General features: G+C 41.1%; 1 protein-coding gene and 1 long non-coding RNA gene across 5 annotated transcripts; both read right to left on the bottom strand.

The window, feature by feature from the left end:
• Nucleotides 1–983: 983 nt before the first annotated feature.
• On the bottom strand, nt 984–60,425 carry LOC110090846 (ovostatin). Of its 4 annotated transcripts, none has more exons than XM_078386671.1 (36): nt 59,867–60,425; nt 47,123–47,306; nt 44,909–45,065; nt 43,631–43,683; nt 43,476–43,496; nt 40,766–40,940; nt 39,637–39,721; nt 39,262–39,379; nt 38,126–38,255; nt 36,201–36,310; nt 35,123–35,281; nt 34,641–34,871; nt 34,098–34,152; nt 33,320–33,468; nt 32,270–32,419; nt 28,717–28,887; nt 26,016–26,136; nt 23,739–23,835; nt 22,982–23,210; nt 19,263–19,389; nt 18,807–18,898; nt 17,324–17,375; nt 16,749–16,832; nt 16,009–16,185; nt 15,221–15,302; nt 13,307–13,463; nt 10,399–10,473; nt 9,698–9,863; nt 8,069–8,289; nt 6,168–6,386; nt 5,924–6,048; nt 5,063–5,153; nt 3,692–3,754; nt 3,492–3,594; nt 2,316–2,385; nt 984–1,179 (listed from the first exon to the last, which is right to left on the bottom strand). In XM_078386671.1, exons 1-35 carry the CDS (start codon nt 59,929–59,931, stop codon nt 2,333–2,335), a joined length of 4,347 nt encoding a protein of 1,448 aa, XP_078242797.1. In that variant the 5' UTR covers nt 59,932–60,425; the 3' UTR covers nt 984–1,179; nt 2,316–2,332. The 4 variants fall into 4 exon arrangements, with proteins under 4 accessions (XP_078242797.1, XP_020670353.3, XP_072847755.2 ...); XM_020814694.3 differs by having other exon boundaries at nt 984–1,182; XM_072991654.2 differs by having other exon boundaries at nt 26,004–26,136.
• LOC144587148 (uncharacterized) lies at nt 49,970–50,869 on the bottom strand. The gene is made up of 2 exons (XR_013542350.1): nt 50,839–50,869; nt 49,970–50,135 (listed from the first exon to the last, which is right to left on the bottom strand). It is a non-coding gene; the product is annotated as an uncharacterized LOC144587148 (long non-coding RNA).
• Nucleotides 60,426–63,637: the final 3,212 nt, after the last annotated feature.

Raw genomic sequence — 63,637 nt, forward strand, 5'->3', positions numbered from 1 at the left:
TGAAATAAAACTACACAATTCCAGTTGCTCAAAAGCACAAACACACACCAGTAGCCCCTGCCATTGAGCCAAAAAGGTCCAAGTGGCAATAGAAAAAGGTCAGGATGGTTCACAATCAGCTCTGCACCATGTAGTTGGGAAAAAAACATCAAACTTAACTGTGCCAACAGCAGAGCAAACAATGTGATAAATCACAGTTTCATTTTGGAAAACGCTCTCATGACACTTTTCCTCCCATACTTATGTATCTAGAATATGTGTGTACCGTACACCTACTATTTTATCTCACCATTTCACTACTAGATCTAGGTGACTGGACATGACACTCTAGTTTTGTATGATCTGCTGATTCCTGGTTTAAGAAGTTGGTTTTAACCTTTGAAGACTTAAATGGTTTAGATGACTCACAATAAGACTCTTCTTCATGTGCCCCAACAGATGCTTTGCTTAACATCTGGATGCTTTTGATAAATGCTGTTTAATAGTTATCCATTAGGGGCAGGACCTTTTCAGTGGTTGCACCAGCTTTGCAGAACACCTTTGCAATTAAGTTCACAGGGCACCAGTGTCTAGTTTCTTTTTGGCCTTTTCAGAAATCTTTTGATTCAGCTTTCTTTGTAGTTTTTAAACCTTTGTTCTATAATTATTAGAAATAGAATAAATATTTCAATCTTCTTTGCTGCATGAAAAACTACATATGTTGAGAGGGTTATTACAGAGTATAATAATTTGTCACCCTGTTCTGAAAAATGGCTTTGAGTCTTTGCATCATAGATGACACAGAAGTCAGATATACTTTGATGTGGATTCCTGCACTGAACCAGGGGATGGCTTGAGGGACCCTTCCAAATCCATTATAATTTTCTATCTTTATCTCAGTAATTTGGCTATCTGATTTAGCTCAATCAGAATTTTAGAGAATACTGTATTCCAAAGACAACAAACTGAAGAAAATTACAACAAAAGAGAAGTAGTCACATGGCTGCAGCAATCACCTGATGTTTTATTCTGTAAACATGACATTCAACATTTTGATCGGAAACTTGGAAAAATGTACAACTAGATTTCAACCAAATGTTTAACCGACTTCCTTGACATTTGTTTCAGGATATTTGTTGAGACAATGATTTTCCAATCCACATCAGCCTTAATCATTCAGAGGAACAGCTTCTGATCTTCCTGCTGAAATAAATGAATATTATTTTTAAGAAAATAAGAGAAAAGAATCAATACATTTAAAATGTGGTTTGATGACTCATCTACATCAGCATGCTCAAGGATATTTCTAGGGAATGGGATTTTTTTTGGGAAAAGGAACTTCTACTCCCATAACTCAGTAGGAATCCTCCAGCCAAATTATGGGACAGAGGGTGGAACTCCTTTGCATTGGCTTGATTTGCTATCTCTTTTGCAACTTAATTTGGTTTAGGTGATAACATGGAGACTCCAGGTTGTTTCAGTACCAGTGTTCACACGGGCCCTCTCAATCTGATGCAATTTGATCCACACCCACAACCCCTCTTCCTTTGATACTGCCCTTCTGATGGTCTCCAGCTCTCCTTTTATGGCCTGTCGCAAGCCACTATGACTGTTGCATAGTGGTAGAGAAAAGGGGACAGTTTTTATTTTATTTGTGTTTTTAACTTGGTTCATTTTCTTTCTTTTTTTAAAATGATAAACTGCAAAAATAAAAAGACTTGGATATGGCAGCACAACGGCATATTATATATGTTTCTGAGTATAATTCATATGGCTTTGTTGAGGGTACCTGAAGAATTGTCCAGTGTTTGCTATTCTTGGCACACCTCAAGATCAAAAAGGCAAGCTCTTCTCTATATCTAAATAGTGACTGGCGCATGCCTAAGGCATCTGTCATGGTCACAAATGTAGTATGCCTCATTTCCATAGGAATTCTGTTTATCCCCCCACCCCCAGTAAGTGCTCAAGGCACAGTTGATCAGGGAACTTTTGTAGCCCAGGTACATCTCTCATTCACTTCTGCACTGATTGCGTGCATTTTTTAAAGTTAAATTGTCTTTTATGTTGTCTATTCTCTGAACATTTTATTTTCTCAGTAAATGGGCGGGTTCAGGATTGTACTAAATAAATAAAACTTCCTTTGATGTTGCAGAGGGACGTTTTGTTTGTCCTCCTAGTTCTATGCGAGCACTCAAAGCAAGATCCTACAGGGATCACTACAGGACAGCTTGGACTGTCATTAATTTATGCAATTCTTTCTTTTGTTTTTCACTTATGCAATCCTCCTTTTTGGCTTGGCACATATTAATTAGCTAACATTCACTGCTACATCCTACCTTTCTCCTTGTTGCATTCAATCAGAAGCTTCTTGGCATGGTGTGTTATATTCAGTTTGTGCAGACTCATCTGGTGGAGAGAGAGGAGGCAGGTCAGATGAGTGTAAATCACAACTGCATGATCCAGCTTCCCCTTTCCACTGGAAAGAGGGATTACTGATTTTAAGCGAGGCGAGAACACAAACACAAGATCCCCATAGCCATTCAGGGTTTGGGTAATTTTGCTCACTCATCAGAAAATTATTAATTATAACATGTTCCTGTGCCCTTAAGAGCTGCTGGTTTACAGAAATAATCAGATCAAAGGGAGGGGGAAGAGAAAGGAAAGCAAACACAAAAAAAGGTAGAGGCTACCATAGGGATGATGTCCATTCAACCGCCCTTTAAAACAGGGTGTTGAGGACATCCCCTTTCTTTTATATGAAACAAGCATCTCATGGTAACTACCATTGTTCTTTTCTCATGTAGCAAAGGAAGAAACCATGGCAAAAGGCACTTACTCTTTTTTGATTTAATTTTTTTTAAATGACAGTCCATTCAAAATAACATTAATAGAATGGTATAAATAGTACAATCATAATAAACTTAATTATAGATTCTTATTGATTGTACATAAGTCTATGTACAGCATTAAATGTCCCCCCATCAGAGAGGGCAATGTGCTGGATCTACATTGCAGAAAACAACAACCCTTCCTGCAGAAAAACAAGTAATGCAGTAAGGCAAAGTGTGTGGTATGCAAATGCTAAATCTTTACTTCAAATCCTGTCTCAGTCATAAATGTATTTTTATGTAGCCTTAGGGCCGAACTAGATGACGCATTTCTCCTCTAATAACAGGATGTTGTTAGCTATATGCACTTTGGATTGAGACATCTGGTGAGAAATTCACAGTTCCCAGATTTGCAATAAATGGTAAAAACTCAAGCTATCCTTCATTTAAAGAGAAAATTGCCCCTGAAATAATAATTGTTGCTGACATGAAGGAGCCGCTGTATAAGATGAAGAAAGGCATTTCCAACCTTCTAATTTTTAGAGAAACTAGAGAAAGGACTTCATGCAACTCCGGCTGGTACAACAAGGCAGGATCCCCTGTGCCTTCTTGCTTAAAGAAGTGACTGTTAGATTTATTTTATACAGAATTGATATTCAATCGCTGGACCACCAGACATCCTACCTGTTTCATAATAATCGTAGATCTTAACTTGAGCTGGCTTGCTGTTGGACACAGGATGGGTTTGTTCTAAAGTTAGTGAAAAAGTCGTGTCGTTCTTTGAGACCTGATCATATGGAGAGAAAAGATAAACATTTGTTTTGAGAATGTTTGCAGTTGTAGGTTACAGTGACCAAGCAAATGGTTTCTCCACCAGAACTTACATGGTTCAGATAGAAGAATAAGTGGTCATTCTTGGATTCTGTGCGCATCACCTTGTCATGGAGCTGTATGAAATTATAAAGGACAATATTGTTTCACACATAGGAAAGAATACACATTATTTTCTCACCAAATGAGAAAAATATGGCAATACAGAGGTCCCTTTATGAAAAGACCCTGGCTTACTGAATCCAATCAGAAAGTATCAGATTAGATACACCTCATTTAGGCTACTTTATTACGGTGTGTAACAAGAGCTCTTATGACCTGTTTCTTTTGGTGCTGAGCTATGTTAGTCATTTGTTCAGTGAAGTCTGGAAACAGACTATGAGAGATCTCCAGTATATTAGGTAAAGGTAAAGGTTCACTGGAAGGACAGATCCTGAAGCTGAGGCTCCAATACTTTGGCCATCTCATGAGAAGAGAAGACTACCTGGAAAAGACCCTGATGTTGGGAAAGTGTGAAGGCAAGAGGAGAAGGGGATGATAAGAGGATGAGATGGCTGGACAGTGTCATGGAAGCTACCAATATGAATTTGACCCAACTCCAGGAGACAGTGGAAGGCAGGAGGGCCTGGCGTGCTCTGGTCCATGGGGTTATGAAGAGTCGGACACGATTAAACGACTAAACAACAACAACAACAAAAGTTCCCCTTGACATTTAGTGCCGTCTTGTCCGACTCTAGGATGTGGTGCTTATCCCCATCTCCAAGCTATAGAGCCAGCGTTTGTCTGTAGAAAAAGTATCAGTGGTCACGTGGCCAGCGCGACTAGACACAGAACACCATTACCTTCCTACTGTGATGGTACCTATTTATCTACTCACATTTGCATGCTTTCGAACTGCTAGATCGGCAGGAGCTGGGAAAAGCGACGGGAGCTCACTCCGTCGCATGGATTCAATCTTATGACTGCTGGTCTTCTGACCTTGCAGCACAGAGGCGGTTTAACCCGCAGCACCACCACGTCCCTCCAGTACATTAATGCCCGTTTAAAAAGGCAACAAAATAAACGAGACAAAATGTGTTGGACCTTTTTAAAGCAAATAAATCCAGTTTTCCAACATCAGTGCCTCCTTATCAACCTTCTGCCTCTGCAGAACAAGAAAGCAGCTTTTCTCAGAGCATGGAGCAAAGATGCAACTGCCCTCTGCGAGCCAAGAATGGGAATCTGTGCCTCCTAGGTGTGTACCAAAGAACAGACACATTGCGTAACAATTAGCCAAAAGCTGTTTTTCCCTGTTTGCAAGAATCCCTAATTCCCTACATCATTTAAAATGGCAGTTTTAAATTCTGACATTTTATCACATCCATCTGAAATAATTCTTTGTTTCTTTCTAGACTGACTCAAGCATATAATTCTGAGCCTTTTACCTTCTGTAAGGACGATTGGTCAGGAGCAAAACCAGACAGCAGCTTCAAATCAATGATGGCCATGTTGGAAGTGTTGCGCTCTCCCGTGTAACTAGAAACAAGACAAACCTTGTCATTTTGTATTCTCGGTCAGCCTGCCTACAGTAAACTGCATCTATGGTTGGGAAGAACTCTTTAATACATATGCTCTTTTTACTATGTCTTGTTCTACATTACTTACTCTACTTACTCCTTAGATTTCCATGGCCTGAACCCAATATTGTAAATTCTGTATCATGATAACTCAAATTCTGCCACAAGAAAAATATGAATCCTGTTACGTGTGGAAAGTACATAAGGTTTAAAAATTGTACAAGTATGTTTACTTTGCATAATCTGTGTTTTCCATCATTTCTGATAATTTATTCTATTAAGCCCTTTGAATTCCAAGATTCCATAGGATCCACATGTTTCCAGTGCCTCCTAAAACAGCTGCTCTCATAGGAGGAATTTTTAGGTGAGTTGCGTTCATGCACACGCATGCATGCATGCGCACGTGCACACACACGGTTTTATTTTAAATGAAAGCTGAAGATTCTTGGAAAGCTGAATTTTGCATCTTTTATAGAATCATGCTGCCTGGTTCTGCCATTCTTTATTTATTTATTTAATTTATTTCATTTATACCCTGCCTATCTGGTCATTCTCCTTGTCTTCCACAGCTAGCCCTGAGCTAATTTACTGCTCATACATTTCGTATCATGTAGGCAACAGGGAATAACACTATGAATAGCAGAAGTGCTGCATATGGGTTAGTTGGTAAAAGTATCAGCAAAATTAGATATTATTTAGCAGAATGACTGCAGTCAAATGGGACATTACCTGGTTGTTATGACAACATCAAACCTGGGTGGGAATTCCCCGGTACAGGAAGCGTTTCTTGTCTGCACAGACAGAGCAAACCCAGAGGCCTGTGCAGGCAGGATGATGTTGTATTTCAGGGTTGTCTGAAAGAGGGGAAAATGTGTATGTAGCCAGAACAACAGTTGAATTTTTAGCTCAGGTGCTGCGGCTGTATACGTAGCCAAAGGATACCCCCCCAGAAGATAGAGGCAATGTCATTTACCTGTGTGTAGACACATCCAGAGCCATGCACTTCCACACTGTAGTTGCTTTGAGCACTGGGCAGTGCAATCTGTTGTAGGAGGATGCTGTTGCTGCTATCCGCCTGGAAGGTCTTCTTAAAAGTTCCCCCGGCACCAGTGATAGTTACTGTATTTTGAGCATCTTTGGTAAACGTCAGGCTGCCAAACTGAGATAAAGCTTGGAGAGCCACAGGAGTGTCCTGGAGAGCACAGGGGAACTCCAGGTTAGAAAGCTGCATGTCTCGTTTCTTCTCTCACATCTGTTTGTTTGATTTTTATATGAAGTAGATGGGTTTGGTGCTGGTTAACTTATATAGAGAGAGCTTTGTTCCTGTGCTACTCCCCATCCATGGAGCAAGTGCTATATATATATTGTTTGGCATGTGCTGATTTATGCTGATTTATATACATAGCTTTGTTCCTGTGCTACTCCACACCAGAATACGCTGGCGTTCTACGGTATAAATCAGCACATGCCAAACAATTGGATGTAGCCCTTAATGAATCATGTAGGGTTATTACTGGCTGTCTGAAACCTACCCCCATCCGTTATTTTCCTAATATTGCCCATCCAGAAGTACATCAAAAGTGCTATCACATAATGAATGAAATAAGGTACCGTATTTTTCGCTCCATAAGACGCACCTTTCCATAAGACGCACCAATTTTTTAGGAGAAGAAAACAGGAAATTATAATCTGTTTTCTTCGCTCCATAAGACGCACAGACTTTCCACCCCCCTGTTTTGTGGGAAAAAAGTGCGTCTTATGGTGCGAAAAATACGATAATCAGCACCAAACCCATCTACTTCATGGGCACCAACCCCCTAGAAGATGACTAAAATCAAGGAAAATTTCTCTGCAAATATCTCAGGTTCTAAATGTTAGACCAGAAGAGGCTAGGCTAACCTATGGAGAACGAAAACAGCACATCTTGTGTGAGAAGGATGGCAGGGTAGACAACATCCCTGACAGAGCGCTACCCCTCATCCATGGAACAAGTGGTGAGCCCAATCCCTGAGACTGAGAGGAAAACAACCCCTTCAGCAGAGGAGCGAGAGTCAAGCAACACAGGGAAACCGCGTGTGGAGGAAGTCATAGAACAGACAAGAGAGGTTGAAGGAGAACAGATGGCAGGTCCAGGACAGGGAACAGGGGACAGAAAACCAGAGATGACCAGACAAAAAGGACTGAAGCTAGAGAGTCAGTTGGAAAAGGTAGAAAAGAAGGAAGAAGGGGGAGGAAAGGAGGAGAGGAGTGAAGGGAGAGGAAGGAAAAGGTGGTGGAGGTGGGCAAAGCTGAATCATATAAAGGTGGCAAGAGCCTTTCCTCGGGATGGGAATGGGTCTGGTTAGAAGATCCTCAGACAAAGAAATGGTAACGGCTCATGGTGCCCAGAGAAGAGGCTGAGAGGAGACAGAGAGCGGTAGTGCCAGTGAAGCCTTCTTAATGGGGTGAGAAGGAGGCTCAGAAGTGGGCAAGGAGGATCAGGGGGGGAGAGAGCCCCAGCTGGACAAGGGGAGGAGAGAGAAGAGTAGATAGCAGTGGCCCTCAGAAACAACAACACCTGAGACCCCAACACTTGGGAGCAGGACTCGACAGCTGGACACCAAGGGCATCTGGAGGGAACGGCGTGCCCTTGCTGTCGGTTCCACAAGATGCCACATGAATGGACTTCTCCTTGGAGAAAAGCTTTTGGACTTTAATATTTCAAACCCATTTCAGAAACCAGAAGCTAACCCCTTCCTCAAGCTGTTGTGTGAGGAAGAGAAGGTACGTATTCCTGTCACTGTTGAAAGTTTCCTAAATGCACCTATAATACATCCAGTTGGTACAATCCAGGGATGTAATCCAACACTTACCACAAATTAATTTGTAAGTTACCTGACTAGAGGAAAAACCTCCATTAGGATTTTGCTGTCTGACAATCCACCGTGCACACTGTGAAGCAAGCACCAGGTCCTCCTGAGAGAAATTTGATTGTTTCAGCCAAGCCATCAGGATATAACTGGTCATCGCAATCTCAACAGATGGAGCACGCAGATAGAAGGAGGAGGGCTTTTCCCCTTGAGGCCTCTTTTCCCTTTCCCAGTATATAAAACCACCTGAGAATTCAGAAAAAAAGATGATCATATCTAGCCTCCTGCCTTTCATCTAGATAAATACCGGCCAACATTTTCTCAAATATGTCCAACAAATTAGGTACCACACACAAAATAACTACCTATTACTTACTTCATTTGATTTTACTGAATAACCTTTGTAGACCATCTAAAAGTATTCTTTGCAGATGGGATGTTGTTGATAACCTCTCCATTGACAATGATATTGTCATTTGAATCAGCAAGTGCTTCTCCAGTGATGTTCTCAGAGTACAGATTGAAAAGCAGTGGCAAAGGTATATAAGCTCGTACTCTTTGTAATATACTCTTCAACTGTGACTGCAGTTTTTTATTCCCAATCCAGATTTCCAATCATACAAATATCTCTTGAATCAAGACTCTGGTATACCAATGATTCTATCAGCTTGCTTTGTTGTTTGTCAAACGCTTGCTTGTAGAGCTAGCATACTTATCTATGCTTTTTGCATTCAAAATAATTAATGGAGAATAGTCCTCTGGCTCCAAATCCTTCTGAATCCAAAATGTATATTTCCTGACATGCTTGCATCATGGTAAATTCTGGCATGTGTTGCTTTTCAATAAACAATCAAATGGCTCATTAAGCTTATTGCTCTATGATCACTTTTATCACACTATTTTTAAAGGGGAATGCACATATCAGTACGATCTTAACTAAATTTCGTGCATAATTCCTGTTTTGTACATTTGACTGAGAAGGCGGACTAAAATGTCTAAGCCATGACTTTCTGTTAGCTGTAATACTGTGAAAACTTCATTGCAATTTTTTAATCCATATTGCATTTCAGATTTTGAATTTATGGTCTAGAACTGATATGGGATACAACATATTTATTGGTCTCATCCAGTAATATTACTGTTGCCTTTGAACAGCATGTAGTTCTTTCTTAGCAATAATATGTAACCATGCTGCAACACCTATGTGTGTGTTCTGCTTGGCGAGTGTGTTCACAGGAACTTTAGTTTTAGCACCAGGGTATCATGGAAACATTTCTTTGGATCCTCATCCCACTCGCCCCTATCACCATGGTTGAAAGATGGTACAAATGATTTCAGATATTCCTTAGTTCATTTTCAGATATGGCATGGAAGGGAAGGAATAAATTCTTAATCACTGCAGTACACATAATCTTTATGTTGATGCTGGCCAGGGTGGGTTAACTTTAAACTAGGTCCCAGATAGACGGTGACTTGACATCCACCATCTTGGTCCAAGGGGATGTCATATCAGCTCACGAGGGGCAGGAAGATGAGAGCTCTGTTACAAAGGTTCTCTTATGACAGATCTTCCTAGGTACAAATAAAATTACAGCTGCTGTTTAAATCCAATGCTGCTTTTTTGTTTCTGGGCCCGAGAAGACAGAACGCTTACCCATTCTAGTAGCAGTTTGTAACAAGGCATCCAAGATAGGTTGCTGTTTTTCCGCATCACCAGCTAAGCCGTAGGTATAGGCCAAAAGAGCATTTTCATAGGTGCTTCTAAGACCCCCATCAGAAGCCGCTGCCAGGCATGAGAGACCCCTCCGCACGACAGGATCCTATGGTTAAAGATACGGTTGTAGCAGTTTTGTTGTCCATTGATAAACTGGAATATTTAGGGGTGGGGATGGGGATTTCCGGTAGGAATTTAGAACAGGCATCTCTGATTCTGAACTTCATACACCAGCATGTCTTGCATACAAATGCACAGATAAGACCGATGCACTTTTTTGTTGCTCCCACAACAACATTCTGAGCTGATCAGAAGAACTTGTCAATGGATTATATCCTTGTTTAAATTAAATTTTCGGGACTGACATGGGATTTACAAATACAATTCTAAACATTCACACAATGTTGTAGTTAAATTGGATAACAGACTCATTCCCATGAGAAATACCTCCTTATATTTGCAGGTAATTTGCTAATGGGTTTCAATATTGAATTGATGCTCAGATCCCAGTGCTGGTAGTATAACTCAAGATGAGAGATTATATAAGCTACAGTTCAAGCCCAAAATCGACAATGTATTTTTTTTTTGACAAAGTGGTTGGGGAAACCCCAGTGAAAACCAAAGTCAAAGTAAATCCATACCGATTGGAGAACTCCACTCTCCAGTAGAGATGCGGTGACGAAAGTTGTGGTTAGAAGTCTGTAATCTGTTCCATCCTGTTTGCAAGAAAAAACAAAAACAGTTCAGACAAGAATGCAAGAGGTTCTTTTCCTCCATATTCCCCATGTTCATTCTCTGTGTTCAGTTTATTTTTTTGCTTCCACAAAAATCCAAAGGGGAAAAAAATGTTACAAAGCAAAACTCCGAAATTCTCTTTTTGATTTAATATTAGATCTCACTCATCCTTTTTTTTTTTTAGAGTTTTTTAAAGTATTTTTCTATATGCTCTGGAAGAGAGAATAAAACACCCATGTCCAGCTTTCCTCTTCTGCTCCGTGGTGGTCTCAGCCTCGGTTCCAAAAAGAAACAAGCATTCTCCAAACACAGTAGTAAACACAGTTTTCTAAACGTGCAGTGTGGCTTCCTAATAAGAAGGAGGAAAAATTTGCCTGGTTAGATGTCCTCATATGAAGTGTCCCACTAGATAAATTTCTTTCAAAACTGCATTTCTGCTAATGAGCTCAAAGTAGCATACATGGCTCTCCTCTCTACTTTATCCTCAGAGCAACACCTATGTGATGGACAGGCTGAGATAAGAATAACTGTCTTTAGAAGTAAACTAAAGACATGGATATTTAGGCAGGCTTTCCCTCCTGCTGTATTTTAATATCTATATTTTTTACATCTTGGATTCTCATATGTTATTGGTTTCTATTGTTTTTAAACTTTGTTATGCCACCCAGAGTAGACTATCTGTCTAGATGGTGGGGTATAAATCTGAATGAAGGAAGGAAGGAAGGAAGGAAGGAAGGAAGGAAGGAAGGAAGGAAGGAAAGTAACTGGCCCAAGGTCATTCAGTGGGTTTCATGGTCAAGTTGAGATTTCACTTTAGGTTTCTTTTGTCCTAGTCCAACAGTTTTTGTCTATGTATTATTGGGGTTATATAAAACCAGTTTGGTGTGGTGGATAGAGTGATGGAGTAGGAATTGGAAGACCGGGACTTGAATCCCCACTCAGCCATGGAAACTGATGATGATGAGATTAAACTGGCAAAACCACTCTTTAACTATCTCACTAAGTTGAAAATCCTATGAGAGTCACCATAGGTTGGTTACAACTTGATGGCTATCACATCACGTCTTGCATTTATCTGTATGAATCAGATCCATAATCGTCAAGTGAAATTGACACCCTACCAGTCAACACTGGTGGCCAAAATGGGAAAGGAGCAATGTTCCATGTCAGGGTCACATGATGGCACACCGCCCTACTTCTGCCTGCTTCCCTACCAGGAATGAACTGCAGCCAGAGTTGTTATACCCCTGCTGTCAGCTGCAGAAAATAGTTTCAGGACTATGTCCTTCTGAGCCTGTGCAAATATTTCCGCAGGCTCAATCACAGAGTGTGAAGCCACAGAGCCACCAAAAGAGGAGATGTAGCCTCACTATTTGCTCTGAGCCTGTGAAAAGCAGTGTGTTTCTTTCAAATGAGCTCAGCAGCAGAGGGTGAACCCACAGTGGATCTAGATGGAGGGCAAGAACCCAGGTATGAGAATGGATCCTGGGTCCTTGCCCTTCTTCTAGGCCCACTGTGATCTATTACTTTATTTGTTTGTTATTAATTTATTTAATTGTTATAACTGTATTTTTTGTGATTTTATATTGATGTATTTTTAATGATGTAAGCCGCCCCGAGTAGACATAGTCTAGAGGGGGCGGGGTAAAAATCTAATGAATGAATGAATGAATGAATGAATGAATGAATGAATGAATGAATGAATGAATGAATGAATGAATAAATAAATAAATAAATAAATAAATAAATAAATAAATAAAGTGGGTTATTCTGATCAATCGGATACTAGGTTGGATTGCATTCCGTTCTTTAATCATGATTCGGGTGCCTTCCATCTAAAAGTCCTGAGAATCCATGCCACAGATCCAGGTTTTTTACACTGGAGGATGCTATGCCAGTGAGCACAAATATATACTGTGATTGTTTTGACAGTGTTCTGGTGTGAATCCCATGAAAAATCTAAGAATTCATGCCTTGGATTCAAATTTTTCCACCATGCTGTCTCTAAAAGCATGGATTATATAATTGTTATGGTTCTGCCTCTAGAGAGAGATGAAATGTTGGGCATCAGGTGTTTGATTAGGAAAGTGGGCACCCTTTAAAAACCTCATCTCTATTTTTTATTATTTCATGGATCTTTTTACTTGCTTTGTGGCAGGGGGTACAACACTTTGGTGTCTTGTAGCACAGTGGTCCCCAACCGTGGGCCTCCAGATGGTATTGGACTTCAACTCCCAGAAATCCTGACCAGCAGAGGTGGTGGTGAAGGCTTCTGGGAGTGGCAGTCCAAGAACATCTGGGGGCCCAAGGTTGGGGACCAATGTAGCAGACAAATATGGATCTCATTGGCAGTTTCTAGGGTCCTTTTTTATTTAATAGTGATTTTGCATGAAACCACACACCCCAGCTGATTTTTACTTGAGTCTAGTGAAAATCTCCTGGTGAAATGTGCTGAATCTCCCCCCCTCCTTTTTTTCTTTTTTTCTTTTTGTTTCGTTTTGGCTAGATCTCCTTTCCACACAGTTTTGGCTTTCTGTTCAGCATTAAAAAGGACAATAAGTGAAGTAAATATAGTTGACTGCCCATGTTTCATCTCTGGTGACCCCACCTTTCCCTTCACTAGCCAAACAAGGCACCAAGCCCCCAATGGTTCCTATATTATCCTCTGCTAGTGGTACTATGGAGAGATAAAACCTTGTGAGAAGAAATAACCACAATCTTATAAATTTGGACAAGAAGAAGATAGGATTTTGCAGGACTCTGAGTGTTGGGACTGTGAGAATAAGTACAGAACACAGAGGTTCCACATTTTACCTTTAAGGCATTGTTGTAGATTGTCCGATCTGGCTGGAAGCAGCCATCTGCCTCCTGTTTACTTGCAATCCAGACAAGTGCTTGGTTGAGGACGTTGTCATCTATATATACATGGGGCTTGCTCCGTGCAAATGCTTTGTAAACCACAGCAGTGAGCCTAAAAAGAAAAATAAGCAGAGGCCCTTGATGGGAGAACTATAATTGACAATTCAGACAGGGATTTAGATCTCAGCCACTGCTTCCTTAGTTTTAGTATGACACACACATTAGACATTTTAATGGGAAGCAAGAATGCTATAATTTCAAGGTGGTTACATCCTTATGTGACTGAGAAATCAGGATAACTCCTGGGTGCTACTCTGATAAGAACCCAGCACCATCAGTGGAAAGAGGATCAGTATCTTGGATGGCTAAAAAAGAAGTTACATTAACAGAAGCATAGTCTCCTAATCATCTGAAGTGCTAGTCCCCCTCTATTCAGCACTGGTTAGGCCTCACCTTGAGTGTTGTGTCCAGTTCTGGACACCACACTTCAAGAAGGACGCAGACAAACTGGAGCAAATTCAGAGGAGGGCAACAAGGATGATCAGGAGGCTGGAAATCAAGCCGTATGAGGAAAAAACTTGAAAGAACTGGGCAGGTTCAGCCTTGAGAAAGGAAAACTAAGGAGAGATATGATAGAACTCTTCAGATGCTTGAGAGATGTCATACTGACAAGGGATGGGATCTGTTCTCAATCATGTAACATGTAACAATGGGTTCAAGCCAGATTTTGGTTGAATATCATGAAAAACTTCCTAACTATTATTACAGCAATGCAGCAATAGAACCAATTACCCTGGGAGGTATTGAGCACCCCAATACTGGAGGCATTCAGGAGAAAGTTAGACAGCCATCTGTCAGATATACTTAGACTCGGATTTCTGCTCTGAGCAGGAGGTTAAAGTCAGTGGCCTTATAGATTCCTTCCAACACCAAAATTCAATGATTCTATACTAAAGTAAGTTGTTGTTAGAGTAAGCCTATTTGAATCAATGGGACTTACAAAGGAATTTGCTTAACAATTCCCTATTGATTCAAGTGACCTACTCTAGTAAGGTTCTGTTCTAGTGAGATTCTAATGAAAACTGCTCTGGAAGAACTGGAAAGAAATAAATCATCAGGGTTAGATGGAATATCGATAAAACTGGACAAAATATAGAGAGACAGAATGGCTTCCTACAGGTAATGGTGTCAGACAAGGGTGCATTTTCCCCCTTATCTGTTCAATCCGTACATAGAAGATGCTATATGGAAATCCAGGCTAGATTCAAATGAAGAAAGAGGGATATCTGGCGGAAGAAATATTAATCATTTAAGAGAAGCATATGACACCATTTTGTTGGCAGAAAGCAGCAATGACTTGAAACAACTTCTAGTAAATGTGAAGGAAGAAAGTGCCAAAGCAAGACTGCAGCTGATTGTTAAGAAGACAAATATCATGACTACAAAAGAATGACACAACTTTAATGTTGACAATGAAGGAGATCAAATAGTGAAATATTGTATATATCTTGGTTCAGACATCAATCCAAATGGAGACTGCAGTCAAGAAATCAGAAGAACCCTGAGACGAGGAAGGAGAGCAAAGAAGGAACTAGAAAAAGTGTATCACTGGAGACGAAGATCATCCATACTCTTATATTTCTAGTCACTGTGTATGGGTGTGAAAGCTGGACAGTAAAGAAAGTTGAACAATCCTTTGTATTCATGCAAAAGGAAACACACACCTGCAGCAATGGGAGCCCCTGGAAGCTTAAAGAAAACTCATCTCCACTAGGTTTCTCCCAAGTGTTCCTATCAATGCAGATTTGAACTCAATACCCTACTTCAACATTCAGTTATGGAAGTCTGCCATTTTAAGCTAGCTCTCACCAAAGGTTTCCTTGTGCATCCCTGCTGCCGAAGGTACTGAAGGATCCATCAAAAAGTCTGTAAGACAGTTGCCTCTGGTAACCTGAAATGGAATAAAAGATACCAAATCTGGTTTGTAGGCACTCTCCCCATCTTTAGTGGTTAAAAAGAAACAAGAAACAAAATTCAAATTGCAGGTATTTGATCTTGAGTTATATTTTTTAGACTGACATTTTGTATAAAACAGTGGCCCCCAACCTTTTCTGAATTGTGGACCAGTGGGGGGTGGGGTCCGTGGGGGAAACCCCCCGCATGCACGGAGAGGTCGCTCATGCGCATGTGCGGAGGGGCAAGGCACGCTCATGGAGGGGTGGGGCGCACTTACATGCATATGCGGAGGGGGCAGGTGCACTCATGGAGGGGAGGGGCACGTTCATGCACATGTCCATGATTTTGGGGGTTAAATTTGAGGGTTACCATTGGCCACTTCAGCCACTGGATTTTAGTTATATTAGTGAATTTGTAGTGATTTTAGTGAATCTTTTTAAAAATAGATTACCACATTACTAGAACATTGTTGATTATTAATGGCATGCTCACTAATTTTCACTTATATTTGAAAGGCAAAAGAAGAACACGCCAAGACAAATACTTTTGCAAACAAGATCATGGTTTCAGGCTAAAAAGCAATTACTTCTCCCATTTTCTCAGCTTGCGTTTTTCTCTTCCATTTCTCTTATACAATGTATGATGGTTTAGGAATTCAACAAAAATACAGTCACATTTGCTCAAGGTGCTTAGCTACTCACCACCAGTCAAGTGCCCAACAATCCTGGACTTCTTCTCTTCTGTTAACTGCTTTGTATTTTCCAGATAGTTCAAGATGATGAGATTAGATAAGAACATAGCAATATTCTGCTCCGCACAGCCGTATGGCATCTGTAGAAGATTTTCGCTGTTCTTCATGGCTGTGCCCATAATGTCACCTGTAAGCAAGAGACCAAGATGATTGACATTGTGAATGTCTTTCAAATTGCTGGAGGCGACTGGATGCCACTCAGCTCAAACTGAAGAACCCAGAATATTTTCATGGGAGGAGTAGGAAGGGAAAACAGAACCTCTTTGCGTTTCCTGTTCTTTACCTGCTCTGGCCTGTGTTGACCTTCCCTAAACCTATACTGATATTCTTGGGCTGGTGATATCCCTTCCTTCCTCTTCATATTTCTTTCTTTACTCTCTCTAGGAAAGGACAGTGGGAATGTTTTGCTTTTGTTTTCAAGAGGTGAGGAGGCAACCGTGGCTTTTTGCATCTCCACCTTCATTGTCTAGAACTTGGGTTCTTATCGTTGCTATCTCAGTGCATTTCGCTCATAAACACCAGCTTTCTTATTTTCCCCTCATAAGTGTGGATAAATAAATAAAGTGGTTTGTCTGGAAGAGCCCATTGCTGTGGAATGCTAGAAAATAGCCATGAAATATGAAACATTACAACACTTAAGCATAAGACATAGGCAGAAGAGAATTAAAAACATCATTTTAAAAAACTTACCAAGGACAGAAAATGAAGCTCTGGCCGATCCTTCTACCAGATTTGCAGGCAAGGTCAGGGTCAGCAATTCAGAGACTGGGGTGCCTATAGATAAAATGATGAGAATATAGGTCTCTTCTCAATGCGCTATATACTACATAAAAGCAAAATATCTTCTAGATAAAGCCATTTTTTTACCTATTGCAACTGGCCAAAGGATGGCAATACAGCTGTAATTTATTCATTCCCAAAATTCTGAGCTTGAATTGGTCATTGGTCATTGGATATCTAAGGATAGTTAACTAGTATTAATCACTAAGTCATGCCAAGATTTAAGACCATGCATTGCTATGGTGAGCTGTTATGCTTAGATACTAACTCGAGGTTATTGGCAACATTTCCTTATTTCCCTTCTTCAGTAAGTGCATTCAAGGCTGTCAGCAAGGTAACAGAAAATAATGATTTATTGATCAACAAAAGTCTTGCCATTTGGCAGATTATAATTTATATTTGCCATTTGCAAAAATAAAAATCCTAAGGACAGCAGTTGAAAAATTGCACATTGATTGAACATAGCTCGTAGAATTTTCTTTTACCTTTTGCACAAATTAAAGAACTGTAGGTCTCCTCCTTTTTGACACCTTCAGGCTAAATATCAAAAAAGGAGAAAGATGGGCATAACAATATGAACAAAATTATGAAATACCATAATTAACAGTAACATATAGCCGTCACCTGCAAATATCTCAGAGCATGACAGATCACCTGTTACACGTTGTCTAAATTTGTCAATAAGTGCTGGTCCAGGAACCTGACCTTCCACCCCTGGGAAGTATAGCAGGGCTGTAGGAGGGCATACCGACTGTGCCTGCTTTACAGTACAAAGGGCTTCCAGCAACACCAATTCTTTTTCAGCTGGACACCTTTTAAACAGGGAAGACTGTGTTTGGAGTGCCTGGAGCCTTTATTACAAGACTCTACTGTCTGCAGATCCATTACCCAAACTTCAGGAATACTCATGAACTGTTTCCTTCCCTCCTTCCACCACACTGTACTATTGTTCTATCCATTGCCAGGGGCTTCGAAACATTCTCTTCCCTTCAACTCAAGCCTATATGTATACTTATGTGCACACTATCAGCTCTTCTTTGCTTACAGGTACAATTATAATAAAATAATTCCTCACTACAGAAACATATGGAGGCTCTGTGTAATGTAGTGGAGAGACTAATGGACTAGGACTCAAGAGCCCTGGGTTTGACTCCCTCTTCAACTACTCTTTAAATACTTCACTTACCTTGAATACCCTATTAGGGTTGCTATACGTTAGTCCTGAATTGATGGCAGATAGAATCATAGAATAATGGAACTGGAGGGATTCTATAAGGCTACTGAGTCCACCCTGTGCTAAATGGAGGAATCCAAATCAAAGTACAGTATATTTGAGTGGATGTTGTCTAATTTTCTCTTCAATGCCTCCAGAGTTGAAGCACTCGCCACCTCCCAAGGTAACTGGGTTCATTTTTGTACGGCTCTAATAGTTAAGAAGCTTTTCCTGGTGTTCAACCAAAATCTGGCTTCCTGTAACTTGAGCCCATTCTTACATGTCCTGCAGTCTGGGATGACTGAGAACAGATCTTGCCTTTCCTCTGCATGACAATGTTTCAGATATTTGAAAAGTGCTATCATATCACCCATCAGTCTTCTTTTCTCAAGGCTAAACATGCTGAGTTCTTTCTGTCTTTCCTCATAGGGCTTGGTTTCCATTCCCCTGATCGTCCTTGTTACCGTCCTCTGAACTTGTTTCAGTTTGTCTGAATCCTTCTTAAAGTGTGGTGTCCAGAACTGGACACAGTAGTCAAAGTGAGGCCTAACAAGTGCTGAATAGAGGGGCACCAGTACTTCATGGTATGTGGACATTATACTTCTGTTAATGCAGCTGGTATGGTGTAGTGAACAGAATAATAGACCAGGACTCAGGCGACCTGGGTTAACAACACAGAAACTTGTAAATGTATTTATCACTCCTGGTTCATGAAACATTATTTTCACTTCTTGCACTTAGGCATTTCTGCTTACCTCAACCAGAAGTGGCAGAACTACGGTGTCCCTTCTTCCAACAGACACTTCATCTGCTTTGGCTTCAGCGGTTACAGTGAAATTCACTGTACCTGGAGGGACATTTAAAAAAAAGGAAATATTTTTTCCCAAAGTATAAATTTTTGAAGACAAATGATTATTGAAGACGAGTTATCAGAAGCAAAATTAGGAGCTCATCTGTTGAATGCTGTATGTTTTAAATAAATTAAATATAAATAATTTATTCACTACTTTGGACATTGCTAATGAAGGGGTACTAATACATGTCATAAATTTAAAAATATAGTTTTTGCTTAATATGGTAACAACTGGAATGTGGTTACACATTTTATCTACATTTCACAAGTGAGGAAATTGTAATTTGGGAGAAAATGCTAGAGAATGAGAGGAGCAGGATTTGGAGAAGTCAGTAGAAGATGTAATAAGGATGATTACCCAGCCTTTGAGGATGAATTCTCCATGTATAGGATATTGTTTCATTTGCACATATCATGGAGACATTGTTATCTGGTGACAGCTTTTCTGCTCTGAAGTCTGAGGACTCTTCCAGGAAAGCAGTTATCTGCAAGAAGAACCAAGGACAATACAAATTAGGAAATTCCATAATTCCAAATCTGGAATCTAGTACTGCCACTTTGACTAGGAACAATCCTAAGAGTCTAGTTAGATAGTACTTTTCACACATGGTTGTCGAAGTGCTCTTGCAAGTGGTGAAAGACGTAGCATGTGATTTTCCTCATATAAATATCTCACATTTTTTATTTATTTATTTATTTATTTATTTATTTATTTATTTATTTATTTATTTATTTATTTATTTATTTATTTATTTATTTATTTAACTTATATGCTGCCCACACTATCCAAAGGTCTCTGGATAGCTTACAACAATTTAAGTACAGTAAAAAAAGATAAAACAATTCAAATACAATTAAAATATATATTCTAAAAATTGCCACCAGGACCCACAGTTTCAATTAAATTCCTTCTGGAACAGGAAGGTTTTGACCTGGCACCAAAATGTCATCAGCGCCAGACAAATCTCAGTTGGGAGGGCATTCCACAGTCTGGGGGCAGCTGCCGAAAAGGCCCTTTGTCTACAATCCATCCCTCTTACCTCCTTGAGGGACGGCTCTTTTCAGGAGAGCCCCCTGGCTAGATTTTAACTGCTGGGTAGGCTCATATGGAAGGAGGCGGTCCTTCAGGTATCCAGGGCCCAAGCTGTTTAGGGCTTTATATGTCAAAACAAGCACTTTGAATTGGGCTCGGGCAGCAACTGGTAGCCAATGTAACTTAAACAGAATCAGCTTGATATGTTCCCTAGAGGCCTCACCATTCACCAGCCGTGTAGCTTGATTCTGGACCAGTTGCAGTCACTGGACCGTCTTCAAAGGCAGCAGCCCCACGTAGGGTGCACTGCAGTAATCTATACGAGATGTTACCAGTACATGTGTAACTGTCATGAGACTCCTCTCATCCAGGTAGGGCTGTAGCTGGTATAATTTCCACAGCTTAAGGAAGGCACCCCTGGCCACTGAGTCCACTTGGGCTTCCAGAGTTAGACTAGGGTCCAGGAGCACCCACAGACCCTGTCCCTTAGGGGGAGGGCCCTCCAGCCTGTCCGGAGAAGCACCCGCTAACAGCACTTCCTTCTTGTCTGGTTTGAGTTTCAGTTTATTAACCCTCATCCAGTCCATTATCAGGTCCAGACACGAGTTCAGCACAGAAACTGCCTCACCTGGATTGGTGGAAAACGAGAGGTAGAGCTGAGTGTCGTCAGCATATTGCTGACTCCTCAACTCAAACCTCCTGATGACCTCTCCCAGCAGTTCCATGTAGATGTTAAAACAGCATGGGGGACAGTACTGACCCCTGAAGAACCCCATGACATCAATGCCATGGGGCAGAGCAACTGTCCCCCAGCACCACCCTCTGGACGCGGTCAGCCAGGAAGGAGCGGAACCACCATAAAGCGGCGCCCCCAACTCCCAACCCAGTCAGCCTATCCAGAAGGACACCATGGCTGATGGTGTCGAAAGCCACTGAGAGGTCCAGGAGTATCAACAGGGTCACACTCCCCCTGTCTCTCTCCCGGCAAAGGTCATCGTACAGGGCGACCCAGACAGTCTCCGTACCAAAACCCGGCCTGAAACCTGATTGAAATGGATCCAGAAAATCCATTTCATTCAGCAGCACCTGGAGTTGCCCGGCCACAAACCACTCCAACACTTTGCCCAAATAAGGGAGGTTCACCACTGGCCGGTTGTTAACCACTAGCCTTGGGTCCAGGTTAGGCTTTTTTAGGAGTGGCCAAATTACCACCTCTTTCAAGGTGGTAGGGACCACTCCCTCTCTTAAAGAGGCATTCATGGCCTCCTGGGCCCAGGTGCGAACCCCCCTGACAGATCTTCCAATTAGCCAAGATGAGCAAGGGTCAAGCGGAGTGGTGGTAGAATGGACAGATGCAAGCACCCTGTCCACATCCTCAGGTCTCAACAATTGAAACTCATCCATTAATATTTGACCTAAGCAAGACACACTGGACACATCTTCTGATTTTGCAGTAATGGAGTCCTACCCACTGCGAATCTGAATGATCTCTCCCTCAAAATGAATGGCAAACTCATCAAGGTGAGCTGATGAACAGATCAGGACCTCTACCAGATTTCACAGTTGAAGAATATCCTGGACCACCTGAAACAGCTCTGCTGGACGACATTCTGAGGAAGCAATACGGCTGGAGAAATATTGCAATTTTGCCAGCCATATTGCCATGAAATAGGCTCTAAGTCATGTTCGATCGGACTCCCAGCGGGATTTCCTCCACCTGTGTTCCAGCCTCCCTTCATCGCCCACAGTTCAGATGTATACCAAGGAACTGTCTTAGTGTGCTTTGTTCTGTGATTAGTTACTGGAAATAAATGATCTTTATTTGGATTGAGCCAAATTAATTTGATCTCTGAGGCATGTATCTCTAAAAACAGTCCAGTGTTATGGATGGAAAATGAGTGAACTGCAGCTAACACACTTTCTCCTTGATACTGAATTTGACCATCAGTTTTCTTTTCCACTTTATTACTTTCCTTTAGGAATGGGGACAATATTCTTTGGAGTTGCCAATTTTGGAAAAAAAATAACTTGCCTAATAATCTGCATTTTATCACTATTGTCTCTTTATTCTAAATCCAAAGAAACAAAACAAAACAAAACAAGAACATTTGGCACCTCAAAGACTATTATATTTTAATGTGAGCTTTTGTGGACAAGTGCACTTCGTCAGACATATGGAAATTATAAAATATCGTTCAACATGAAGATGGTCAAAATCTTGTTGCGCAGCTCCGCCTGTGCAACCGGAACTGGTATCTGGTAGGAGCAGATTTGATTATCGATTAAAGGCTTCTTTTTGCAATTTTAGGGTGCACACAGAAATTGCTAAAAGAGGCGCTTAATGAGTGGCTCTCTCTACCACTGCTGGTGGTGGTCTTCCTGTTGTAAAGGCAGACCCCACCCAGCAGGCTTTAGGCTAATATGTGTAACATGCACTTTTACTAGGGTGTACGGAGGGTAACTGGGGATAGTACAGTGGGGTCTCTACTTAAGAACATCCCTACTTAAGAACAATCCAACTTAAGAACAGCTCCATTTGCTAAATTTTGCTTCTACTTGAGAACAAAAATCCAGATAAGAACAGGAAAAAAAAACTTCCCTGCTCTTTTTTTAACCTTAGGTCATCTTAGGTTAAAAAAAGTTCTCCCCCTAGTGGTAGAGTACGTATTAACCAGCTTTGCATTAGTTCCTATGGGAACTAATGCTTCAATGTACGAACGCACCTCTACATAAAAAAACCAGCCAGAACGGATTAATTGGTTTTCAGTCCATTGCTTCAAAATTAGCTTCGTCAGAAGTGCTTTTAACACTGTTCCCTGACCTAAGGGGGAAAAAAAGAAAAAAATCCCGCTCTAGTGGTAGAAGGTGGAATAGCAGCTTCTCATTAGTTTCTATGGACGGAAAAGAGCAGATACGGATTAAATGGTTTTCAATGCATTCCTATGGGAAATGCAGATTCTACATAAGAACTTTTCCACTTGAGAACCACCTTCCAATATGGATTAAGTTCTTAAGTAGAGACCCCACTGTAGAACACATTTTACCTCAATGCAGTTGGGCTGGTAATTGAAGATATTGGCGATATAAATGAACTCTTCCCCTCGAATCGTAGAATAAGGGAGCTTTGGCTCAACAAAGAATGGCTGGAAAGTGATCAACGAAGCTGTTTCTGACAGGCCAAACCCATCGCTGTCTTGCACACAGAAAGCATTGACTTTCCATTCGGTGATGGTGTCTGGAACAATGTATGAAAGACTGGCCTTCCCACTAGAACTGAAACACAAGAAGGGGAAAGTGTAAACGTCCTGCAGGGCTGTTTGTTATTGGAGATGAAATTTGTTACTGTTATTAGCTGTATACCACCATATCAGAGGGGGTGCTAGGATGCTGGAATGCCTGTTCCCCAAAAGATGACAATTAAAGGCTTCATGAGGACTGCACAAATGACTAGAGAGCGACACTTAAATACCCTGAATGGATTTGTCATTAAAAGTGCCTGTGGGGGCCACTGCCGCCATTGACCTTCCAGTTTTTTTCTATTGATAGCTAAATACCTTTAACAATAGTTTCGCACAATCTTGGTACCTGATTTTTCTTAGGAACGAAACTAGAAACTGAAATAATAGAATAATTACTTGAGAAATCAAGTGACATATAAAGGGGGCCATAATAATACTCCTAGCAGAAAAGTGATTTTGTTGCTGTTGTCCCTTTGATTATCTTTCTGGATACTGACAAGCATATTAGTATCCTCAAATGGAAGCCTGAAAAGGATCATCAAGCAGAATAGCAGAGACCAACCTGACGTGAACTGTATTCCATAGCCAGGTTTCTGGAAAAGAGGTTCTCACTGTCTCAATCAGGCGGTCTCCAGAAGCACCAAATGCAGCAGTTTTCTCTATGGGAAAAGACAGCAAAGTCATAATGCTGAGGGAGATTCAAAATTAGGCACTCTTCCAGGAAGTCAAATGGAAAAGTTTTGTATTTTTTTTCAGGGACACTGAATTTTATATCCTCAATGCATCGAGCTACATCAAGAAGGATTGACGAATTCTTCTGTATGGAAGCTACAGAGAACTTATTTCTTTTCCCAAATGAGATTTTACATCACTGCTGGGAGGTACAGATGCCACTGCTCCAGAATTCAGCTGCCTCAAGTGTGAGATATGGCTAACTTTAATCTTCAGCCAGGTCTTTCTTCTTCCTCCTTGTCAAACCAGAAAAGATTCTGAGATTGCTCTGTCAGAGTCCCTGGCAGGATTTTGGCACATCAGCTGCTCGGCTACTGGAGATAATTTAACCATTCGGGTACTACCTCTTTAATTCACTTTCAAAATGAATCAGACTCTAGATCACATTAATCATTCTAAGTAGAGATGGACTCGAACCAGGAAAATGGCAGTTCATGGTAATTCTTGGCTGCTCTCTATTCATGAACCATAAAATTTCATTCAGTTTCTGATGAAATGAACCATTTTATGGTTTGTGTGAATTGGGATTCTGGGAGTGGTAGAATGCCCCCCCTGTGTGAGTTTGAGATGCCAAACTCACAGCAAGGCTTCAGCTGATTCTGCGTACCAATCTCTTCCAAGTTTAGTGAAGATTGGATTTGGGATTTCTGAGTTATAACCTCCCAAAGCAGTCCCCCAACAAGAAGAGTGCTCTTTAGCAGCTGGCGTGAGGAAAATTAAATGATTAATGCCAGGGATCTAGAAAAATAAGCATCACTTGAACTTAGTATTCGAGGCAAGGTGGATACACTTAAGATGAATATATTGCCACAATTAATCTAGGAGCTTTGTGGTATTTCATTATATATATTGCCCAAGTATAATTTTAAAAGATAAGGGAATATTTCAGAAGTTCATTTGGAATAACTTTCCATCTTGCCGCTCACTTAAGAAGATGCAGTTACCAATATTAAAAGCAAAGCAAAGCATGCTGCTTATATACCGCCCCATGGCACTTAAAGCACTCTCTAGGCAGTTTACAAGTTAATTATGCAGGCTATACATTTTATCAACCATGGAAGGATGGAAGGCTGAGTGAACCTTGATCCAGCTGCCTGGGATTGAACCCCAAGTCATCAGCACAGTTTTGGCTGCAGTACAACAGTTCAATCACTGCGTCATGAGGCTTATGTTAGAAGGTGGTTTTAATTTCCCATTTATAGTTTGTACTACAAGGCATATCTTTTAGCACATGTACTCTCAGCAAGTCTCCGTTTTCTCAAATAGGGAGAGAGGGAGAACAAAACTGGACTTTTTGAGTCCTTGTGGTGGTTTAAGACAGGGGTCCCCAACCTTGGGCCTCCAGATGTTCTTACACTTCAACTCCCAGAAATCCTGACCAGCAGAGGTGGTGGTGAAAGCTTCTGGGAGTTGCAGTTCAAGAACATCTGGAAGCCCAAGGTTGGGGAGCACTGGTTTAAGAGACATCTATTCCAAGCCTGGAGGGATAAACCTCCACCACCTGCTACACAATGTTAGCACTAACTTCAGTTGAAGAAGTATCACATAGGTGCCAATTTTCTGAGGACATTTACCTGGACATCTGATTTATATGTGCAATGTGAGAGGCACGAAGTAGAGATGGGCAGGTTCGTATAGGTGGCAGCACAGGTGCTGCAGCTCCCCCCACCTCCTGATCAGCCACTCAGCAGGCCTAGTTTGCTTTCTTTTTCCACCTCCTCGCCTCATCTCCCAGTCACGAGCAAGAGCACAGACTCCTCTGTCCAGCCGCTTGGTCTGAGTGGGAGATCAGTCAAGAGGCCAGGACAGAGAAGCCCGAGCTGTTGGAAGGACCGGTTCATGTCCATATCTGGTACACCATGATGGTTATAACCATATAATAATTTTATAACCATAAATGGGTACTAACATTATTGTATTGCCTTTTTTGTTCTGTTTCTGTTTTGTTTTGGGGTTTCTTTTTGCTCAATTCATCTTCCTTTTTTTGGTAAATCTGCAAAAGTAAAAACTAAAGAACTACTCTTTTATACAAATTGATGTCCTCTAGATATTTTGGACTACAGCTATCAGCAGCAGATGGCATAATCCTTCTTACCTTGATACTTACCCAGATAAGGAGGAGGAGGAGGAGGAGAATCATCTGAGGAGATTTTCTTGCATTCATAGTCACTTCGGCATACAACAGGCTTCCTCAGTGTACACTTTGTAAAAGCCTTAAGGCCCATGCTCTACAGTGGATAAATAAATGCTATTTTATTGATGTCTTCATTAGCTAAAAGAAATACAACATACATTCTAAATCTTTCTCAGGGATGCTGCTTGAACCCACAAGCTTTTAGCTTTGTGAGGAAGTCAATAAAGCAGTTAAGGAGGGAGAACACATAATTCCCCTTTCCGAATTACACAAAAATAACCTGTTCTTCAGAAGTAGGATATCTTTTGTCATGCTGAAGGATTGTTAGAAAATTATTATTTGGGTTAAGAACTATACATATGGGCTGAAAAAAAACACACACATCCAAGATAAATGTTAAACTGCATTGCTACAGTTGTTTGCTTGCTTACAGCTGTAAGCAAGGGTACATGTGATATGTAAAAACAAGAAGAAGTGCCACAAGGATGTGGATCACCAAATCTTACATCCCATTAGCTGAAAATATCCCTCATACAGAGCATCAGGAGTACAAGTGAATTAGACATAACAGAATTGTATTCTGATGCTTGGTGTAACAACAAATTTTGAATAATGGTAACTAACTCATAACTGCAGAAAACGCCATTTATGACAACAATATTGACAGTGTACAGTCTTTATAAATATTTCACAAAGACAATTTGTTTTAAAAAATGGCTGCAGAAAAGGATGGTAGCTGGGCCAGAGATATTTGAAAAATGTCCAGTTCAAAGGAAGTCCGTATTTTCTTCCAAATTCTCCTCTTTTTTCACTGCCACTGGCTAAACTCTCTTTGATTTTACTGCCTCCTGTGCCTGCTCTCCTGTGCTCAACTATTGTATATCTGAGGTTGTTGATATTTCTTCCGGCAATCCTAATTCTGGCTTGGGATTCCTCCAGTCCAGCCTTTCGCCTGATGTATTGGTCCAGATAGGCGGGGTATAAATCAAATAAATAAATAAATAAATAAATAAATAAATAAATAAATAAATAAATAAATAAGCAGGGAGGCAATATACAGCCTTGTCATACTCCTTTCCCAATTTTGAACAAATCAGTTTCTAACTGTTGCTTCCTGTCCCACAGACAGATGTGATCAGGCACTCCTCTTTACGGACTTGCCATCCAGCTTACCAAGATTCATAGAGCTTACATTTCAGGTTCCTATGCAGTATTTTTCTTTGCAGTGTTGGACTTTCACTTCCAGGCGTGTCGGCACCTGAGTGTCCTTTCGGCTTTGGCCCAACCACTTCATTAGCTCTGGAGCTACTTGTCCTATGCTCTTCCTCAGTAGCATGTTGGATGCCTTCCAACCTGAGGGGCTCATCTTCAAGCGTCATATCTTTTAGTCTTTTGTTTCTGTCCATGGAGTTTTCTTGGCAAAGATACTAGAGTGGCTTGCCAGTTCCTGCTCCAAGTGGATTGCGTTTAGTCAAAACTCTCCACTATGACCTGTCCGTTTTGAGTGTCCCTGCACGGCATAGCCCATAGCTTCTCTAAATTACTCAAGCCCATTTGCCAGGACAAGGCAGCAATTTGTGAAGGGAAAAATTAAACTTAGCTAAAAACTTAGCTAGAGACTCAGTTTTGGTTCTTAAAAGTCTCCCTGAAGAGTTGGATCTTCAAGTGTTGGTGAATGGATACAAGGGAGAAGGCTAATTGAAGCTCCAGAAGGAGAATATTCCACAAACTGGAGGCAGCCACAGAATAGGCCCTGCTTTAATAACAGTATCATTCTATGGTAGTGTTATTGCAGAATTAAGATAGAATGAATTGGTGTCTACTCTCCTTTGACTCTTTTGACAGAAGTGATTCATTGTCCAGTGACATGTACAGGAAACAAACATTGTTACACAACAGGTTTTCAGTATGATTTTCTTTTTTTTAGCATTAAACTACATTTTGGTTACAAAATAAGACAGATATTAAAAGGAGCACTGTAACGGGCAGCCATGACCTCACCTGTCCGTCACAGCTGGACAGTGAACCATCAGCCAATGGTGTGACGGAGGGTGGAACTGAAGGGGAGGAGCTGGTATAAAAAGGGGGCTGAAGAGTGTGTGAGGGGAGATTGAGTCAGAGAGTTCTAGAGTGAGATCTGGAGAGATCTGGTGTGAGAGTTGTCAGTGAGGGAAAGTCTATGTGTTATAAGTTAAATAAGAAAGTGATTTACACCTTGATTATCTTTCTGTGATTTACCCATTTTATTTAGTAGTCAATAAACCAGTTTTGTTTTCGAAGAAACCCTTGTCCTTTTTATTTAAAGGAAAGGTTGGTGGCAGCCAGAGTGTGTGGTAGCGTGGTGACCATTCTGTGAGGCCTGAGTAAGCAGAGACAAAGGAGTGGCAAGCCACGTCACAAGCACTAATGCCAGATATATCATAAATGATGTTACTTGCAGCAGAACATTGAGATGGACAAGGCTTTCAAAAACCTGGGTTTGAATCTACCCTCAGCTATGAAACTCATTTAGTCAACAATTGCAGACTCTACTTCACAGAGTTATTGCCAGAGTAAAGCGGTAAGGACGGCTGCCACCTTATGCCATCTTTTAGCTCATGGGAGCAGAGGTGGGATCTAAGTGTAATAAGAATATACTGTATATACTTTTAAAAATCTATAGTAATAAACATACCTCCAAAATATCAAAAACATTGCCATCATCGGTCACATTCACAGGCACATGGTACAGGCCATTGAAAAAAGTATCTCGTATCTCAATGCATGGCTCTTTAGGGTCATCTTCTAGGTTTGTCCCCATATAGTTATAACCCCAGAGATCTAAATAAGGCATCTGGTTGAACACCTGATGAAAAGAGGAAATGCATATATTTGAGAACAATGGAAGGAAGGGAGGAGGCACCAAAATAGGTGTTACAATAGCAGTGGTTTACTACAAGTAAGCTTCAAGACAGATCTAACTAAATGAATAAAGAGTTTAAATGCTTAAAATTTGAATCACCAATAATTTGGTACTGGGCCAAAATTTCTTACAAAAAGGATTTTCTTATCATTTTCCAAATAACATTTTTGCTTGTCTTCCCCCAATTATTGGGAAATTTCCCAACTATCATTTGCCCCCTCCCACACAGAGACCACTACACAGACTATGAATAAGATGAAGCACTTCAGGTGTATCTGTGAACTGAGCATTAATACTGTTTTGTTACTGCTTTGATACTGTTGAAGAAAGCAACAGTTTTCCGGTGTGACCTTGATCTACCAACATAAACCTAAGGAGAGTCCCATTCAGCAGGCCCTATGCGAGGTGAAAGGGGAGCAGGGCCATTTGGTGCTAGCCTCAAGCCCTGGGGCTTATGTTTTAGCTGCAGTTGACTGGCAGATTTGGGCATGAGAGCAGTGTGAATAGTGATGGGTAGTTCTTTAGGGCAAAAGAGGCACTGCCTCACCAGGCTCAGGCGACTTCCACTCAGCCTACACATGCCTGCCTCCTTATTTCTAATTATTTGCATTCATCTCCCTTCTCTAGAACATAAGAGGAGTCCTGCTGGATCAGGCCAAGGGCCCATCTAGTCCAGCTCCCTGTATCTCACGGTGGCCCCACCAGAGGCCTTGGGGAGCACACAAGATGACTATATCCCTGTCTCCTGATACCCCTCCCCTGCATCTGGCATTTTGAAGTAGCTTCCTTTTAAGCCTAGAGATTATACACTCCCATCATGGCTTGTAACCTGTGGTGGACTTTTCCTCCAGGAATCTGTCCAGCCCTCTTTTCAAGGTATCTAGGCCAGATGCCATCGCCACATACTGTGGCAAGGAGTTCCACAGACTAACAACATGGTGGGTAAAGAAATATTTCTCACTCTCCCAATGCTCAATTTGAGTGGATGTCCCCTGGTTCTGGTATTGAGTGAGAGGGAAAAGAGCTTCCCTCTTATACACTTTATCCATCCCTTGCATAGTTTTATATGTCTCAAATCATGTCCCCCCTCAGGCGCCTTTTCTCTAGACTAAACAGCCCCAAACGCTGTAGCTTTTCCTCATAAGGGAGGTGCTCCAGCCCACTCCTCATTTTAGTTGCTCTCTTCTGCCCCTTTTCCAGTTCCACTACTTCTATTAATATGCATACTTCCTGATTTGCCACTTGTCACTGATGCCATGTTAAGAGGCCCATCTCTTGGAATCTGAAGGTGGCATGGGGAAAAATTAGGAACCTCAAAATCTGAAAGCTGCCAGGCCTGACTGAGGCTCTCATTCAAAATTTTCTGAATAATTTCTTCATTTCCACTCTGAGAATTTAACAAAATGATCATACCAAACATCCTTCTTGCAAATGGGATTGGGAATGGCAGAAGGCCATTACATGAATGTTCTCTGAGTGGCTTCTCAAAAACTTCAGAACAGTAAAACAGTAGCATAAGAATGGTTCTGTCTAGTTCTGCAAGAAATAAAATATGCTGGTCCTGCTAGTTTAATAGCCCATCGTAACACATTGAGAAATCCAGACTGAAAAATCTACTCGGCTTAAATGGCCTGGGCGAGAAAGGATCTTTTCTACAGCAGAAGGTGATCTTTCAGATAACTTGAGGTAGAAACAGATGTCACAGAGAGCCCATGATTAGCGCTGAAAGCATGTTAGCATTGGAGGGGTCCTGAGTGAGGTAGTTTCCTTGCTTGAGAGATCACATTTTTAGGAATCTGTGCTTAAATCCTGAAGATCAATTTTAAAAAAGCAATCTTCCCATTACATGATGTAGGAAAACCTCCCGCTAGGTACTCAGACACTTTTAGTAGTTAAGGAATTCCCTCTTTTAACCACAGGCTGTCTGCAATGTTTGTTTCTGCTCTTTGTCCCAAGCTGGTCAAAGCTCTTAAAGGGTAAAATCAGCACCTGACATTTGGTCCAGAAATGGATTGTGCACAAAGCACAGGCATAACCTAGTCTCATTGCCCTATCCTAGTTATTTTTGTGAACCTATTAGGGACCAATGGAAACCTCCAAATCATTTTGAAAAGCTGCCTCATGCACATGGGAACAAGCATGGATAGCTGAGGGCACACCACCTCCATACAGGTGTGGTTGGAATTTATATCAACCACTTTTTAAAATGAATTTGTGAAGAAACTGAGAAATTGGCGAAACATGGAACATCTGGAACATTAAGGTTGCTCTGTAAGTGCCTGGGAAAACGTGGTTAAGAATGTGGAGGTCAGTGTGTGTCCCGTGACAGGAAAAGAGTAACACCTTGAACTTTTGTGAGAAAGGTCTTCAAGGTCAAGTCTATTTCTTCTCCGGTATTGCACTAATTGGGAGATGATTTCAGCTCTGTGAAAGAGCGGACCAGAAATTGCTCTTGTATTTGTAAACATTCAAGGGAGCTCAAATCCTAATTGTGGAAGGATCTGGAACATTCTGTTTAGTATACAGAAAGGGGCTCTGAAGTTACTTTGGTTGGCTTAGTTTACCTTTCAAGAGATGTTATGTTCAGTTGCTGTCCTGTTATGCCATATCTGGAAAGATTCACTCTGCTTCAGAACTATCGTGAATCTATGGTAATGTGTGACTATTAGGTAAATTAAATTAGCTTTGTTATTCTCTAGTGTGTTCTGATTATGTTAACTTTTTCTTAAATTGTATTTTGCTTCAATTGCTTTTTTGAAACCTTTTTTTGGGGGGAGGGGGGTTCTGAAGCTTTTTCTCTTTTTATTTTTGATAAAATATAAAAATACTTCCAACCAACTGTCTGGGTTTTTGGCTCAGAGGGTTTGTGATACTAAAAGTGGGTTTTGCTATGACCAACGATCAGAGGTTTTGGTTTTTTTTAATGGGTCTGATGGGCACTTTATCTTGTGAGAGGGGCATATTGGTTCTTAGTGCCTAGCCATGTGGATATTTGGACTTCCTAGAAGCACTGCCAAGGTAGATTGTTGTGAGGCACCAGTGCCAGGCACGTCCCATTAGTCATCACTGCAATTCACTCTCCAGGGTTCACTCACTTCAGGGTAGGGACAGAGGGACCCCTTGAATCCAGTAACCTTCACAGACATAATACCAGTCACATAAGTACTCCCAGATGACAGATCTGATACTTTTAGGGAGAGTACACCCCACTTGGAATACCCACTTAAGGGCACAACTATGTAGATAATGTGCTAGCGTCACTAAAGGGATATCTAGCACATTGGATGGCTCTGGGCTTGAGGAATGGGGAAAATTTCAGGCTTACATATTCAGGAGAAAGTTCTGCTCCAGGCCTCAGAAGCAGAACACTCTGATCCACACCCCTCAGGGCACAGAAGGAATTGTTGGATGCTGTAAGTAAAAGGCTGACATCGGAGGCTGGTAGGACCTGCTTGTCAGAAAACGTCAAGCCGACCTAGAATTAAATACAGAAGAGACTTCAGCTCTCTTTCCAGAGTTCATCTCAGGAGAATCCAGTCATCATCATACAGTCCCTCCATAGAGCCATTCTGTCTGTTGTGAAATAATTAATGTTACTTAACAATCCTTGTTTCTCCCCAGGCCAGTTATCATGATGTGCATATCACATTACACAATATCATCATGGTTCAATATATCAGGGCATTTCCAGTGCAAATAAGAGATATCTGAATATTTGACGGGCTGTCTCAGATCAATGTGTGGACTTCAGTTTTATTCCGTTGTCTGTTTCCTGATCCATACCCCTCTCTTCTTGTATGTTTTTGTTCTATTCTCAATGCTTCCACCTTCTTCTTCGGCCTCTGCAACTTAGCCTCATTCTCTGAAGTTACTCCTTCCCCTTCCAACCTTAACTTTCTAGACCTCTCAACCGCCTTTCACTGGTTTTCTCAGTCGCCAAACACAGTTGTTCTCCACCCTCTTTTCCTTGGCCCTTACAATGTTTTATGATATAAAGGCATCTCAGCCAACCATGGCCAGAGGCTCTCTCACCAAAATTAAGAACACAATAATCATAGAACGGCAGAGCTAGAAGGGATCTTATCGATCCTCTAGTCCAGCCTCTGTCAAGGAGGCACAGTGAGGAATCAAACTCCCAACATATTGTGATACACAGTAAAAGAAACGCTTCCAAAAAAAATCTGACCATTTTCCAAAGGTCAGATCCAAGGGTAATCTCATTGCATGTCTTCTTGATCATTTATGACTTACTTTTTCAGTTTCCAAAACATCATTACTAGTGTTCTATTCATGCATCTCATGATTCGGAGCCAGCCTAAGCATATACATAGTTATAAACAGAAGCATACTTTACTCAGGAACATTAAGCTCTCACCTTGTTTCTAAAGCATTTTTCAATTTGCAAAAAAATACTGTCAGCAATCAGATCACAATGTGGTTGCAAGGAATAAACTAACAACCTGGCTCTTGGGGCCAGCTTCTGATCAATGTTGAGTGTGATAGAGAAGGTGCTATATTTTCCATCTGAACGGAGGAACAGGTAAAAAGAAGAGAAGAGTTAAGGGAAGAGAATGAAAGCGAGATCCAAGAGAATAAACCAAGAGAAGCTGATTAACTAGTATAATCATTGCCTAGGGCATAATGAACTGGGAGCTCACTTGGCATATACATGTACTGGGTAGCTGTGGGACACTGGTGGTTTTAATGCCCATCCCCCATATGGTTCCTAACGCTCCTTTCCTTGCAGAATTCCCTATACAGTACAGTATTGGGAAATCTTGACTTTCACAACATCGGAAGAAAGTCATCAGAGGCAAGGTGACATGAGGATTAATTTGGGCCCAAGACAAATAGAGATCTGCAGTAGAATTATTCGTCTTACTGAGGTTATATCATTCCTCAGATTTTCTTTAAAAAGGAGCTTTGCGATTCACTGCTCTAAGTACAAAATGAATATCCTCTCTAATTCTGACCTGAATTCTAGGAACCATTCTACAAGACAGCATCCTTCTGTGACTTAATTCTTGCTCAAAGATTTATAAATAACATGAACGTTGAAGATTTTTTTTAAAAAATCATGCTAAAAATCACTGTAAAGGACTGGAGCAAGGTGTACTTGCTCCATTCTTTACAGCAGAAATGAGAGCACTTACATCTAGTCCTGACGAGTTGTGTGCCGCCTTGAACAATTTTACCTTTGGCCACCAGCTGAAGGCAAAAAGAAATGAAAAAGAAATGGGGAAAAATTAGACTACAAAAAAAGGAAAACCATTTTTATTTTACTTTATTGGCCATAACAAAATACTTCGTACATCTAAAATCCCCATTTTGTGGGATTTCATGACTGTTCGTCATAATTAGGAGCCCATTTTTGACTCTTCTCCACATGGAGAGTACATATTTCAGAATTCCCACAGGACTTGTCAAAAGGGGAAAGTCTTCCTTGTTATGTTCTTGGCACCTCACCCTCCTTGTCTTCAAACCACATGCACTCTAGCCAGCACTGTTAGTGCAACTTAACCCTTAGGAATGAATGCATTAGTAAAACAAGTAAGTCTTAGTGCCAGATTACGTCAATTTGTCCGGTTGCACTCTTTAGTTTAACAAGCACTGGCTGGCTTGTAAAACTACATTATTATTATTTTTTTAAAAAAGGTTTACAAGTTAGGAAATCAGTCTTGCCATTTTGTTCTTACAGCATGATAGAAGTACACGTTGTCGGTCTGTATATCCCTGTGTAGGTTTTTGCTTAGGATATAGTGGACAGTGATTGTTCTCTTCTTGCCACAGGGCAGCTCCTCCCATACTGGTTCTATTTTCACAAAGCTCTCACTCCGGGAGAAGAAGCGTTGGACATAATGAATGGCTTCTGGCTGGTAGGTTTCCAGCCAGCCATAGTCAGTGCACTGATCCGGTTGATAGAAAGCCTGACAAGAGAAGGTCGGAAAAGATTTTTTTTTTTTGTAAGCAAAGTATCCAACATTAACTAAGAGAAAGATTTTCAGGTGTTTCCCAAAACTGCTGCTCAGTCATTTCCCCTGATGGTTCTACTGATGAGACTAAAATGCATGTCTTTGCAGAAAACAATAATAGGCAAGCACGTAGTTGAACTGCAGGCAAAAGGCTGTTTCTCTCTTGGTACAGCCCACCCATTCCTCATTAGGTTTCAGCAACTTACTCTCAATTTATAGCGAGGTTGAAACATTTTGGATGTTTGGATGGAAAACTGAGCAATGCCGTTCTTGTCGGTGGTGTAGTTATTCACAATGTCTCCATCAAACTCTAAAAAGATAAGTCCACCTTCAAGTGGTTTGTCATCTTCATCTCTTAGTATGACCTGAGGAGGGGGAGAATAGTTAAAAATGTTCTGGGAAGGCATTCAGGGACATCCTTATCATCCGAGATTACTAGGAACTGTTGGTTCAATCGGAAGAAGACCTTTAAAAGGCCTGGGTCCAAGCTGTCTCAAAAACCATATCTCCCATTCTGAGCCAGCTTGGGTGTTAGGATCATCAGGAGAGTCCTTTCTCTTGGTCCCGCCACTGTCACAAGTGCATTTGGTCAGGACACGGAAGAGGACCTTCTCTGTTGCTGCTCCCATACTTTGGAACCACCTCCCAGAGGAGGCTACGTTGGCCCTAAACGCAGCCATTTAAGACCTATCTATTTCTATGGATGATTTCCCCATGCATTTCAAGTTTTTTGCTGGCATAGCTCTCCGTGGCTGGTCTGGACATTGTGCTGGAGAAGGGTAGGTTTTGCCTACCTGTCTTCTCCCAAACTCGATTCTCCCCATTTAAAGAAAAGCACCCTTCCCTCTTTTAAAATAAGAACAATAAGCAAAATAAATTGGTGATATTATGTATACCATGCGAGGTAGATGCATTACTGTTTCGCTGTGTCACTTGTACTTTATTTAACAACAACAAAAAAGGAAAAGTTGCCATAACCTGCTGAATGATGGCCATGGAAAAAGGCAGAGAACTGAGCGGGAAAGGGAGTACCATTGATCAAAAGGGGACAAAATGGAATGATCCAAAGACCTATCTGGACCCTTCTCATGGGGAAAGAAACATCAATCAGTGCGAACAGGAGGATCACTCAAGTGAGGGATAAAATGGATCATACTAAAGATAAGAACATTTTAAGCGCAAACCAGACCACTCCAACTTCCCACATCTGGATGTGCCCTGAGACATCATCTGTATCTATGAAGACTTTATTCCGTACGGAGTGCACCCTGCTCTGTTCCCTACCTGTCCAGTGAGAGGAATCCCCCTTTTATAATATGAATCCATTTTGTCAAATCCTATGGTTTTCCTGGTTTCGTAGACAGAGATGTAGCGGGTGTGTGACATCTGGATCCCTGTGTGAGACATAAAACAGTCTATAAGCACTTATGTATACCCCCCCCCGCAAGCTTATACAAGGAGTACTGGGTTAGGTCATTGCTCAATGGAGTAACATTTGCAATGTTGTTTAGTTCTAATGGAGAAGTGTACAGCTCAGCAAAGGGATCTCTTAAAAAGGAGCTGTGAAGAATCTGCTTCCATTTCCTACATCTAACAGCTTGACACCAACACCCCACCCTGCCCAAATTACCCTATCAATGGCCTTGTGCCTTTTAAATAGTCAATTTCTGTCATGCATAAATTTGTTACGGTTTTGCCAAAGTAAAAAAGGACATTGCATTTGTTTATTAACTTAGGTTAATAAGTTAGGTTTACCAGTACAATTCACCTTCCATTCAACCATTATATTTAAGGAAAGGAGTACTAGGATGTCACAGAGACTATTGTAAAGGTCATAGAAAAACAACATTGAGAGTAGTTTTTAAAAAGAACTTCCCCTTCCTGGTCAACGCTTATAAATAATACATTAAACACACTGATGTTTAAATTGTTATTTGTGCATTGAACAGGAGGATATGTCAATTAATATATCTGATATTTTAAAATAATATTGTGAAACTAATGTTACTAAAAAATGTTGATCGGTGTTTCCCAAACTTTTTCAAGTCATGGCCCCCTTTTATGATAGCCAGGTACCCTGCAACTCCCCGCCATATTTGCATAAAGGCATTTTTAATGGAGTAAAGGTAAAGAAAACGCATTAAAAACAGATTTCTCAGAATACAACTCGTTAGTCTTTAAGGCGCCTCAATGTTTTTGTAACTTGTTGGTTTGGTTTTGTCCGATATGCCTGCACAGACTCACACAGCTACACCTTCGAAAACTACAACCAGTATTTTTCATGATCAGTAGGGTTAAAATTTCAAAGACTCCAGTCCAGTCCATGACATTGTGCTGCCTCACCGTAGCGATTATCTCTTGGAAGGAACAGCTTTGTAGGTTTTTATTTTAGCATAAACTTGAGCTTGGTCATCTATCTTTTCAATGTACAGACATTCTCTTGCTACACCAGGAAAAGTCTGGTGACTCCATCACCCTCTGCCTCCAACAGCGCTCAGCCAGCCACTCCCAGAAAGTTCAGCATAACAAGCCACTGAGAAGCAAACACTAAGTATCTTTCAGTAGGAGCCTATGGTAACCACAGTGCAAAATACAACCACCACAGCACTCCTAACATGGAGCGACAATCGTAACATAACAACAATCCTCATGCCTGCCCATCTCCTTGTAGTCACAATAGGAAAGACCTTCAAGCAAACGCCTAACCCCACCAGGTAGCTCCTCACCTCACCGGTAGTGGAGTGGGGTTCAGTCTCTGCTGCATACAAGAAGCCACGACACAGTTCCACCTGGATGCCTCATGTGAGGCTTTGCCCGACTGTCACCACCCCCTCCTTCCCTGGTGGGTGGCAGTGGCCACCGTTTTCACTTGCTGCTTTGCTGGTGTTGCTCCCATGAAGGAAGGAACTGGCCCCGAGAGAGAGCCTTTACTGCCGCTGATTAATGACCGGGACCTTTCTACCATCAAGGTCTAAAATAACCACAATGACCCACCAGAAAAAGTACTTTGCAAACCACTTGTGGTCATGACATACATATTGGGAACCTGTGCTTCAGATGCATCTGTTGGCTTATTCTCCTGTTCAACATGAAAATAACCATATTAACGTTATTTCAGTCTTATTAATCAGTGTTAATGCATGTTAAATCTAATGCATTATTTTCTAACCCTGTTCCTGCTACAGAATTTCCCAAGGCAGCACATTTACCTGTTCCATTCTCTGTGACAATGGCTTCTGCATGAAGTGACACGAAGAAAAAGCGATTCCTATCCAGATTTGTATAAAGGTGGAATGCTTTCGTACGGATTGTTTTGGAAACACAGCCCTCTTTGCCCAACTGCAAAGAGAAGGAAAACAACAGTAAGTATGCTGAATTCGATAAGGTTCAGATCATCTTGTTAGCATTTTCTAGCAGAGTCAATAAAAAGTACAAAGCCTAACAACCTTATTACAATGTTGTTGTTTTATGTACTAAAACCTTCTCACAGGATGCGTTTTCTAAGGTGTGCATGTGCATCAGTGCAAGATGGCCATTTACACAACATCAAAAGAGAAGAGGACATTATTTTGCAAATAAACTGAATATACAGATTTGTCTGCAGAGATGAAACATACGGTAGAATTACAATGACAGATGTGCCATTTGGAATTTTTGGACTACAAATCCCATAATTCTCCATTCTGGGTGTTCCACCTGATACCTACAGACATTTACACCTAAACTTAGAAAGGCCTAAACTTACAGTAGTAGTTTTGTGGCCTAGCTCATCCTAGCTAGGCCCAAACTCCCTATTAATAAAGGAAGTTTCCAGCCAATGCCAGGACAGTTTCCAACCAGAACAGGACACAGCCTACAACTGTTGTAGGTGTCTGTTTCTCTCAAAATGGAGAATTATGGGATTTGTAGCCCCAAAGTTCCAAATGGCACATTCCTAATTTCAGAGCATGTCATTTGAATCAAAAGACAGTGACCAAGTGACTTGTTTGCCTTCAGAGTCGGCTGTCCAGATGCTTCCAATGAATAGCCAATTTCAAGGTCTTTCTGTATGGATCCTGATTTTTAAATCAGATCCTGGATTGGACAAACTTTCAGAAAGAGGGCCATCTTGTGGCAGTCTTTCAAACAGAGGACTGTCTGCTTCCCGTAAAAGACACACACTGCCACCCTCATGTATGTGTTTGTGCAGAGAGAAAAAGAAAGAGAGAAAGCAAGAAGTTAGGGGTGAAAGGTAGAATGTTTGTAGACAAGATTTAAAACTCGTGTCAGTTTTGGGTTTTTGCCCCCAAACACTCTATAGTTGCCTGAATTATCAAAATTACTGGAAAAAATACAAGAATTATACCTCTGTATGAATAACCTCACAAATCCCATTGGAATCTCGGTCACATCTTGGATGATAATACCGATTTCTGCACACTCGGAGTTGGACTTTCCCTCGGACAGGTTTACCATAAGTATATCTAACAGGAAAGAAATATATCATGTAATTTAAGTGAGATATAGAAAGTGTCAGAATCTATTTCAACTTTCATCCTAGCCACCATCCTGGCGACTGGCTTCACAGTAATCTGGATTTGAGATGGATTCACAGAGAACTCTAGTGAGCAGAATTGATTCTTTCCACTTCAGAAATAATGGGTTATGCTGTTCTACATTTTTAAAATCCAGATGTTAAAAAGGGGGCACCATGTGTACTTTCCATAGCTTCAGAACTTACCGAGCACAGATATTTACTTCAAATTCTTCATCAAAAGGTGAGACTCTCTGTGGTGCTTCCATAGTCACCTCAAATTTAGGGGGCACTGGAAATACAACAAGAAATACAATAAGAAAGTCTACTTTGGTCAAATAATGGACTAGATTTTTAATACGGTCCCTCTGGGAGAAATGCTGGCACAGTGATAAAGAGGAAGTGGTGGGATGGAAAAAAGGAAGGATAACTCATTTGCTGAAGCTTAAATTTGTGGAGGTTAAAAATGTAAACAACTTAAATGTGTACCCTGATGAAATAAACCAGAAAGGAAAATACCAGATATTTGGGACAGTACTGAATCATAACAGCGTGGTGGCAGCAGTAAGAGGACTGGCAGAGCCAGAGGGAAACACCAGGAGCCCATCTTGTGTTGCTTCAATTATGCATTACATTAATGTGTCATGAAAAGAATCAGGGTCATACTGATGTTGATAAACTCAGCCTATTTATTATAACTTCTGAAAGTATTCTGCATGGACAGAACCAGGAAAAGGTGGGGGGGGGAGAAATGCGAAATTCCTCATCTCTTAGAGGTGAGAGAGCCTCGTGCTCTAACACCCAGATGCTTTCATTAGTTAAGGACTATCTTGATCTGTTGTTTATCTCTAACATCTGTTACTGGTCTGTTATTTACAAAAAAATGTCTCTAGTGCCCTTTCCTTTTGAAAACCAAATCACAGAGACACTGGCTGATTGTTAAGATGCAGGGCACGTAATAATGGGCTCAAGCTACTGGAATCCAGATAGGGGCTGAATATCAGAAAAAAACCTTCTTAACTGCATTGAGTAGGGAGTTGGACTCAATGGCCTTATAGGCCCCTTCCAACTTTCATGATTCTATGATTCTATGCCAACAACCCATCTAGTGCTTCAAACTCTTGAACAAAATAGAAATCATCCTGACAACTGAATGAACAGCATGATTTTGCACAAAAATGGCCAATTTAGGGCAAAAAACTCAGTTCTTTACTCTAAAGGGAAACTGGTTGGGGGGGGGAAGGTTTATTTTATCTATACATTCTTCGGTTTCTCATATGCAAAGATCTATCAGACTTTATGTGCTCTGGTCGTGAGAAGTCAAAGTCATACTCACCATATTCTTCCACACTAAACCACTGACTGGTGCTGTAATTTGGCTTATCGTCATCATGAACTGTAATCTGGTAGGATCCCAAATGTGTGTCTTGGAAGATCTGGAGCTCGAGTTGGAGGATGCCATGCGAAGGGGCTTGGTTTAGCCACTGAGCAATTCTGTTGCCTTGAGGGTCCTGGAGAGTGGGAGAACACAGGCTGTGACATTTTCTGTTTTCTTCCTTCTTTGAGACCTGATGTCATGTGGTTGGTTGGCTTAGTGAAGTCGAGCATACAAACTCATCTTAGACCATGGCTGACATATAGCCTGCCTTAATTATTCAGGTTAGTAATCATAGTAGCGAAATTATTTATGTCTGGGGATACCTGGGAGGGAGTGATCTTTCTCTCTCTTGTGCTGTTTTGCAGATCTCCGTTGTAATAATAACTGTGTCCCATCGAATCAAGTCTGGCATATGGCAACCTTTTTCAGGGATTTCTAGGTAGGCAGTACTCAAATGTGATTTACCATTTCCCTTCTTCCAGGGGCACCCTGGGATTGTGCAGCTTGCCCAAGGTCACACAGGCTGGCTCTTCTTCCAGGAAGCACAGTGGGGAATCAAACTCCCAAACACTGGCTCCACAGCTAATTATCTAACTCACAGAGTTATCTAGACTGCTAGTTCTCCATCACCATTGCTCGAACTGAGTGATAAATTGTGCTTACTCTAGTTTTTGTGCCTTGTCTCTTCATTCTAAAAGTACGCAGCGATCTCTTCCTAGTTCTTATCCAACCCATTCCTGTGTTTTTGTTAGTCTTTGTAACTGTTGTTTGACTGGCGTTTTTGTGCTAGTTTTGTTTCCACCACCATCACACCAGTTTGAGCCCTTACTATTTGGATTACATTTCTTTTTTTCCTTCTGGTTTTTTTTTTTGTGTGTGTGTGAGTGAGCTAGATACACGTACATGGTAATTCTTAATGCATAAGCAGCACTTTATCAGAGCATAGAAAAGCAGCACACAATTTTAATGTATATTAAAAAATATCAAAAGCAAACTTTAAAGGTAGCATAAAACAAGGTAATTTACCTTTCTGTGATGTTGCAAGCAGCTACCTTGTTTCAAAATTATACATACTTGTGTGGAGTAAAACAAAGCAAAACAAAACATGAAAAAGGCTGTTTTTTCAGGGCAAACCTAATGAGAAGAATGAGGTTTTGTATTCCCAACTGATCTAAAGTCCAGCTTGAATCACTACATCAAGTCATGCTCCAAATCTGGCTGTGTGAGCATCTGTGTATATATCCTGTACAAGCTTTATGGAGAACTACTTATTGAGGTTAGTTTTTTGAGGGATTTCTCTAAATTTGTTCTAGTTGGGGAGATTGCGCTGGCACCACATGAAAACACTGGTTCCCTAGTTGAAACGAAAAGGAACTTCTGGTGATTAGGTTGCCTCAGGGTTGGAATTCTGTTTTTTAATTGCTAGAAATGTTGTTTCCATGTTATGTTTCTTGTTCAGCATTAATGCCCATGAGCCAGTAATAGTGAAGGTATGCTTCTGTGCTCAGAATGCACTGGACCTGTACGTCCAGTCTGTATGCATTTCAGTTATTCACATTTTAGAATGCATACAGTGTTCTGTGTTTACTCTAACTAAACACCTTCTCAGTCTTGCGAGCACATAAATTTCTCAGGCATTCTTCTTTTAATGGGTCACAGGAGACTACTTTCACAGACGCAGTCAAATCCAACAAAACTCTTTGTTATCAGCACTAAGTAAAAGCCAGAATGGAATGAAACAGGCTGGAACAGGAACTTCTGAATAAAAACTGAGTAGAAAAACAGTGGGATGTGTTGGATAAATATCCAAACAATATTTTAGACTTCAAACCCAATGAATATTACTCTTTCATTAACGCTTTATTGCTCAAAACCAAGCTGGGACAGAACAAAATGGTGTGGAACAGCAACTTCCAAGTAGGATAACCTAACCAAATTCACAGCACTCTTGTGACAGGGTGAAATGAACGCAGCAAGCCACAAATCATCTGCAAGAACAACATTCCGGTATGCGTTGTGGGCAGAATATTGATATTGCAAGGGGGGGGGGAGAGACTGCTGAGCAGGACAGCCCAACCAAACTCACCGAGCCATCCAACTAGAGGGGACGGAAGGAACTAGCCATAAAATTCCTCCTGAAGAACATTCCAGTACCTCTTCCAGGCAAAAAATTGATATTGCAAAAAACAGCCTAGAACAGACAACCCAGCTAAATTCACCTGCCCCATCCAGCTAAAGAGGACTGATCCAACTAGTTCCAAAACATCCTCAGGAAGAACATTCTGGTAGTCGGAAGTTGCCATTTCAGGCCCTTGTGTTTCATTCTGGCGGGTTTGGGGGTCAATAAAAGGTTATTGAAAGAGTAATATTCTTTGGGTTTGAGGTCAAAAATATTGTTTGGATGTTTGTCCAGCATATTGCCCTGTTTCTGGCATCAACTTTTATTAAGAAGTCCTTGTTCCAACCTGTTCCGTTCTGCTTTTTACCTCATCTCTTCTTCCTGTCTACTGGACAATGCCTTTAAATTGGGAGTCTTAGGAACCCTTGATCTAGAAGCATCTAAGGACAAAAATATAAGCACTGGAATTTAAGCAGAAGACCAGCATTGGAGTTCAGAAGACAGACCCTCACCCCCAGTCCTTCAAAATCATTGTGCAGTTTCTCTTACCTGGACATAGATCAATGGATACTATGAAACAAACAAATAAACAAAAAAAGAGAACAAAACGTAAGTATTAGATTTGAGGGACAACACCAGAACACACAGTTTTTTTTTTAAAAAATGTAATACTCTGAAAAATCCATTGCTCCAATTACACTCACCACTTTATTCACTGGCTTGAAATTTGAGTCCAAAGTAACAACTCGAAACTTCACTGAAGAGAAAAGAATGAACATAAACATGCCTTGTTTTATTTCTTCTCTTATGATACATTTAACATCCCACTTCTCCAGAGATTTCACTAACAGCAATATTCGCTGAAAGTGTCTGTTGCAGCCAGAAAGGGTATTTGACAAAATGCCAGATGACAGGAGGCATGGTGGCTGCAGCATCAGGAAGACCACAGAGTCTCCATCCCTAGCTTTAAGAATCTTTGGGAGACCGATTCTGGCTCAGGATGAACTGAGAGGGAATCCTGGAGCACTTGCTTGCCTGGAACCTGTCAGCATTCTGAGGCCTCAGGGCTCAGAACATTCTGCTGCCAATGTTCTGAGAAAAGTTGAGGGCTACAGTGCCCAGGTACAGCTTCTGCCTGCTATAAATCCATTAAAAATATACAGTAGAACCCCTGTACCCATGGGCTTGCTTCCTACATTTTCAGTTACCCATGGTTTACCACATCCTTATATGCAACGCACAAACGAGTGGGCCTTGTGGTCTTTTTTCCACCCTCTTGTGGCCTCTCTAGCACCTCTTTATATATAGTAGGCTTGGCTACGGTCTGTGGTGTCAGGCATTCATGGTAGACGGTGGAACGGAGCCTCTGCAGATCTGGGAGTCCTACTCTAGTTCTATGCTCACCTCATGAAGCTGTGTTGCTAGATGTGTCCCTAGTATTTAGAAAGAGGGAAAAACTGAGCCCATTTTTACTGTCAGAGCCTCTGCATACAGTTGTTGTTATGTGCTATCAAGTCGCTCCTGAACTTATAGCAACCTCATGAATGAACAGTCTCCAAAATGTCCTTTCCTCAACGTCCTTGCTCTTGCAAACTCAAGCCTGTGATTTCCTTCGGGAGTCAATCCGTCTCAAATTTGGTCTTCCTCTTTTCCTCTTGACTTCCACTTTTCCCAGCATACAATTTATTTTTTCACGGGAGGTAACAATTGCAGCGGGATACATGATGATACTTTATAAAAACCAGAGGTTTTTAAGAAAAGAAACACCTCGTGTTTTCTATCCACAGCTTTTACTAAAACCCAGGATTGGATTTCTTCAAACCCAGAATCTGCTTGTTAGCAAAACATTGGGGGGATCTGTTTGGGTTTTGGTTTGTAAAGAGACAGATTTCATGAATCATGTGGGATGCTCGGCTTCTACCATTTCCCCTCGCTGTTTGCTCTGAGGGGTGGTCCATCTCAGGAATATATTCTTCACTTACTTGTCTGCCCAGGTTTGTAGATGGGCTTATCTGTCTGTATAAAGAGAGCGGTGCTTATGTTCCGGATAGCCACGGATCTTCTTTCATAGATATCGACAGAGGAGCCCTTCGCAGAGAGAATGATGAATGCTAATGCATTAGAAGCAGCTGGAGGAACCTGTGTACAAGGAATTTTTCAAGAAATGAAGTAAGAAAAACTGCATATTTCTCTTTACATCCTAGAAAGGAACAAAAAGAGACACCCCCCCCCCCCCGCTTCAGATTAACAGGACTGTTTATGTGTTATGTATCCAGCAGGGAAATATCCATGATTTTAATTGAAATTGTCATCACCATGCACTGTCAAGTCAATTTTGACTTCGGGGCGACCCTTTCTAGGGTTTTCCAGGTAGAGAATACTCAGAAGTGGTTTACAGTTCCCTTCTCCTGGGGGCGCCCTGGGACTGTATAGCTCAGTGGTCCCCAACCTTGGGCCTCCAGATGTTCTTGGACTTCCAGAAATCTTGGCCAGCAGAGGTGCTGGTGAAGGCTTCTGGGAGTTGTAGTCCAAGAACATCTGGAGGCCCAAGGTTGGGGACCACTGGTGTAGCTTGCCCAAGGGCTGGCTCTACTCTACTCCCGTGATACATCATCATCATCATTTTAGAAGTGTGGAGCTGGAAGAGATCTTGTGGATCATCATATCCAGCTCCTTTCAAGGAGGCCCTGTGGGGAATCAAACTCCCAGCCTCTGGCTCTACAGCCAGATACCTAAACCACTGAGCTATCTAGCCAGCTTAATTGAAACCATATATGGTTCATAAACTTGCAGTCTTGGCATTCCTGTAGAACTTTGGACACAAACAAGCCATTTTCACATTTCCATTTCCAAAATAGGGAAGAAAAGAAATTGACAGGAAGAAGGAAGTATTAACAAGGTTACACTCCCTTTGGTGTACTAGCTTTAACATTTGCCTTGAGTTAAGTCTATCATCCTTAGCAATACAAACCTGGGATCAAACCAAGATATTTGATTGCATCCACAGTACTGGTGTTTTTACCAATTATATCAGGAACATACATACTTTTATTTATTTATTTTTACATGCCACTTTTCTCTCCACAGGGACGGAATTCACATCTAATAATTGATCACGTCTAATAATTGGCAAATGATACAGGAATCGCCCAGGGACTGAGGGATGATCAGATTTGTATTATTATTATTTTTTTGCTGTCTACATGATGCACATACAAGTCAATGCAAATCAGTCGCCACGTCCATTTTTTTTTCTTTCCTTTCACTATTAAGGCATTTACTTTTTAAGAAAATGCATTGGCATCGGCCCAGATGGTGTGATCGCTTGTGCCAATCCATACAGTTTGATTGTTCTAACGAGGGGCTGTAGCCATTTTGTTCCAGACCATTCTACTTGGTTACAGCAGCAGTGAGACAGGGCAGTGGGCCCATTCAGATGAGAACTGGCTGCCATTTGAGTCTTATCCTCCCCAAAGCTGGTGTCTGTGTTTGCTTGTTTTCTTCTTCTCATTCTGTTCTGCTCACTTCCTTTTCTTTCTTTTTTAAAGGCTTGGTGTCAATGCACTAAGGCATCTGGGAGACCGGGGGGGGGGGGGAAACAGTGAGGAATCAGCAGACAGTGAGGAGCAAACTGGCAGCCAGCCTTTCTTTGCAGCTTGTTAAGGTAGCTCTGTTGTAGTTGTGCCTCCTACAAATCTAGATAGCCATAGCAGAGCTAACTGAACAAGCTGCAAACAAGGAGGACTGCCAATTTCCCCCTCTCCCTCTGCTGATTCCTGTGTGGTTGGCTAAACTGAATTCATCCAGAAACCCAACTCTGCAGGTGCAACTTCACAGTGGATGCATTTGTATTTTTCTGCTGTGTAGTTACACCCTAGGAATCTTTTCTAACTCTGAATTTTATTATTAGTTTACCTCCCCACGTTCATTTCACTAGAGGCTGAGTCAAGTTTGGGAAATGTTTTGATTCAGTTCCTCATGTCCTCCAGTAAGGAGATATGTGTTGATAGTGGGAAATGGCACTGGACAGTAGAAAGGGAGAGGCACATTAGCAGCGAAGCTGGTGATGAATAAATTAAATAAACTCAAATAGAATACAATCAGGTCCATGCTATAAATGAGTCTTCCTCTATTTTAACAGGGTGCTTCCCTTCTTCCTCTTCAGAGAAATGTATAGAAGAATAAAGATTCTGTACCGTGAAACTGAAGCATTGTGAAAAGTGGCTTGGTGTCACACTTCCCTTCCAAAGCGGATAACTTTCTGTGTTGTATTCCAGAGTTACATTCAGAAAGATTCCCTCATTAAGGTGGAGAAGGTGGACACAGGCCTCGTTTGAAACACTGCTTTGGACGACTGAAGGCACTATCAGGACATATTGCCTATAATAAGAGAAGAACAAAAAAAATCACTGTTGAAACAAGTTGGACATTTATATCAATTTTTTTCAAAACGTAATTACATGTAAAATGTTTCTAACATTTTGTCCCCAGTGAAGACTAGGGAGTACTATGAATTGTAGAAGTTTTTCTAAGAGCACAAGCTAATGACTCTACAAATCAAACAGAAAAGGTGAAAGAGGACATATCAGTCCAGTGCCCCTATCAAAACGAAATGGACCAGAAAAAAAATACCATTGATAAACATTCTAGATTTTAGAGATGAGTAAAGTGTTCAAATCCATCTCTGAAAACCTGGAGAGAAACCTAACGTACAAAATATAAATTTTCTTTTTTTTCCCCTTTCTCTCTCTCTCTCTCTTTTTTTGGTCAAAAGCTTTTTCAACACTCAGTGGAAAAAACAGCTGATCAGGTCTCTGACTATTCAAAGAATTCAAATCAACAACCAGTCTCAATTTATCTGAACCTTGTGTTGGAGTTTTATCTGAAACTTTGCATGCTGTCTGCAGTTTGTGTGACTGGGAGGAATTTTCCTAGGCTGAGGTGATTGTCTATCTAGCACCAACCAATTCTTTATTCTAGTCTTTGACTTCAAAGAAAGCCCTGAATTGATGCTGAGTTTTCTTTCCCTCTCTTTCATCTGTTAGTGGCAGTTGTTTGTTTGCTGCTGATCTGCTTGTTGGTGGCTACGTATGTAAGCAGTAAAAGACACAAGACTAATTTTCAAGCAATTGTAAGTAAATTTTTTTTAATTCTTTCTACTACCAATATATCAGAGTGAGTTCCTGAGACTTTCAAGTATAATTTATAAGAATGGGGTTGTTTAATGTGCAGGATTTGTAGCTATTCTCTGTGTTTCTTTCATACTGAGTACCAAAAAGGAGAATTTACCTGGAATTCAAAACTCTGCAACATCTTGCCTTCCTTGAATAAATCTTACCTGAACTGGATGTACCAATGTGGTAATGACTTTCTGTAGTCTGTTAGCAAGGATGCTGGTCAGAATGTTAGCATCAACATTCAATAAAGACATAAGTCTAAATGTATTCTCGAAGGCTTTCATGGCTGGGATCTGATGGTTGTTGTGGTTTTTTTTGGGCTCTTTGGCTGTGTTCTGAAGGTTGTTCTTCCTGATGTTTTGCCAATCTCTGTGGCCAGCATCTTCAGAACGTGGACAGACCCCAGTCCTCTCAAGATTCCGGCCAGAGAGACTGGCGAAACGTCAGGAAGAACAACCTTCAGAACACGGCCAAAGAGCCCAAAAAACCCACAACAACGTAAGTCTAAAGTTTGCATACTGAGTATGGTCTTTACAAGGCTCAGAAATCATAGTAATATAAGAATCATATAATGAGGCTGGTTGAGATATCAAATATCTCATTAAACCTAATATAATTCTGGGATTAAAAAAAAATAAAAAAATGCTTTATACTATTCAATAAGAAACCCATGAAGATTTACCAGTATTCATATACCTGATCACCAGTTTAATTTCATATATTGACAAAGGTAAGGCAAGACAATGTTTCTCTAAAGTTTCATCTGCATCTTCTTCTTGACAGTGCGGTCATGAAGCTTTTTTTTTTTTTTTTTTTTGCCCCAGTTGCATTAATTCAGAAGCTCTCAATGGAACAACCAAGCTGTATTTCTATGCAATAATATGTGGTTCTGACATATAGTGCTCCTCTACCTCCCTTTCTGTTCTTTCTATTCTTTTTGAACAATTTATATCCTTCAATTCCTGTATTCTAGTCATGGGAACCATCCCATCAAGTTTCAGTTATCTCTATGAAGTATATTTACCCTCCTGAACTAGGATTTCCAGTTCTTCTTGTTTGTTTCCTATACTCCTGGCATTCATGTATAGACACCGGAGATTGTGTGATTTGTGGCCTGCTTTATTTCCTACACTTTTTTGAAGACTAATTTTGGGCCCAATTCTTTTTGCACATAAACCTTCTTCTGTCTTTACCTCTGAGCTTGTGTCTTCTTCCCCCTTCCAATTCAGTTTAATGCCCTCCTGATGAATGACTTCATGCTGAGGCCAAACATATTTTGCCCAACTCTTGTGAGATGCAAACCCTCACTTGCTAGTAGTCCATCTTCCTGAAAGCTTAGCCCGTGGTTCCAAAATCCAAACCCCTCACATCGCCACCACCTTCGTAGCCAGTCATACACCCAAAGCATCTTCCTTTCCCTTTCTGTTCCTCTTTTGAATACTGGTAAGATGGATGAAAAGACTATCTAATTTCTAAAGTCCTTGAGTTTCCTTCCAGAGCTTCAAAGTCTGACTTCATAGTTCCTCTTGGCTGTGTCATTTCTTCCCATTTAATAACTTGGATGCCAAAATTGAAGTGTTTCTTGAAAAGGTAAATATTCTTTTCATTTTATTAATGCAAATTCTGTAAAGTCTCTCCATATACAATATTCTTATATAACAACCATTTTAACTTTAATATCACACATACTATTATGTTCTTAAGAGCCTTCTGATGACCCTCTATCAGTATTTTACGAATTGTACTGATTATTCCATTCATTGCTATTATCCAATCCTTCCTTCAAATTTCACCAGCTCTCTGCATTTACCACTTCTTTTCACCCACTCTCTAGTCCATAAATCTAACTGAATTAAATTAAACCAGTTTATTCTTTTTCCTTTTAAAACTACCTTTGTTTGTCCTCTACTAGTCATCTTCTCTAACCAATCTTTGAAACTGTTGATTTGCTTCTTCTTTAATACCTTCTTCAAATTCTCTTTCACATTTGCTGGAAATTCCTCTAACTACTACCGGATATGTAGGAGAAATTCTTGGAATAAATATTTTTCTAAAATTATTCCAAATCTGTTACATATTTTTAAGAAAGGAATTTCCTGTCCTTTTCACTTCTTATTGTTTAATAAAAATATTATCTCATTTGATTAGCTATATAATATAATTATATATTATGAAGTCTCCAGATTTTGGGGGCTTATACCACAATTTTACCTTATTCTAACTACCCCCCACCGCCTAGCCTCACTAATATTTTTACTTAATCTATAACAGTTCCCACCAACTTCTTAAATATAGATAGGTGTAATTTAAAGACTGAAATGCAGATACATAAAAATTAATGCCTAACTATTTTCCCATTTCACCCTTCCTTCCCAATCTAACATATTAACTGTCCCCCCTGGCCTCACCAATATCTAACTATACTAAAGAAACTTATTTTACCAGTTTTATTCTTTTATATGTATATTACTACCTAATCCACTGGCGCCCCCAAAACTCACTAATATTATTTCATACCTTTATCATTTCTTAAACAACATTGAAATTTATTATGTTAAATCTACTTTATCATAATTTCATAACCTTATCTACCATAATATGTTTTCCACAAAAAAGCTTATTTTACCCCAAATAAATCTTTTTCTTTTTTCATTACCTACCACCACCTAATCCCTGTAGTTTTATCAATTCTTGAGATTTACTTTAAAAAACCTGTTACAATACAGCTACTTTACTCTTATCTAAGTCAGTTTATCTGTTCTTCCCCTTTCTTTTCTTCTTCATTTCTTCTTTTTGTTGACCACTTGATTGCTTGAAGTTCCCCCAGCTGGACTGAGGCTTACATCCTCTGGTAGTGACCCCCCCCCATGCACCTTCTGTTTCACCTTCTTGCAAATGACTACTGGGATCCCGATCCTTCTCTGTCTTCCCAATTTCTTGACTCCATTGTTCATCATCAATAAGACCCATTTCACATAGTCAATCCAATCTAGAAAAGTCAGTCTATGGTATCTCCCCCTTCACAAATCTCTCATAAAAACTGGTTATCCCCAGTTATATTGAATTTCCCTCTTCACCAATGTGACAGCAATGGGTTGCATGGAACATCTCTATTTCAAGGTCTCAGTGCAAAGGTCTGGAAATATTTGAATCAACCTTTATACTTCAGTGGATCAGGAGTTATTTCTTATCAAGGGCAAAAACCTCTTTAAAAATGTTCAAATACGATGACAACATCTCTTGGGATGACTCTAGATCCTCTTTTAGTGTCCACTTGATGAATTTTATCTGTATCTCCCCTTGACCAGTTCAAGTCTAAATTGTTCATTTTAATCAATTCCAAAATATCCTCTGTTAAATCCTTTCCCGCCATATCTGCTTGTTTCTGGGATCCCACAAATTTTCAAGCTCTCTCTCTCTCTCTCTCTCTCTCTCTCTTTGTGTGTGTGTGTGTGTCCTGCAAATCAAAATTATTTATTTCTGGACCTCTGAAAATCTTCCCCCATGCCAATACAGCTTTGCAGCATCCAATTTTGCCAGCTTCTCCATTTCTTGAACTTTCTCATTCAGTTTTTTTTTCCAGATTTGTTTCTCAACTCCTGCAATCCCATTGTTCGTATCATCCTTAAGCCTCTGTATACTTGATCACAGCACTGCCTTGAACTCCTTCAGCTCCTCTGCAATTTTCTCCTTCATGACTTGAGTCTCTTTAAGTTTCTCTTGCACAATTTTTATTTGCCAAGCTGCTCGGACAGAGATCACTAGGCGTCTCTCTCCACCAATTTATTTCTTCCTGTTAGGTCTTGCCCTTAGGCATTCAGCAACAACATCAGCTTGTTCTTCTACCACCAACAAAAAAAGAATCTTAATATTTAATAACATCTGCAATATTCCATGAGGCCACTAGAGAGAGTCCACCCAAACTCAAACCTTTGTCTTGAAACAGTTTATACTAAGAAGGCACTGCTTCTTCCAGATTGAGATTTCAAAATTTGATTTCTAGGATTCTCCTATCTAAGCTCGATCTCTATTACAGTGGGGTCTTAATCCGTATTGGAAGGCGGTTCTCAAGTCAAAAAGTTCTCAGGTCAAATCTGCATTTCCCATAGGAATACATTGAAAACCATTTGATCCGTATCTGCTCTTTTCCGTCCATAGAAACTAATGGGAAGCTGCTATTCTGCCTTCGACCACTAGAGGGGGAATATTTTGTTTCTTTTTTTCTTAGGTCAAGAAAGGTTCAGGGAAGGCAGGGAAAATACAGTCCAGGCAGTCCGAAGACTGTCTCCCAATCCACTCTCTAAACACTGGGAGGAGTGAGGAAGCAGACAGGCACCCTTTTCACTGGCCAACAGTTAACTGAAAGTTCAAATTTTGCACTTTCCCTGCCTCCCACGTGGTTTTTTTCAGTTCTTAACTCAAATCTAAGTATGTAAGTCAAGTCAATATTTTCCTATGAGAGTGGTTCTTAAGTCAAAATGTTCTTAACTCAAGCCGTTCTTAAGTCAAGACCCCACTGTACTGTAAAATCTCCCTTCTTATATTTAATTTTTATTTTATTAAGGGTACTGGCTTCAGCCTATCAGATTTGCTTCCAGACAGTTCCAAAGGATTTTTAAGCCAACATAAAAAGGAGGGTAAAGGTAAAGGTAATGGTTCCCCTTGACATTTTCGGTCCAGTCGTGTCCGACCCTAGGGGGCGGTGCTCATCCCGCTTTTCAAGCCATAGAGCCAGCGCCTGTCCGAAGACAGTTTTCCGTTGTCACGTGGCCAGCGTGACTAGGAAACGCCGTTTTACCTTCCATGAGTTTCCATGGCAGAGTTGGGATTCAACCCCAGTTCTACTGTGTCTTACTCCATCACTCTGTTCATTACATCTCATGGGTTCTCAGATTCAACTACTTAAAGACCAGTTACACTTAAAGGGGAAAGAAAAGCAGAACTGTGAAAACAAACTGAGCTGAAATCTAGCATATGGGATACAATCCATGCTCCTAGGAAAAGAGAGAAGAGGCAGCTTGTGGAAGGAGGTAAATATTTGTATGGAAAAGGAAGAAACCTTGCAGTAAACACGTGGAATACATTCCAGGGCTGAGACTGCTGACGCCAAGAACTGTAATGGCTGTATACTCAAAATGATACAATGATGTGATGTAATGGCTAACCAAACAAACCAACAAGATTAAAAAAAACTGTTGAATTACTTAACGTCTGATCATTTGATCCTCACGTCACCTTCTGTCCATTTCCTTCTTACCAACACATGTATTCTTTCTCTCCTAGTATCCAGGTAGTCTTTCTTTTGCTGGTGTTTCCCTTCCTCCACCACAGTACACATTCAGATTTTCATTTTTTTTAAATTAACATTTCAACTATACAGAAATACAAATTAAAACCAAAAAACTGCACATATTTACTACTAGATATATATACAGTATATAGGAAGGAAATGGATAGAAGGTGAAGAGAGGATCAAATGATCAGACATTAAGTAATTCAACAAGTTATTTTAATGTTGTTGGTTTGTTTGGTTTGCCATTACATCACATCATTGTATCATTTGGAGTATATAGCCATTACAGTTCTTGGCGTCAGCAGTCTCAGCCCTGGGATGTGTATATATATATATATATATATAAAATTAGTTCACCCATCACCAGGACCAGTGGAGATCTATTTCCTTCAAAGCTTTGATTATAATGCCCCCAAATCCTTCCAAAATAATACAATAGGATGCCCATAACTGCATGGAATTGGTTCCAAGTCCCCCAACGATGCTGGAAACTGTGGATAATGGCGAACGCTACTCATAGCATGGTAAAAGAAAAAAAAATCCAGAAAAATGACTCTCATACATGCTTTTTGAAGATTTTTGGATGGCATGCAGAAAGAAGCAGCCTAGTAGCCCACTATTCTTCTGAACCATATGGAGTAATATTCCAAGCCTGACTGCAGCTTCTCCTCTGTCGGTTAGGGAAATCTCCAGATTACAAACAGATCTATTTATTTATTTATTTACAATATTTTTGCCCCGCTTTTCTCTTTAAAAGGGTGGCTTACGTCATTAGAAGACAACATTTAAAAGCTAAAAACGGTCAGTAATATATGAATGTTTAAACGAATCAAACAAATGCTACACTAGAAATCGTGAACAAAATCAACACCATAAACAGATTCAAAGCAACAAGGCACAATATTCCATTCAAAAACAGTCAATCACTAAGGGAAACCCGATCTGAAGAGGAAGCTCTTCATCTGCTTGCGGAAGGATGGCAAAGATGGGGTCAGCCTGACCTATCGGTGAGAGGGATTTCCAGAGTCTGGGAGCAGCAACAGAGAAGGCCCTCTCTCGTTTCCCCACTAAACACACCCATGAGGGTGGCGGGACAAAGAGAAAGGTGTCTCCTGATGTCTAACACCCAAACAGGGTCACAGAGGGCAACACGATCTTTGAGATAGCTCGGACCCAAGCTGTTTAAGGCTTTATAGGTTAGAACCAGCACTCTAAATTCTGCCCAGAAACCAATAGGCTGTTGAGCTGCTGTTATAGGGGGGGTTATATGATCCCTGTAATCTCTCTCTCTCTCTCTCTCTCTCTCTCTCTCTCTCTCTCTCTCTCTCTCTCTCTCTCTCTCTCTCACACACACACACACACACACACACACACACACACACACACACACACACACACACACACACACACACACACACACACACACACACACACCAATAAACAATCTGGATGCAACATTTTGACCTGTTTTGTAACAGTTTCCTAAGGCAGCCCCCCACAGAGCACATTACAGTAATCCAGCCTGGATGTAAGTAGGCCATGTGTCACCATGGTTACATGAGACCTGTTCAGGGACACGAGTAGCTGCCACATAGTTTTAATTGTGCAAATGCACTCCTGGCCACTGCTGGAGCCTGGGCATTCAGGCTCATAGACGAATCCAGGAGCATCCCCAAGCTGCACATCTATGTCCTCGGAGGGAGTGTAACCCCATCCAGCACAGGCTGCATCCCTATTTCTGGCTCTCCCTTTTGACTAGCCAAAAGTACCTCTGTTTTGTCTGAATTAAGTTTCAGTTTATTCACCCTCGTATGTTTCATTACTGATACCTGAACTGAAACAGCTTCCTCAGATTTAGATGGAAAAGAAAGGTAAAGTTGGATGTCATCAACATACTGGTAACAGAGAATCCCCAAACGCTGGACAACCTGTCCTGGCAGTTTCATGTAGATGTTAAATAAAGACAAAACTGACACCCAAGAGACCCTGCAGGCCAAAGGCCAGAATGTTGAACAAGAATCTTCCAGCACCACTTTCTGGATTCTCTCCTCCAAGAAGGGCCGGAGGAGCCATGGTAAAGCAGTGACTCCAGGTTCTACCCAAGAGGTGGCCCAGAAGGATGCCCTGGTTGATGCTACAGGAAGCCACTGAAAGGTCCAGCAGAACAACAGGTTCTGTCCCGCTCAATCTATAGGTCCTCCACCAAGGCAACCAAAACAGCCTCCATCCCATGACCAGTTTGGTTCCAAATTATCTGTCTCCTTGAGGAACCTCTGGATCTGAGAAGTCATGACTTTCTCTTTGCTCAAGAATGGCCTACTAGAATGGCCAGTAATTATATAGTATTGTGGGATCCAAGGAAGGCTTTTTCAAGGAGGCGTTCTGACATGAGTTCAGCTGAAGAAGACCTGGAATCGGAGGAGTTAATTGCAACCGAGAGAAGTGTAGGGCAATTAGTGGAACCGGAGGCCTCTCTCCGTTATCGCAGCTCCAATTAGGGTTGAATCACTGCCAAATTCTCCTCCCCCGCTGGCCAGAGTTAGAGATAGGCTTCAGCAGAAACTTGAAACACAAAGGTCTGAAGCTCACATGCATGCTTCTCATAGGAATATCAGATCAGTCAGTCCGGAGTTTTAGCAAGATGGAACGTTCCCAGGAATGAGATGATTTTTGCTTCTATATAACTTGTACACAGAGGTTTGGAAACTCGTGGAAGCAGCAAGTCAATTCCATGGCTTGTGTCCACACTCTTATTTATCCTGAACTACCTGAATCTTGTTCTCCTGACCCTTGGCTCTTGGACTCTGACTTCGGACTACCGTTTTGGTTTTGGCGATTCAGCATCTGTTTAGATATCCCAGACCTCTGACCTTGGACTGGCTTATCAGACTTTTGCCTGCTGAATCCCCTGAGAACATGACACATTCACACCACTCCTCTTGTCCATTCACCCAGTGGCAAGGGTCCAACAGACAGGCAGTAGCCTTCACATCTCCAAGGCTCCTGTCCTCATCATCAGGCTGCAAAAACTGAAACTATCCATTAAGACAAGACACACAGGGGCCATAATTATATCCATAAGACGTGTATCAGCCACAGCATCCAAGTCAGAGCAGATCCATGCAATTTTGCCGAAATTATCTAAAATTAATTAATCCATTAAAAAAAACGCAAATAGCTTCAACGTACAGTAGGACTCCTGTATCCGCGAGATCAATATCCACAGTTTGAAAATATTAAAAACAGTAAATGAAAAAACTCAATACAGATTTCCATGATGTCATTTAGCAGAAGTGGCCACTAGAGGGAGTCAGATACCATTCTATGTAAAGGGTTTCTTATTATCTATGGTTTTCAGCATCCGTGAAAGTGCTTGGAACCAACCCATAGTGGATACAGGGGTCCTCCTGTACTCATGGTTAAGATGTCCTTAACTGTGCATGCCTGTACCCCAAGTTTCAGAAAGTCTTAAGTTTCAGTCTTGAATTTATACTGCAAAGACTGGCACACATGGACTGACATAGGGACACATCCACATTCACCCCATTAGTAGGACAAACTACTATTTCTGCATATCTTTTAAGGTGCTATGAGACTGTTCCTGGTTTTGCTGCACTGGAGACATGGTTGTTCTCATGGATTTTCAAACGTTGTCTCCTATAACTGAGAACTCTGTTTGGGTATTAGTGAACTCACATTCAATGAATACGTGAAAGAGGAAGAAAGCTGCCCGGTCTGACCCCAGTATTTCGACTCTTCATACTCCTGGCCTGCACACATTTATTGTACTTCTGAAAGTTTACAACACAGTTCCTGTGTCTGGCTGCGTAAGCTTAAAATCCTACTCATGATCAGGAATCTTAGGGTATTGCAGTAAGTACATAAAGTCTGATGCTCAGTTCCTTGAAGACAAAGTTGTTGAGAGAGAGGCTAACATGCACAGCTCAGTTGCTCCAGATAATTGCTCTTGGAATCTGTTTCTTTTCTGTTCTCCAGCCTTTATGTTTTGTGTACACATCTCCCTTTGATTTCCTTCCAGGATATTAAACATGTTCATTACCCTTAAATATTTGGCTACAGTCCAATATAAACAATGGAAAATACAGGTGAACTTTCGAGTAAACTTGGTGAAGACTGCATTCCCCCTCTGTTAAATAATTCCTGCTACTTTTTCAGCACCTTGTTCTCATTGTTTTCAAAAATGGGACTAGCACTTTTGTATGACATTTCACTTTTTAAATGCTGGTGCACCGGTTCCTCTTTCTGACGCGATCGAAGCTGGATCAGGGCTGTATAATCCGGTTCACTGTTTTATAGCAATTCTGCTACCTTCCAGCTTTTCCTTTTTTTTTTGCTCTTAGTCCCAGGTGTTGAAGTGGGGGAGAGTAAAGTCTTCTCTTGCTATACAGCAATGAGAACAATTCTGCATGCTCCTAAATAAAGCTCCAAGAAAATCTCTAGTCTAAATCTTTCTTGACTCATTTGAATAAGTTCCAGGACCACATTAATCCATGGCCCCTAGGCTTTCAAGTATTTTTTGGGGGGGCCCTCCGTCACTTCAGTATTTTGCCCCACTACATCTGACAGCCTGGCCCTGGTATGGCAGGTATTAGACTGCAGAACATAGCCCTGTATCTATTTTGAGGGTCTCCTGAAGAATTCTATTCACAATTTTTGAATATATTTTATTGCTTGAGTAGAACTCTTCAGGAAAGCACATTTTGTGGGGTATAATTGTTCAATACTGTCATATTTTGAAGTGAAGATTTAAAATTATTTATTAAGAATGTATAAGGTAAATGTAAATGTTCCCCTTGACAAGGAAGTCCAGTTGTGTCCAAGTCTAGGGGCTGGTGCTCTTTCCCGTTTGTAAGCCAAAGAGCCGGTGTTTGTCCGTAGATGCTTTCCGTGGTCCAGTAGCTGGCATGACTAGACCCAGAACGCCATTACTTTCCCACTGAGGTGGTACCTATTTATCTACTTGCATTTTTACATGCTTTCAAACTGGTAGGTGGGCAGGAGCTGGGACAAGTGATGGGAGCTCACTCTGACATGCGGTTTCGAACTGTCAACCTTTCGATCGACAGCTCAGTGGCTCAAAGGTTTAACCCACATCGCCACCCAGGTCCCTTAAAAATATATAATTTATAGATAATTATTTTAATATACACTTCTACACATTCAGTATTCACATGGACAACGCTACTCAGTTGGGGAAAAAAGTCTACTGACCCCTTTTCTCACAGTGAAATCATTCTTCCATTTCTTATCTCTTTTGAAATCCTGACTTGTGCTTGTACAGTGGCTGCCATTTGTTCTTTTTAAAAATTTATAAATAATAACTGTTTTGGCTGGTCCCAATGTTCGAGCACATGTGATCAAGGTCACAGCCAGACTGCAGTGCTCATGGAGATGTAATAAGGGAGGATGGGCGGTATGACATGACAACCCTGGCACCAGTGCACTACTGGTTTCCCCCCCCCTCTCTTCCCCCCCCCTTCTCTCAAAACAAACCTCAGCTGGCTACGAGTGTGCCTTGCAACTTTTTTTACATACCGCTTGTTCAGCATATGGTTGTACAAAAAGTGATCGTAGGGATTCCATAACATCCCTCAGGCCAGTCAAGACGTTTAGAACCACAAACAACTGGCCCACTCCTAGTCCTGGCAGGCCCCTTAGGCTTCAGCCCAGTCAGCCTTTTGAATAAGATGGCCTTAAGTTCTTTTATCTGCTTTATTGTGCATTCTGGGCTGCTGATTTCTACAGCCTTAAGTTCTGTTTTGCTGCCCTTCTGCATTTGAAACACCTTAAGCAAAAGAAATGTTTTTAAAACAATAATAATAAAAAATCACCTTGGACCCATGTGAGTATTATGTTTTTATTACTTCCTGGGCACTGTGTTTTTAGATGGTACAGTCCTAGCAGTAGGGACCTCTCTTCATGTGTTCTCGAAAGTACTGTGCCTCCTCAATCAATGTATTTTAAGAACTGCTCAGATTTTTAAAAAATAGTTGCTTTATGCTTTTATGATATGCAGTCTTGCACACAGTTATAAGCATCTTTTAAACCAATCCATCCATCCACCCAATGAATTCATGGGTGACATGAAATTTCAACTGGGGACTTCTAGCTATGCTGCTTATCACGCTATTGCGTTATTGGGGAACACAATTTGAAATACATACCTAAGAAATTCCAGCCTATTAATGAACCCAGGTTACTGTCCTCTTGTATAAAATGCAGAACAGAAGGGAAATCGCATAAGCATCTGGCACGACCTTTGCAAGAAGGGGCCTACAACAGAGCAGGAGGAACCTTTGCATGATTTCCATTCCACTTTGCATTCAGCCGACAGGATACGACACCTCGTGTCTCACAAACTACCCCAAACCTACTTTCAGCTACTAACAGTATTAGGTTTTTTTTAATCAAAAGCAAGAAAATATTTATATATACAGCTGATTACTTACAGCTCTGGAGGTTCTGCAGCACTTAAATGAAACAGGAAGGTCACAAGGAAAAACCACAAAGCCATCTCAGCCCTGGTATAAGGAATAGGAAAGGTACCTGAGTCTCCTCACTTTTAAGCTACTTTTGAGAATTTGCTCCTCCTCTTTATTCCCTCCCTGATCCTCTAAAGCCCAATAGTTGATGTCAGGAGGATCAAAATTTGCATATGTGATCCATTGCCTTCTTTAGGTTCTCGTGCTGTTATTTCTTGGTTTCAGGAGATTCCTGTATTGCTGAGGTACTTCCTTCTGTCCCAGACATGTCACATTTGACTGTGTTTTCTGCCCAAAGATTTGCCAACAGCTGAGGATTCCAGTGACTCACGACCAACTTTTGTTCTACTGCTGTCAGGACATGTACAGCAGAACGGCTTGTTTACACAAACTGCTTTGCTGGGAGTCAATTCATTCAGAGACAACGTCTTTGAGGAATCCGAAGAAAGCCAACTCCAGTAGCCTGATAATATTTTCATCAACTTATTTTTTTTCAGACAAGGAGTTTTCCAATCTGATTTGCTCTTATAATATGAGAAGTTAGGTCCCTACCCAACCCCAAAAGAGGGCGTGGGCCTTTAATACTTGCATAGGAGAGAGAATTTCAGCAGGCATAAATCGCCATGGCTCAAATCTCCTCTTGTAGGGATACCCAGTGTGGCGTAATGGATAGAGTGACAAGCTATTGCTCAGGGATATGGGGTTCAAATCCCTGCTCAGTCATGAAAACTGACTGGGGGGGTGTAGAACTGGTAAAACCACTAGTTAAATCTCTGACTTACCTTGAAATCCCTATTAGGGCCACTATAAATCAGTTCCAACTTGATGTCACATAGCAAGAGCAGCAACAAACACATGTATTAAAGGTACAGGAGCCTTGCTCTCTTCCACAGCTGGCCAACCTATCAGAGATGCAAACCTGTTATCATAATGTGGGACTTCTGAATCAGGATTTTGTGGTAACAGTCACTGTGGGCCTATAATTTTAATGATTTTTTTAAAATTTATGAGTAGCGGGAGGATTTCTATCACATGTCATTCCCCCCCCCTCCCCTTGCAATTTATGTTTCAGGTTTTGGGTGGATTTGAACCTGTTTATGAGTAATTTGGTGAAAAAATCCAGATGACTCAAAAACATGTTTGAAGCTGTTTATGGGTTCAATTGTAGGTTGCAGTGCCCTGCACATAAAACTGCAGTGCCCTTTTACAAAAACTCCAAGCCTGAAGGAATAAAATCTAAAGATAAATACACATTAGGAAAGAAGGCGAAACAAGGTAAAATGGGCAATATCTGGGCCTCAAAAAAAACATATTAAATCCGAAGAAGAGTGGATGATTCAGGTTTGAATCTGAGCCATATTAGCCCATTTTACCATGCACAGTATGGTAGTTCTGTGTCTCTTCATCCACCAGTACTTCAGCAATCCACTCCAGGCACACTTTTCCCAAGGACTTACTGAGGGATGTCAGTAGCCCTTGAGAATAACCTTAGAATAACCTGAGAACTGCCAAGTTGGAAGGAACCCCATGAATCATTGAGTCTAAGGGGGGGGGGGGGGAACTGAACTTCCAACCTCTGGTTCTGCAGCTAAATGCCTAAACCACTGAGCTATCCAGCAGTTCCTGGATAGAAAGCGATGGTTCTGTGTTTTATTGCTTCTGGATTTGTACTAGTCCAGGGGAAAAAAAGGATTATTCTCTGGCTTAGATAAAAATATGAGGCTGGGAAAAACTGAGAGTTACAGCGTTCACCTTCTAAATTAGGGGAGTGTTGGAGATGAGTCACGTTTCCAAGAAAGGAGCTGGATATTTCACAATCATCCATTTTAACCGGTGCCCGAAATGTCAAGTGAGTTTCTTCCTTCTTGGCAATGGTCCATAACTCTCTGCCTGCCAGTTAAGCAACAAGAAACATGAGCATCGCTCTAAAAACCCTTCTACAAAGCTGGGAGTAATGATGCAACATGTTTCATAGAAGGCTTCTGTTCCCATAGGTTGCTTTGAGGGAGAGCCGTAATACAGAAAATTCTGCCGCTTCTCTATATATCTCTGTTTTAAAAGACAGAGATTCCAAGGACCGGGCTGATTCAGAACAAGGTCAGAGAACCTGCTCTTGACTGGATCTCCAGGGTCAAGGCTGCAACCCTACGCATACTTGCTTGAACAAATGTTCCATGAAATAATGAGTTCTTGGGCATACTGTCAGGCTGAACAGTGGGGGGAAAGGGGCTGGAGGGAAAGCAAGCTACCATCTAATAAACACAGCAGGCTAATAATCATCTGTGTCTTAAGTAAAGGACCTAGAACATAAACTCACCAGAGTTGTCTTCAGAGGCCCGCCTCCCCTGTGGTGAAACTCTTGACCTAGACAAGACCGTTGGGATGAGCCTGTCGCCCCACCCCACCCCTTCTGTGGCCTCCTCGTCCAGCGGTCTCTTCAGCCCGCTTCGCAGTAAGGGCCAAATGCCTGCAGCAAGACCCCAGCTCCTCTTCTGCCGTCTTCTGGTGTATGTAGTTGTTCTAGACTGTGAGGTTTTAAGTCACGCTTGGGGAAATCTGACAGCCGTCGTTCAAAAGAGGGATTTTTTTTATTTTTTGCTCTACGTGAGGCGAAAGACAAAAGGCCCACTCACTGGATTTGCAGCAGAATTATACTTCAGTGCTGATGATACGTATAGTCCTCCACCACGCCTGAGAGTTAGGCAGGCCGTGTGCCCCCAGCCAGGGGCGAACAGCATCTCTCTGTTGCTCCCTGGCCTCGGCAAAAGCTGCCTCTGGTAGTTTATCCTAATGTAGGAATTGGCTCTGAAGAGGGACAATGCCAGCTTTTTACACTGTATGTAGCCAAATGTTGCACAATGTAATCTTTTCAGTAGGACAAGCATTTTGCAATATTTTACGGCCTCAGATAGGCAACAGAAGGAATGTTCCCTGGGCCCTTGCACAGCTCCTGTTAATTTCACAGGAGCTTATACTTCTCAGTGACTTGTTCCTCATGTAATAGGCTGAGAGTCTTCTTTGGATTTTTAGTCTCTGGCACCATAATGTCTTTGACTGGCTCCAAAGGTCTTCTGTTTTTGCTGACAATGTTTTGCTGGCATCTGTCCATGCTTGTGCAAGGCATGTTGTGTCCTTGAGCCTCAATACAATCCGACGGTGTGTTCCGAGCAGAGTAGACCCCTTAAATCAAGGAGGCTTACATCCAGCGGATCTCTTCTCACTGGGGTTAACAATTGAAATTAGCTCCATGAGGTATTAAATAGGTTCTGGTGGCTGAAAGTAGGGAGACCCCTGTTCAGTTATTGAACAGACATTTGGGAGAAGCATGAATAAAGCGAGAGCTGACTTCGCATTCACTACTTTGCAAAGCAGGTTTGGAGGGCGTGAGCCGCAGGACGATGATGTGCAGGTTGTCATGTTGCGATGACATATAGAAATGGCCTGGTTCCCAGACACACCTGTTTAGAAATGTGTTTTTTTTCATGCTAGGATATAGAATATTAACGCAGGAACAGGAGAATTACAGAGGAAACATCCTTAACAATTAGTGCAACAATTGCTGCACGAAGTGCATAATAGGATAAAATGCAAACGCTACAGATTGTTTGCTTCTTCAGAAAGGTCATTCTACGTCACGCTTGCAACACATTGTTTTAATTCATGCCACTAGTCCTTTCTGTGTAAACAAACACTCTAACTTGAGCTTCCTCCACAATCAAACCCGCTCCAAGGAAAACT

The sequence above is a fragment of the Pogona vitticeps genome, chromosome 2, assembly GCF_051106095.1.
Source record: "Pogona vitticeps strain Pit_001003342236 chromosome 2, PviZW2.1, whole genome shotgun sequence".
In the NCBI taxonomy this organism is placed as follows: domain Eukaryota; kingdom Metazoa; phylum Chordata; class Lepidosauria; order Squamata; family Agamidae; genus Pogona; species Pogona vitticeps.

Coding starts and splice junctions, on each gene's coding strand:
- LOC110090846 (XM_072991654.2), bottom strand. CDS start 59,931: ATGGCTTTGTGGTTTTTCCTTGTGACCTTCCTGTTTCATTTAAGTGCT. Junction 39,380..39,636: donor GAAGTAAATATCTGTGCTCG/GTAAGTTCTGAA, acceptor CTTTCCTGTTAG/ATATACTTATGGTAAACCTG. Junction 23,211..23,738: donor TGGAATACAGTTCACGTCAG/GTTGGTCTCTGC, acceptor CTTGTGTTTCAG/TTCTAGTGGGAAGGCCAGTC.